The following is a 72,089-nucleotide window of genomic DNA, read 5'->3' as shown; positions in this document are numbered from 1 at the left end:
CAGAAAAAAAAGAGAAGATAAATTTTTCTGCAAGGCACCCCAAACCAGCCATGCTTTCTGCAAGGCACCCTAAACCAGCCATGCTATGGGGAGGATCTAGGCAAGGCAACAAAGGTGATGGAGAAGTACAATGAGTGGCAGTGAGGATTCTGTGCTTACACAGACACTGTGAGAGCAACCGTGAGGGGGCTCAGCAATTAAACAGAAGCAAAGGGCTGTGATTAAGCACAAACCCAACAAACCCATGTTTTGACTGGGAGACAGATGACTTGAATGCAGCTACTCACGGTTTTTGCTGAAGAGGGTGAGAGGAGAAGATCAACCAAGCCCAGGATGACAAACCACAAGTTCACCTCGATGTGGTGAAAGGCACCTTGGAATGTGGATCTTTAAGTGTGTGTTCAGATTTCATTACAGCCATGGCAGCTGGCAGGGGCCTCTGTGTGAAAGTGTTTAGCAGAAGAGAAATGGACTTAATCACGGGCTTGGACGCTCTTCTGTGTTTCAAGTAGACAGTGCTGAAGATGATGTGAGGCCTGTAGTTACAGGGGTTTTGAATATCTAAACACTATTTCACAACTTCTTTTTTTCCCTGTCCAGGGTGAGTTTTTATAGTTTAGCCTAATCTTGTGAAGCAGAAATTTAACATGTCAGTGTTGACAGACTGTTAACTATAGCAGCAATGATGAAGCTTCTATAGTATTAACCTTTCAAAAAATAAAACTGCCATAATGATGTTGTTTCTATTAGACCTTTCAGATCACTTACAAATTATCTGGAACTCCTACTGTTTATTTGTTTTTACTTTAGATTGTTGCCCCAAGCACTTAAATAATTGTAATAAAATAATAATAGAATTAAGATTAGATAAATTAAGTGGAAATGAAACTGAATACATTTTCTATGACAGCTGGCAAGTCCCATTCTGTGACTGCTCAGAAACAGAACTGGAATTTTTATGACAGTAGACAATAAGGCGATCGTGTACAGGATGTAACCCAATGCTCAAGAGGAGCAGTGTGCAAGTGACACATCAACAAAAACAAACTTGTTTCATTTATGTACTATTAATTACCATAACTTACATAATCATGGACATCTGTTCTCCCTTTCTCATACATCTCTATGCACAGATAATTACCACTATCTACTGGGCAGAAGAGCAAGTAGCATAATATAAAGATAAATAGATTATAGCATATAATTGTATATTAGTATATACATATTTAAATATATATATATGTGTATATACACACCTATAAATACAGATTAGACCAGCTCTGTCTTATTTATTCATGCATAATTTTTTTAGTTCTTAAACTTCACATTGAAACTGTAATAATTGTTCCAACTTGCATACTTGGAAGAGCATTATAGAGAAAAAAAGAGCAAATAATTTTTAACTAATCAAAAGTTAAGTATGACAATATCAGTTTAGTATCTTTTGTCATGATTGTTCCAAAACACTGTTTCAAAAGATCAAAAGATTTTGTTTTCCAACTAGACTATAAAGGTTCATTAGCTTTAATATAGTTGTATTCCTCCAAAAGAAATAGCCAGTGTTTTATTGCATTATTCAGATAAAAGAGAAAAGCAACTGGTGCACAAATTACAATCCTTAGGAAATAGTGTCTTTTTCCATGTTGAATCTTGAGTACTTAAGAGTGATATTTGTTCCATGAAATACTTTATGACTGTCCCTGTCCAATAACTGTACTTTTGGAGCACAGAAAGTTGTTTTCCTTGAATGTCACATCACAGAATGATAGAATGGTTTACACTGGGAGGAACCTTAAAGTTCACGTAGTTCCAATCCCCCACCAGGGAGAGAGGCTGTTTGTTTTTGTGCTTAATGTTTTACATCCACATATATTCTGTATACAAATTAAGGGTTAGTCAAGAGCACAGCTCTGTTAAAAGTGGCATTTTATAACAAAGAAGTGTAAATACCCACATACATAAGGTTAATAAAGGTACTTTATATTGATAAATATGTATTACTGTGAGATAGGTAAAAGCAAAAACTTGCTTTAACATACATTTTTAAAAGCTATGAAATCTTCAAAAGCTGCTGATATTTAATGGGCTTCATTAACTTTTACATATAAAATTTTGAAATTTATATGCATTTGTATATATTTATTTAATTTTAAATTTCATCTTACCTAGTCAATGGGCCTGACTTTGCTTGCATTTCAGTAAACTGCTGTTGGATGACAAGTCAAAAAATGGTTATGATATTTTTCTGCACGTGTCCTGGAAAACACATCCTGAGTTAAATAACCCTAAGCAGCAGGTGCTGAATTAGTGCTCCCACTTTTGAGAAAGATAACTAATCAAATCAATCTAGATGTGCCCTTGGGTAGAGGAATTCCTGCATGTGACAGAGAATTGCTGCTCCATGTTTAGCTATTTCTAAAAATACTATTAACTGTAGATTTGGTTATTTAACTTATTTACTGTCTTTTTTCAGCCTCCACCCTTTTGGTCAGTGCACAGGGATTGTCCCATTAACTGGAAGGAACTGGGGAGACCAAGATAGTGAGGAAAGCTTGCCTTACTGAAAGTAAAAGGAACTATTTACTAACTACTGCCAAATACTCACTGGGAAAAAGAGCAAGACACAGACCATAAAATTCTTACATCTGTTGACCATTTAATCTTTTGTTCAGTAAACAACATCATGTAGCACTGTACATTACAAAAGAAAAAAGAAATAAACTTCTACCACTCAGCTGTATGAGAACCCACTGGACATTTCTTCCCTATTAGCCAGTAGGGCAGATTAGATCCTGAGTCCTGAGGATTTAGATAACTTCCACTCTTTTGTCTTTCTTTTCTTTTTTTTCCCCCCCACTATATATCTGTTTTCAGTCTCTTGTGTCGTAATTCAATAATGTATTAATTTCAATCCTGTGACACTATTTACATACTGTGCTTCTGTTGTATTTCTTTGGAGAGAAAAAAACCTCAAAAGCCCACCAGGCAGAAAGTCAAGTCATCAGTCCATGGTCCCACTGGGCTTGTGGAATTAAGGGATGAAATCTCTGCTGTTGTACAACGGTCCATGAGGAGGCTGATGACACCAGGGAAAGAGAGAGAGATAGGGAAATAATTATTTTATCAGTTTATGACTTCTGAGGAACTGCTCTGCTGTTTTAAACCAGTAAATTTTCCCTCTGCCTTCACACCTTAAAATCAAGAGTCTGACATACACTGGAAACAGATGGAAGACAGTATTTGAGGTGATCCTGTGGTTTCTAAAAGCTAATGGGGATGAGCAGGGATTGATATATAGATATAGTGATAGATCTGAATAAGTCAAGCAAAGGAGACTGAACTTGGTTTGTACTAATCCATGTCCCCATGTTAGGGGGGTGGGGGTGGAGCAGAGGGCTTTATTTTTATGTCTGAATTGTCTTGCCCAGTATTGCAAAGAAAAAAAAATCTTAATTTACTGATCCATGAACTTCTTTCCTCTTCCTCCTCCTAACTGTAAGTGTGCTAAAATAAGGTCTGGTAGAACAAGGAAAAAGCTGTGACTGGGTATCACTGGCCTCTCTCACTTGGTTAAAACTTGTGTTCTGATATATCCTATGTACTGCCCATTTACACCCATTAAAATCCAGATTAACTCCAGGGAAATCTATGTCATTCTAGGATGACTGAAAAACATTATTTTTTTTCCTAATAAAACTTGTGCCAAGTAACACTGGTTCTAATGGTGTAATCTCATTTTTTTTAAAAATGTAGTGCCTCCTCTGAACATTTTTTTCTGAATAAAAATATTTTATCTTTTCCTTAAAAATTGCTGTATTTTAAAGAACATTTTTTCCTCCAGCGCCTGCTTAATCTTTTGTTCCACAGATAATTTCTCATTACCCAGGTGTCCTCTTATGGACCCACAGAAAGATTGGGCCTAGTTTAAGTGTGAAATAATCCTGTTGCTTCTATCTGAGAATGAATGAGCCCAGGATTAGATCAGATAAAACACACTTGAGATAAAGTGCACAAGGTGGATTATATGAGAAAAGAGGATTTAGTGAAGAACATATCCACAACTTTTTGTTAACATAGAGAATGGTAGCTTTTGTAAGCAACATTTATGGAAACTCAACTGGAGGTTTAAAAGCTATGTCTTTTGTTGTACATTTCTCTGCATACATTTGCTTTGTAGCTGGTAGCTTTAACTTTGGAAGCCATGCTGGGCCTTGACTCATGCTCATTTTGCTTAATGAAAAGCTAAGGATGTACTTTTACTCATAGATTCTTGTTTTGTTTGCTTTGAAGTTTATTAAGCTATCCAGAAAGATGGGAGGTTCATTAGGTTGTTATTATCACGGCCGCAAATTAAGCATCTGTTCCCTGGGGAGTTATAACCTTCAAGTGGATATCAGAGCCATACTTATTACAATATTTACTTAATTACCAAGTTAGTGCTCTTGTCATATAAAATACAAACATGGACTCTGCTGTCCATGTTAGCCATATACTCTCCACTTGCTAAATTTTCAAGATATACTAATTTCATTGAAGTACTCTTTTAAAATATGTACCAGTTCTTTTGGTAAACAGTTGTTGAAAAAGTTAAACCAAGAATGATGAAGCAGTTATGAATTTAAGGTATCATCAAGAATATTCAAAAATGCTAAGGTATCTGACTTTACAAATTACTTTGCTTTCCTGTCTAGAGACAAATGTATTTTATAGTACCAACAAATGCATCTAAACATTAGCAAATCGTGATTTGCCAAAGCATCTCAAAAGTCAGCATCAAGATATGTTTTGTCAAATAGCTGGTTGGACATCATTGGACTTAATAGTACCACTCAGGCCAGTACAAGGCTGGACCACATATCTTTTATGAAAACTCTGGGAATTTCACCTAAGAGGCAGATTGTCACCACAAATATCTGAAAGTCACTCTTCATCATAATTTTGTGGTTTTTTTCTGTCTTCTTCAGTGTTTCAGTTAACTAATGTTGTAAATTACAGAATTACCAGATCTTCCCTCTTTAGTCTTCTGACAGTGTCAAGCCATATAAGCTCAAAAATATTATTCCCTCTTCTCGGACATGACTTGTGTGGACAGATAGGACTCTTGGGAGGATGTCAACACCACAAGACAATGTCTCTATGTAGTGAAAATTCATGTCCATTTTTTTACTTCAGAAATCGCATTTGGACTTTATAAGGTTGCTTTGTTTTTACTCTGACAAACTCATGATTGTCTTGCCATCTACTACATAATATAAAATATTATCACATTATTAGTATTTTTCACAAATAACTGTTAGTAATTCACTGTTTGACATGGTGCATTCTTGCAGCCCTTTTCACTGTAAAGAAACCCTGTAATTATTTAACTTTGATGAACCTTTTCCTGGAGATGGTTGTGTCTACCCCAGCTATAGAAGCAATGTAGGCTTCTAAATCCAGGTCCCTTTAAATCACGTGGCATGGGAACAACTTCCACTCTTTCTATAAACTCTAGTTAATATAAGCACACTCCTTAAATGAAGGTTTCTAAAATCCCCAGTTTTAAATAACTAATGGTTACATCCAAGTCTGGAGTCTTTTGTGGTTCTCTCATAAAAATGAAAGGCCAACTTAACTAAGTAGTCACCTAACAATGAACATGAATTCTGAAATACAAATCTTTCCTGGCTTGCTTTGAATTTTTCAACAAACATGTTCAACATTTCTGTTCAACAAAAAAAGGATTTTCCAGCCTAAGTACTTCAAGAAAACTTGCAATTGTTCATTAGTAGTTCCTTACAAACAGTTTTGAAGTAAAATACTGAGATTCTGAGGTCCAGTGTAAGTGATGAAAAACTTGTACTGTCTCTATTTAGTAGAAAATATCACAGAAATAAATATTTTCCTATGAAACTCTCTATACTAAATACAAACTCAAATGCTTAAGTGCTTGCTGTGCATTTTTTGGTAGTTTATACTAATTAGAAAAGAATTTTGAAAGCTTTTCCTAAGAAAAATAAAAAGAAATATCAGTGCCTGAAAATATGATGATATCAATATTTTGGTGACCACTGAATCTCAATTACTATAGATGAGTGTAAAATTCAAGCTATCATCCAACAAAATCCCAACCCAGCCTCCACATATCCTAATTTTGGTCTTTTTTTTTAACTTGACTTCTGAAAAAATTCATAGCTCATACCCTTTCAAAGATGGACTTAATTTATTGTTCATTCAGTTGTGTTGAAAAAGATCACAAAACATTAAAAAAACCCCCAACTTTGAAAAGCATTAAAAATTTGTTAATAATTTGAGTATTTTTTGGAAGGATGAAATAATTTGAAAAGTTTAAATAAACTGATTAGTTTCCATCTTGTCATCTAAAAATAATTAAAATAAGAAAACACAACAACATCAGTAATAACTTTAGCCATAAGGGATTCCTTTACAATTTTGCAGAGGGCAGACCTCACTAAAGTTATTTATAGTTATATAAATGTCAACAGAATATGACTCTTACTCTGAAGTGTCTGGAGTTTCTCAAATATACTCAAATACTGGAAAAATAGAACAACATTTTACATAATGTGTAATAATTATGGGAAAATAATAATGAGAATATTCTCTGGTGAATTTTGTTCTTCTATGTTTTCTTAAAAATAGATTTGTGATTAAAAATAATTCTCCATAGTTTTATCCACAGAGCGGTTTAAGCTTTTTTATCACTGTTAATGAAAATATGGTTATACCTTCTATGAAAAGTATATTTCTCAATATGATGTGCTGTAAACAACATGTCTTCAGGCTATTTTTGACCTTTAACCAATGGGAAAGGTCTGTCTAGTTGATCTCATCTAACTACACAGCAGGTACAAGGAATTAAAGCAATTTAGGTTGAGTCCTGGTAGAATATCAAGTATCAGACAATGTTTTCCAAAAGGAAATACTTAACAAGTTTGTAATTCACTATTATATTTATCTTATGAAAGAGGTAAAAGAGAAAAAAAATGTGAGTGTGCTCAATAGTGTGGAATCCCAAGTAAAAAATCTATGATATCATTGTTGCTTATAAAAGTTGGCAAAGAAGATTGTTATGAGCAAATTAAAAGTAAACAATCTACTCTGGATCAACACAGTGTCAGACTGCTTGTAAGGCCATACAAAAAAAGCAAACATTAAATATGGGGCTCCAACAGCCCTAAGATATTTGCCAGACTTTCAAACAGAACTGTGTTTTCAGTGGGAGAGCACAATACATAAGAGCTTAACTGAAAACATTATTTTTTTTTAATGGGTTTTTTTTACACTAATTAAGTCCTTAACAGCACATGAATAATCTAAGGAGAGATCATTCTTTTGGTAACTTTACAGGCCCCAGTTTCACAATTCTGGCTCTGCTTCTTTGCTGAGATGGAGCCTGACCCCTCTCCAAGGACTGGGAACTCGGGATAAACACATTATTTTGTTAGCAAGCTGGAAACCAGCAAAAGTATTTAGGAAGTTATGGTGCCATCATGTGAGGAATGGGTGTTCCAGAGGTTTTGTGAGAATAAGCCAGTTATTTGTTCTGAATTCTTGCAAAGCCTATTCTAGAAATTGTCAGAAACAAGGGGACAGTCCAGAGGGGATGTGATCCAGAGGGATCATCAATTTCCAGTGATCAAATCTAATCTACATATATATTCAGCTGCTTTTCATTACCAAGGTACAAGGCCAAACCCTTTAAAATGTGCCATTAGGATAAAAGTTTTCAGACACTTTATATCCTCCTTCTGGTGTCATGTGGGAGAACCATGATCCCCATACATACCCAGGTTTCATCAAATGACCAAAACTGAAGCAGAGCTTAAATTTGTATAGTTTTGAACATTTTTGCTCGTCAAAAATAACTCCTGGAATTTTTCTTTGTTGCCTCTAACCATTTTCTTCTGATGTTTTTCTTGGATAAGAATCGCCTTAGGCAGCCTAAATATTTATTTGAAACTTTTTTTTCAGGAGATACCTTATAGTGTCATTATTTATCGGTGTATATCCTTAGAGAATATTCAAATGCTTAAAACTGGAAATGGAGCATAATGCAAGGCACTGTAGAACAGATGCTAAGCTTGAAGTGCTTTTAGGAATACATATACCACATTTTAATTTCAACTCCTATTATTATACTAACTAGTCACAAAATGGCTTCCTATTTATGCAATGTGTTATCTGTAATGTCACTTAAATTGAATAGATGAGTGCCTTCTAATAATGTATGTTTACTTCATGAACTTGTGGGCAATTACATTGTAATTATGTCTTTTGTAGGTCCTTTTTTGCTGACACATAGTGCACCAGTGCATTTTAAGTGTAATTGCAGTTCTCCCTACCATTTAGGAAAGCTGAACATTGTTAAAGGTTTGTAAATTACCTACACTTAGACCATAGCAAGCAGGCAAATTAAATGGCAGTGTCAGTAATATTACAATGTAAATTGGTGCCAAGCATAATTCAAGGTAGAAGTATTTTTACAGAATAATGTTTATGTAGCACCTCAAATTCAACAGAAAACAGATACTCCCAAACTTGTAAAAGTACATCATTTTTATACCTGAAAAAAGACATAGAGCATACATTTTACATAGCTATCAACTATCCAAAGAATCAAATACGTGTTTACACAAACAAATTTTGTTCTACTGGGCTACACAGTTGTCCTACAGAAGAGAAAGGTATGCCCAAATGCCAGTATGTCAGAATGCCATTCTTCCTCCCATTGTGAATAGTGCTTCACCAGAGAAGCAAGAAAATATATTTCCAGCAGCCTAAAAATTTCTGGAGAGAATCAGGGAAGGAAGGAAGAAGAGAGGGAGACCCTCCTTGCAGAGAAAAGTGGATCTTTCCCACTCCATTCTCACTAGACCTTGAACTCACCAGAAGAAAACAACCAACCTCATTGACCACACTCGTTCCTCCTTTTTTCCTTAGGGTAAAGGTATATGCAGGAACATGGGGCAGTGTCCTCATCATGCTTTCAGCTTCTCAACAAACCCATGGAGTAGATCCCCAGGTGAACTCAAGTTTGGAGCCCCACAGTTGATCATGATCCTTGCAGAAGGAGGAAATATTAAATCCAAGCAAAGAGAGGAATCCTTTATCCCTATCCTTATTCCTGCTGAGCAGTGAGCTGAATCTCCCAGGCAACTAGAAGAGCAAAGGTAGGAAAAAACTTATCCCTTGTTGATGGCATGAGGCCTTATCTTCCACAGCTGGGACTCCAGGACTGTTTGTCTGGTGCTTGGAATTACAAAATCAGGTTAATACATTTTCAACCTGATGCTTTAAACCTGTTGTCTTTGTGCCGTATTATTATTCACCTCAACATCTGGATCACAAGATGGCATTTCACTTTAATTTTTTAACCACTTTGAGGGTAAAACAGAAATTTCAAAGCAGAGAATATTTTTATTTGCCCAAATTTTTCAATGTTCATGTAAAAAAAGTACAACTTTTTTTACTACAGACTTGATATATTGGTGGTTTTTTCCAAAAACTGAAACTTGGAAGGTTGATGCTGTTTTTGCTATAGGAATTTAAACTATCATTTGCATGGACATGTCACTACAGAATTTTTTTAAAGTAGATTTATGTCGCCCTATGGGGCTTAAGGGGATAGTGATTATTATACACTGAGAAATGTGCATTTAGCTTACAAAACCAATGTCCCACAGAGGTGACCACTCTAGAAAGACCAGAAACATCACTTAAGTAAATTAAATTTGAAGTACTGTCCTGTCACTTCATGCCTCTAGGCCAATCACTCACTGGTGGAAACATCCTAGTTTTGGATTAAACCAGCTCAACCATGCAAACTGTAGCCACTGCATGGGAATGAGCATCTGGGATTGACAGATCACAGATCATGGCAATAGAGGCCACAAGTCCAATGACATAATTTTTATTTAGAGCAAAATCCTCGTGGCATTTTGGTAGAATTCAATCTTCAGTGAATATTTATCAGAATAAACCCAGGGGGATGTATGCTGATCTCATTTGCCTTCCTTGCAACTTAGAAGTAGCAATGGAATTTTACTCATGAAAATCAGAGTCATTTCCTATGGCTGAATGCAAAAATTGGTATGATAAAATGAAAACAATCACATTGCCAGGCCCAGCACAAATAGGCATAGTAAGCTCTCAGATTTTGTGTATTCAGAGTTCCTGGGGATTTAGAATTCCTCTTTCTATTGGTGTTTCTAACTAAAAGTGAGAAATGAAGCAAACCCATTAAGTGGTTGGTAGTCATTTCTCCATGACTGGTGAGAAGGAGAGAGTGTTGCAGAACTCTGGCACAACATGGACACAGAGATGTTAGTTGTGCCTGGCCTTCCAAGGTCAGCATGGAAAAGGCACAACACTCAGTAACTTTGAGTGACTCTATGTCTGTTCTCATCTTTTTGGTTCTCTAAAAGCATGAAAATCAGCAGGATACAGTGCTTAAATTGAAAGGTTCTTACTAAAGCCTTACTAGGAGCTTCTTTTGTGACCAGCTGAGATGGTTCAACCTACTCCAGCCCCATCTTTAGTAACTTCTGTTTGATTGGAATCTGCCAATACATGCTATAATTTAAAGAAGTCAATTAGCAGTAGTTTGAAGTCTGACAGTTTGCACAGCCATGATAATAATCTCATGTTCACAGGCCTCCCTGAATTTCTACACTAGTTTTGTTTTCACCTTTTTACACTAAACGCAAAAAGATTTTCAGTAAACATCAGTGGTAAATGTCATTTGATTTAAATGGACATAAATTATTCAATTACCGCAATTATTGCAAAAATGTAACTTTAAATTTGGGGAGAAAAACCCCTTAATTGCTATATTCAGTAACTATTCTTCCATGCTCACAATGGACTTAGAAGAGAGCAGCAAAGAACTGAAGAATCTTGTTGCCAAACACAGGCCTTAAATTACCAGCTTGTCTATGGAGCTTTTTTCTTTAATGCACTTAGGGGGAATAGCTCATCACTAATGATTTGGAAACACAAATCACATAAATCCCCAACTCAAAGTTGAACAGTAACCCGAGTCTTAATACACAAGTTGTCTCCTTCCTCTAATACATATACAGATTAAAAAAAAAATATTAATAACACCAAAATACCATGTCAAGCGCAATGGTTTCCCCACAAACTCTATCACCTGTTTATCTCTCACCCTCAGTACTAACGCTAAATTGGGCATCATGAATTATTCATGAGGGGCCGTTTAATGGGATCATTTTTTCTGGCTAGCACTGACACTAATGCTAAGAAAAATCTCTTGACATTAATCTTGGGTTGAAGAAAGCCCCAAATACCTAGTTTTCTTCTGAATGTTCCCTTCCCTCCTATTTAACACATTGCAGAAACCAGTCATTCTACATCTCTGTTATGCATGAGTGTGGGCATGGGAGGGTAGAAGGGACGATACAAGGTCGGAGTGGGAATTTGTTGCATTATGATTTTCACATTGAGAACTCTGGGGTCTGGTCCAGCTCACATTAAATTTAAATGAAAGTTTCCTTTTTTAATTTTTTTTTTTGTGTAGATGCATATTCTCTCTGAAGGAAATGAGAATATCTGTTGAAAAAGACAAGAAAACTATGGATCTCTAACTGCATTATTTATCTAAACTGTCTAGAATTGATTAAAGCTCTTTTCTTTTGCATTAGTCTATAGCTATTCCGATGATGAAGTGATTTAGGGTGTTTTTCAGGGCTGATTACAAAAGTAAAGGGTTCTGGTCTTGCAATTGCAAATATGACTGTTTTCAAAGTCATAAAAAGACTGAAGCATGTTTTGGCACATTCTAAAGACAGAGTTGTTTTTAGTTTATGCACCAAGAAGACTCCTGCAAATTATTATCCAAATTACAATCCCTCCCCTGAAGAAAAATCTCTTTAAATGTCCTAGAGAATAGTGAATTACAGTCTAAAATGTAGCTTGTTGGCAAGTGCTGTATAATAGGAATCCTTCCACACACACTCTCTGGTCATATAATGAAACTACTGACTTGCTTCATTTTTCTAAACCAAAATACCTAAAACGCAATACATTTAATTTTTTTTTCAGTTGTAGCTTTCTGACATCTATAATGGTTTTGTGTCTAAATCTGACAACATTTGTAACAAACTGAAGTGACTGTTACTGCTGGAATGTCCTGGAGGCTTTTTCTGTCGGAGGAGATGACAGTAACTTTTCCCATGCAGATTAAGCTGGTGTTTACAGATTTGCCCTGGGTGTGCATTTTTATCCAGCTGTGATCAAGTAACACTGCCTGATGAGTGCCAGACAGATCTCCTGATACGAAGGGCTTACATGCCCATCACTTCTGTGCAGAACACGGTTCTAATCTGGGCACCACAGCAAAGTTCAGTTATTGTTTGATTTTTATTTTCCCTTCATTTGTACACTAACGCAGGATACTCAAATGAGAATGTAAAAAGCTTTGCCACTTGCAAATCTCTTTGCCATTTAACAGAAACTAGCATTATGTGGATTTAAAGTTATTTTTGTTCAGCCTTTCAGTTCCCCACACTGAGCTCTAACAGGATTTAAAAACAATTAGAAGCGGAGTGGGTGGTTTAATAATTGAGAATTTAGGATTTCATTAATTTTTTTTCTTTTTTTTTTCCTCAAGAGATATGTGGTTTTTTTGTATGTTGCCATAATCTAAAATACAGTAAAATATAGGCTCAATAACTTTTTCCCATCAATGAAAGTATGAGGTCAAGATGTTGCTTGCCTTTGTGGGACCTGAAGCTATACACACATTATAGTGTGGTACTTTGAATGTAGCAGTGGTTGCATATTGCTTTCTCAGAATTCCTTGCTATTGAAGATGGAAGAAGCTCTGTTTCCTAATATCTGATTCCCTGACTGGAACCTGTAATACATGAAAGGATAAGAGAAAAGCCTATGCCATCCTTTGAATTTGAACTTTAAACATATTTTTAAACATTAACAATATTAACATTGCCTAAAGTACTAGCAACTTATTTCACATCTGTTGTGTGGTTTAAAGCTGTAAAAGGAGTACTTAAACTTGTGGGGCAAATTCAGGGTTTTTTTTAAATCAGAATTTCCACTGCTTTCCAAGTCCAATTGATCCATATTCATATTGGTGTATGTGAACAACATTTGCCATTCAGTTTCCTGTTTACTTCAAAATGCTACACAATTTGCAGACCTTTCCTGCTCTAATACGAATTCAGTACAGGAAAGTATTAAGATTGCTCATCCCATCCATAGCCAGCTCTGTATAAATTTATTATCCTCATAAATTGCAAGGCAGCGTTTTCCAGAAGCCAGTATGAGGAGGCACATATTTAAATAAAATAAAAAAAAAATTAAAAAAATCAATGGTTTCTACCATGAGCTGGTGTAGAATGTCTTTGTATTTGTTACACGACTTACATTTGTGCTGAGGGCATCAAAGGTGCATGAAACACAGTTGAAAAAGTGATTCCAGAATCTGGCGCATAAAATCAGTAGAGTCTGAGGAGCGTTAATCTTTTCTGACTGTGAGATGGTCAGGTACTGCTAAGCCCAGGGGAAGGCTGAGTTAGAAAAGCTTTCACCTCTGGGTTACAAGTTCAAATCTGGACAGGTCCTTGGTGACTGGAAGTCATTACCATGTGATGGTTTCCTGGTGACTTACATGGAGCATATTGGTGGGCTGCTCCAGAGCCAGTGGGCAGATGTCCACATGACAAAAGACCCCACTTCAGGTTGTTCTCTTGGCAGCTCTACCACAGGAACCAAGGAATAAATGGCATAACCCTCCTCTCGCCCAGCCCTTACTTTCATTAAACAGCCAGGCTATTACTGAGGAACCTGTAGTTAGAAACTGCAAGAATAGAGGATACACAACAATTTTATTCACCACTGAGTTAATAAATTACAATATAAGCAGTTTGCCATGCCAGTTTCAAGTTGCTCTTTTGAAGGCACAGTTTGAAGCCAGGCCATCCCAGGGGGGTGAGAAGAGGCGTGCAGCCTCCCAGATTACTTCCCTGTGCAGAGGAAAAGTGCTCACAGCAGTGCTGTAAATGCAAGCAGCCAGCTCCGAGGGCACCAGCTAAGGATGGAGCCCATGGCTCATCTCCCATCACTAACTCACCCCTGGGGTCCCTCCTCTGCTTTGCAGAGTGCAGAACAAGCGGGGCACAGGAACAGGGAGGTTACACCTGCATCCATGTAACAGGATGGGATAACAGGGGCAGCCCCAGAAACCTCTTGGAGCCTTTCTCCACAACCAGATAAACTCAGCCTGTGTGCATGCATTACACATGTTCATATACATATGTTTATATGGAGATATGTGGTATCTCATTGGCTGACAACAATTTGGCTATTTTATAAAGCTTGAAACTAAGTTATTATATTTTAAAAATTTTATTAATTTTAATGTATCAGCCAACCATTAGCTCATGGAAAGCCTATAGATTTTTGATACTCAGCTTTAACTTGCCAAGTTCTAATAATCATTAAACTTCAAGGGGAAAAAAATAATTGTAACCAGATTTTGAAAAACACTAAACTGTTCTTAGACTTCAGTTAGAGAATACAGAAAGCTGGAAGATTGCTTTCCTGGGGCTTATTTTTCTGGGTGTACTGAAATTCAGTATCAGGCAACCACAATTGCAATTCTTGAAACAGACAATAACATTTACAGGCCAGATTTAAATGACCTGTGGCTAGCTACATAAATACATTGAAAGCTGGTACTGATCACATCAGTATCAACTTTTATTCTACCTGAGAGTAACAAATTCAAGAAAGTTGCTCAAGCAGCCTTAAATTTATTGCACAACTTTTTTGCAATGTTAGCAATTCGGATCCCAATTCATATTAAAATGTAGAGGAACATTTTTAAGCCACTTTCTCAGCTGAAGTGACACACAAAGCTCAAATAATGGCAGATTTAGCTCTGAAAAATTGTTATATAGTTATATATTGCTATCTGATTTACACAAAATTTGCCTACTGGAGCTAATCAGATGTACCATTCAGCTAAGGATCTGCTTCAGAATTACTATTTTTTTTTTTTTAAGTGTCAGGGGCATGACAGAAGAGCATATATTTAATTCATTTATTTCTTCATCCATTTCAATGAACATTGGATTTTATCCTTTTGTGCACAAAAATAAATCTTCACGGAGATTTTTATAGCACTTATTGATTTAGAAGGATTTGCTATACAATTTAATTTTGATTTGCTGGGGAAGATGTGTTTTTTAGCAACAACCTGTCTATTATTCACTTAGCTAGGTGCCCATATGAGCTTTGCACTTTTAAAAATCCCTTTCAGGAGATTTAATTTTCACCTGCACATGCACCAGTTGACAGCTCCCTGTTCTTCTTCACTGTCCTGACAATAAACCAAGAATCCTAGTACTCATTTCATTATAAACATTTTGTAAGCATCCCATAAAGATTACTTCTGAACACAACAGTCAGGGCTAGATACGAGCTTCTTTTCCCTGTGATGAAAGGCTGGTGTCCGTTCAAATGAGCCATCCAGGCCCTAAAAAGGCTTTTAAAAAAAACAGTTTTAATCTCTTCATTGTCTGACTTCACGGCATGGTAGTGCTGCCCTTAAATAAAACTTATATAAAAATGGTTAGTACAGCTGGTCAGAAAATGTGCTTGAAGTTTAGAACCACATATCATTGTTTATACAGATGACTATTTGGGACAGACTTCAATAGAATCTGACTTTACTAGCAAAGGAGAAGGCTTTGGCAATAGCATAGGGTGATCAGCAACAGCAACTCATATTTTCCAACTGAGATCAATGTAGACTTTAATCCATTAATGCAGACCTAAATATCACCAGACAGATATGAATAGATGACAGTGAAAATGTGAGAAAGAAAAGTCTGGAGTAGTCAGATTTAAGAGTTGTTTCATATTCGAATTCATTTTAGTACTCTACAGGAAAGCAGCCGTTTCTAGATTTTCAATTAACATACCCTAGATATGAACTGAAAATACTTCTTTTCTACTAACACAGATGCTTTTTTGTTCACTCATTTTGAGCCCTTGCTCACAGAATTGGATTTTTACAAAATCCTTGGAAACATGTTAGCAATACATTTTCTTGAAATGTCAAGGAATGGGTTTGTTTGGAATGGAAAGCTGCCGACAAACACGCCAAGTCACTCAGATGCCAATTTAGATATTTAGATACTCATGGCAGGCTGAGGAGAGAGGAAAGGAAAACCCCAAAACAACAAAAACACCATCCAAATTGAAAAAGCTCGCAGCTCTGTGCTATTAAATTAAGCTAAAAATAAAGATGATGGCAGTATCTGCAAGCAATTTGGGTGGTCAAAAAACAATGGTGCCCTCTGGTTTGAAAACAGTGTTTAGTGTTTGCGCTGTTCGTACTTGTCACAATAAATTTGGACAGGGTTCCTATTTCCTGAATTGACTGAAGCTTTTCATTCTTTAAATTTCTAATGTGTTATGTCACATCTTATTGTATTCCATGGTGTCACTTTGCATTATTTTGCATAGTCTCCAAAGTTGATGAAACACAACACAACAGCACATGACAAAAGGAAATAAGCTGTTGGTTACACAGACTAAGTGTTATAATTCAATATTTGTCAGATAGAGCAGTCATTACAAATAATCTCAAACCTTCAATAGCTGTAACCCCTTAGTCAGAGATAAACCTGTTTAATTTGCTAGTTTAGCATAAAGGAAGGATCCTTTCCTGGGAATCACAGGATTTTTGGTATTTACCCAGTATCAGAGTGTGCTGCTGCTGCTTCTCAACTCCTGCATTGCTAATTTATAACACTAGAAAGAGATTTGAGACATACTAGGGAGAGAATTTCTCAGGATGAAATAAGAGATCCATTTGAGACGGCATTAATGGTGCGATATGACTGTTTTGATTTTATACCACAAGTATAGTACAGAACCTTGGGACAATTTCCACTTGTTATGACTAAGTCACATCACTCAACAGAGAGCGAACTGAGGCCTCTCTTCTCCCCCAGTTATTCTTGTTGATAGCAATGACATCAAACTGAGGAATTATAACCTCACAATTGTGGCCTGGTTAAGATAAGGAAATATGTATATTCTGAGAAATGAAAAAACTTATTGTTATGAAATATTAGAGTCTGTAATCCTCACAAGATTCCTATCAATACTGCAAGTATAATTCTTCTCTGAAAAGGAACTACATGAATATAAGGACTTAGTAACCATAATATTAAGTCATGTTAAAAATTGTTTAATTGATGTATTTAGCTTTAAATTTGAAATGTACTTGAGGAACTTACAAAAAAAGTGTGCAAATATATTGAATGGGAACAAAAAGGCAAAAATTAGAGACTACCTTTCAGTGAAGTTCTTCTAAATGTGTTTTTCTGAGTGGATGGGACTCAAGTGCTTACTTTCGGTACTGCTATATTCTTATTTTAGATTCTTTGCTTCAATGCAACAATATTTTGGATTGAAACAGCCATTCTATTTCTGCTTCATTCCACTGTTCTGGTCATTGCAAGACATGGGCTGTTATTGCTGTTTGCCTCTCAAGGAAGAAAAGAATGGATAGCTAAAGATATCATCTAATATTTGTGTTATATCAAGGAGGTTATGCTGTAAAGTATATTGCCACAAATACAAGCAAGAGTGTCCCAGAAATTATAGCCAGCCAAGGAAAGGACTGTAAGCAAGGCTGCCTGAAAAATAGGGCACAGGGCTGACCAGGAGTCATCAGGTTCAAGCCTGTGCTGGGACATGAATCACATCACATAAACCCAGCAAATAAAATCTGTCTCGCTCTTTGTTTGCTCCCACACTCCTTTCCTCCATTTCTTGTCCAAATGTATTCACAGCCACTTAAAGTCCATTTGTTCTCATGTCAAAATTATTGTGTGAATTCAAGAGCTTTTTCTTCTCCCTGGTGTTTACTTCTTTGTATACTTAGAGATAGCAATTTTTACCTCTCCAACCTCTGTTTTGCTGGGCACAGCTTCTTTTCAGACAGGCCATCCTTTCCTCTGATCATCATACTAGTCAGCATACCTTTGCAGCTGTTAAAAAACCCAGAACATTTGCACCTTAACTATAGGGATTTGGAATTTAAGTCGATGTCTAACAAGCACCTTGGTCACTGACATAAATACTCTCCTTGCTTCATTAAAAATATTTTACTCAATATATCTCCAAATTGTGTTTTCCTTTTCTGTGCACTGGTAGTTCATAGTAATTCTGTGATTGACTGTTACAACTAGGTGTTTTTTCTTCCTGTCACTTCCCACTGATGAGCCTACAGTTCATAGCTGGTTCTTTTCATTAGTCCTTAAGTGCATGACCTGGGAGCGCACGACCTTAAATTCCATCCCATTTCTACTACCCCAGTCTTCAAGGTCATTTAATTCTTCCTGTATAATATTCCAATCCTCCTCTGTATTCATGACATCTCCCAGTTTTGTATCATCAGCAAATTAATTAGTACACTCCTACTTTTTCTGCCTAGGCCATTAAGGAAAATATTAAATAAAATTAATCCCCAGACCAATCCTAAAGGAACTCTACAAGCAACTTTCCTCCAGGGAGAGAGAGAAATCCTTTCAACATAAGACACTCTCGTCTCTTGTTCAGTCACTTTTTTACTTATCTTACAGTCCTGATACTTGCTCTTATCTTTTTCAATTTAACTAATAATTCCCCATGTAGTAATGTATCAAATGCTTTACTGAAGAGCAGAAAGGTTGAATCTATTGCATTTGCTTTATCTCAACAATCGAGTTGTCATTAAAATAAAAGGTGTGAGATAACAAGTTTATCTGAATGACTTCTAAAAAAAATAAGGTTTTACCTAATCTCATTTTCCCATTTTGATCTTTTTTTTGTTATTGAAATCTTAATTTAGATTTTGGGTCACACCTAGATTACATTTAATTTCTATTCAGTCCTCAGTGTACAGTGATTCTCTTGGTTATTTTCTCCTCATATGACTGAGAAAGCTTTGCCATCTGTTTAATTTGGTTTGCAAGGTCTGATTCTGCTAAGACACACCTTTCTTTGCTAAACTGTTCTTACCCTGCCTTGATTTCTTGTCAGGCTTCTATTATTTCTCATACACTGTCTGAAGTTGTAATTTATCTGCTAATTTATCAGTCTCATGTGTTTGTCCTCCTGGTTTGAGGCACATTCCCCTTTTCTTATCCAGATTCCAGCAATCAATGTCCAAGAACACTGCCATATCAAATATTAGGAGCCTGCTTTATGCTATTACTTGTCTGTGGCTCACATTAGGATTTTGGCTGTGGCCACTATATTACCTTAAGTTGTTACAGTTCCTAGGCTGAACACTCCTCATCTGTATTCTGTGAATAAAGCAGAGCTTTTTCTAAAGGTTGTCAGTTGATGCCACTTGTCCTTGCGAAGAGAAACACATCTACCTGGACAGGCAAAGCTCAGAACAATCCCAGATGGCAGGAAACATCTAGCAGGCATGTCAGGGAAAGATGACTTCTCATAAAGCCTTCCTGGTGTCATTTGATTTGACATAAACCCTGTAGAGCTCACTCAGAGAGATACATTGCAAAGATGCCTCCTTCAACACATCCTGGAATGTACCAGAATTAGGCATAACTGCTTCATACAAGCATGAATAAGCTCTAGGTGCCTTTGCTTGGGTGGAAAGGGCTGTGAGGGATCTATAAGAGGCGTGAGCCAAGTATTTCAGGGCAGTGTGGAAGTGTGTTTGCATGGGGGTTGGTTGCCAACCAGAAATAAGAGTACTAGAATCAACTACTAGTAGCTGCGGTCATTAAAATCCATGAAGATTCTGACCTTTGGAATTGTTTTTCCCATGTTTCTCTTTCTCCCCATAGTGGTATTATCCCTACTCTCTTAACTAACTCATACACATCTGAATTCAGCATGTGCACCTACCATTCTCCAGAATTTCCCTTACACAGCTGCTATCCTGACTAGTTATGTAAAGTTCCTGTGACTGCTCAAAGGCTGTTCTCTTCCAGCAGTTTCTCTAACTTGGTGATGATTTCAGGCTGTTTCTGTAGTCAGAACTGTCAGCATAAGGAGTATTATGAATATTCTATGATTCAGAGTTAATACAGCCAAATATGAGACAATGGAATTTTTTTTTTTGAAGGAACCTCCTGAAGGGTTCTTTTGTTTCTCTTAACATATTATGATTTTTAAAAGATTCATTCTTGGCTTTCAATGTTGAAGAAGAGACCCTGCCTGTTTACTCCACTTATGCTACAGAAAAGCCAGTACACTACAGGTCAAAGGGAGGGATCTCATAATAAAAATGTAGAATCAGTCTGGTTATGCTGGTTAGACTAAATTTTCCATTGTTGCTCCTTGGCTCCAGCATTGGTCATTAGCTAGAAAGAAGCAGAGACAATGACATGCATAAAGCCATTTTTTCTCCTGCATTCTAGAAAAGCAGGACTTATAAAGTTACTTAGCTTATTATTGCTTCCAGGTCATCTTGTTTAAGAACCTCTGATGGACCAAAGCTACATTACTTTCCCTTATTGTTTTTTCAGTCCATCTATACTTTCAACCTCATAGTTTTCTATAGAAATTATGTCCACAACTGGCAGCATTTTCTCCATTTTAAACCTTAAAAGCTCATTTGCTGTGGGAGTCTTGCATCTCATACTGTGAGAAATAGTGAATGATGATTCCCTGTTCACATTCTGACATAATTCATGTTTTTTCACAGTTTTCTGTCGTATCTCTTTTCTGACATGGCTTTTGCAAGATGAAGACTCCTAATGTACTTGAGCTTATCTGAAAGCAGTTACATTCTTCCCATCTCCCTTGTAATCCTTTCCCAGCTCTCTCATATCTTTTTAGAGGTTCAAAGATCAGTACTGAGCACAGTGTTCTGTTTTATGCAGTAGCATACCCCTTTTTATATTTTTTCTAATAATGCTTAACAACCAATTTTGACTGTTACTGATGTTTCCAGAGAACCATACACATTGATTTCAAAACCTCTTGCCTGAATATTTTGCCTGACACTTTTTTTTATGCCTAGGACTGTTTTTCTCCCTAAGTTAGAATATATCAGTTTCCCAGACATAGACATGTAATGTCACATCAAAAGACTGGCTATGTGTGTGGCTTCTGCCGTCATCATGCAGACATGTCCCCCTTCAGATGACTCTAGGTGCTTATTTTCTAGAAACTGGAACACATGCTGGATGTCCTCTACTATTTTGTTCCTCATTTGGCTAGAGAATACTATTCCAAACCTTCACAGTCAGCTGTATATCTGTCAACCTTAAATAATTTTGCATCATCTGTAAACAGTGGGAGCTTCTGAATCATCCTCTTCCCTCAGTAAATGTTATTTATGAATATAAGCACAAATCCTCTGTGCTTTATGAGCAACCACTCATTTGTGAAAAAAATTATTTTATTTATACCTGTTGTCTCCTATTTTTAGATTTGGTTATTAATCCAAGCTGATTTCTCTTATTTCTTAAAAAGTTAGATCTTTTGGTTTAGGGATCCTTTATAAGGCCTTTAGAAAAGCCAGATGTAGTATCTTGATCACACAATCTTATCTCACATTGTTCATTGAGCTCCTACAAAATTATATCTGTTCTCACAGAAACTGTATTCATACTTAGCTATCTTACCTGGTATCAAAGAAAATTCAGCAATTTCCCGGCAGAATTCTGTCTGGAGACATATAATCTGATACTTATAATTAGATCCTGTTTATTTTCTCCAATTTGTTGCAAAATCTCATCCATTGACCCTTTAATCCAAAATAGTGTCTTATATTAATGTCCTTTGAGGGAAACCTGGAGGAGTCTCCTGATAGCCTAGTGCTGAAGGCTGCTTCTAAAGTTTAATTTTTATTTCCTGCTGTGACCTGACATTACTTAAGTGCTCCATTTATACTTTCAATGCTGAGCTCTGGGAACTCCTTTCATGACTTTCAGCAGACTCTGCTGCACCCATTGTATTGATTCTGAAGATGAACAGATAAAAAAACAGATTTAATGCATCTACCCAAAAACAGTCAGGTCACAACCCATCAGACAGATCTTCCTTCTTTGCAAACCACTCCCAGCACACACATACTATTGCTACTAAATTTGTTTCAAGAAAAATGAAATCAAAACAGATCAGTGGATAACAAGGGAACATAATGGATAGAGAAGCCTACTCAGTCTTAATATGAGACATAATCTTGAATATATCACCAACCTTACTGTCTTTGCTCTAACTCTGTAAAAGATCTTTTTTCTTACATGTGTAGCAATATGATTTTGATAGATGTTCAGTGCCAGTGATCTACTGCCTGTATCACAAATTAAAAAAACCCAAAAGACTACTGTACATAGGCTCTTCAGAAGGATGCAAAATGCCTATTAATTATATATCAACCATGTGTATGCAACCACAGACACAGAGTTAGAAAGGAGTTTTATGACAGACATACCACTTACTGAACTGAATGGATATTTAAATCCCAGTTGTCTGAAGAAGGGGGAATTGAATGTCTAGTCTCTGTCTGTAATATCTTATTGAAATGAACAATAAGGAAAGGAAAAAGAAAATTGCTTGGACAGGTAATACAAATTCCAGACATGTCAGTGATTGCTTTGCTTTGCCATTTCTGAAGTGTCAAGTTTTCAAATCAGTATTATTCACCTCTAATTAATATCAATACCCTGAACCCAAATCTTTCTGTAATTGCTTTTTCATGTGTATTTTCCATATGTTCTCACCCTAAGACAGTATGTAGGCTTGAGAGGCCTAAACCATTTATAGATCAGCAAAGACCTTAAGCTGTGCTTTTCAAGTTTTATTAACAACAAGTTCCAGTTCCATACTGATTTTCCTGCTGTGCATACAAAAATGCCATGAGCATTTTTGGTGGATATTAACAAATGTCAACAGTACAAAACCAATCCTACATTTTGCAGATAATTAGACCATCTGAAATAATTTTGAAAAGGTGGTTTCATTTGTGATCTGTGAGTAATTCACTTTCATGGACACATATTCTTTCTTAGAACTGGCTAGGGTAATTTACACATTACAAGGCTTCTAGACATAGTTGGCCACTTATCCAGTACTAATAAATTGAAAATGTGTGTGCATGGTTTAACAGAAAAAGAAAGATGTGAATGTAATGCAGGTAATTGCTGAACTACAGTTATACTCTGACAGCTAAAGAATACATGAATAGATCTATCTGGAGAACACAGGTTGCTTCGCATCATCTTTCAAAATGTTGATTTTTCTTCTAAATATTTGAAAACAATTATATGACTATTTTTGAGAAAATTCTTAGTGTCAAAACACTAGATTTCAGGCAACGTGATTCTAGAGGTTAAAATGTGAGTTTGCATGTGGGGAGGGATTGCAGGACCACATTCTTCTTCCTTCAGCAGACGTAAGAGGAAAAGCAAGCTTTCTGCTAAAGCAAACAAACAAACAACCAAAAACCGAACCAAAATACTGATTTATTTTAAAAATAATTTCTGCTATAACTTATTTCTGCCAGATTTTTTATGTCACCTGCCACTAGTTATATTGGTGTATCCCTTCCAGCGTCTGACTACCAAATTAAGCTTCCGTACTTGGGTTCTGTTTACTGGGAATGAACCTCTACAGATCCATAAAGATCTTCAGTTTTGAAGAGCTCTCTACTTCCAAGGATAACCCTTTTCTTTATCTAGGTCTTTTTCCTGCCTCTGCAAGCACCAGGCATTTTGCAAGTTTTGTCACAGTCTATGGGGAATATAAGAAGCCTGAGAGCTCTTAAACAAGTAGAATTTTGTGAGGCAAAAAATGTGGCGGAATACAGGAGTGCTATGTGCCCTGGCATATTGGTGGTGCATCAAAGTTTCCTCATTTTTTCATGAACATTTTTCTTTGCTCTTAAAACACCTCTGTTTGGCTTTTTTGTTTCTGTTTTTGTATTTTTGTTTGGTTGGATTTTGGGGTTCTTTTTAACTTTTTGATGTTGGATTTCTCCCATCCCTATGAGATTTTAAACAGACATGTATGAAAAATAAAAACCTAGACTTAAAACTCTCAAGCAGGAAAACAGAAGGAAATTGAGGTTTGAGGGGCAAATATGACAACTACAGTAGCAGAATCTGTAGCAGTGAAATCCACTTGAAATGGTGTCACAGCACAGAAATTAAGTTGTAATTACTGAAAGGCTCAGCTAACACAAGCATTGCAGCTCTTATTAAAACAAGCAATGTTAGCCACAGTAAAGAGAAATAGGGGAAAAAATAAGCCACAGTGCATAGACATTCTTATCTCTACAGCGTTTTTTACATAAGATGTGTCCTTTCCTATGAGCCCAGGACTCACTGTCTTCTCAAATAAAGGACATCAGGAGAAACATCCATGAGGCTGGGTTATGTTACAAAGGCATGAAATAGGTGTAGAGAGAGATAACTCAGTAGATTATATATCCCCATTGAAAGGAAAATACTTATCAGAAGGAACACTTTTTATGGTTTTGTTTGCTGGCTAAACCCACTTTTGCTAAGACTTGTAAAACTAGAATTTTGTTTTAGTAGTTCATTTCCATTTTTGAGGCACTAGTATCTACACTATCTACAATTACTTGTAACTGAGCTGACAAAGTATTTCAAACACAGTTCAGCCTCTCCTGCCTTCCTTCTTAATTCAGATATTCTGGAAATGGTGTCACTCTTACCACTCCTCCTATTATTTCTGCTCCACATCTCTGGTGGCTTCAGATCTTTCTGCCACCCATCCAACATGATCTTTTAATGTCCCTCAACGACTCACACCAGCCACTGGCATCAGAATCAGCCCTCAGCAGCCCAGCACTGCCTTGCAAAGGGAATGTCATTATTGCCATTGATCACCAATGGAGCAGGGGATCTGTGTCAGCTGAAAAAGCGCTTAACTCTTCAGTATTGCCACAGTTCACGGCGGTTCCTTTTCTGTCTCCTGATATTTTATTACAGCAGAATCATTTTAATTGGCACATGCTGGTGGAAACAAAACTGCATCTGTTGAGGGCCAGATTCTAGCACTCCTGCTCAGGTGGTACAAGTCCCTTGTTCTGGAGTGTGTCCATTGAAATCAAGAAACCTGCCCAATTGTTAGAGGTTCAGAGGAACACATTGTTCTCATAGGTATTCACTTTTGTTCCATAATATGCTTTAAAAATACACACTGTACAAACCATTTAAAAAAAACTCCTATTAAAGTAAGTTTTGCCATAATAGAGCAGGGAAGCAGCAGGAGGGGAACAAAGGGCTACCCAGCACGACACTTATGCTAGCAAACACCAATTCACACCTGTTAACTACTGTGAATAAAATCTTTGGAATCAGTTCCTCAAAAAAGTCAAAGAAAGAAAGAAAGAAAAACTGTTCACCATGAAAGAAAACGGGAACCTCAGGTGTGCTGCTGAAAGCTCACAGAGTCAGATCAGCATTTATAATCAGTGACTTCTGAGACTACCTGAAGGAATGGAAGGCGAGGACTTGGCGGGTACACAAAGTATACACAAGCACAGAAGAATCCATCCTCATAATTTTGAAGTGAAATGCAGGATAACCCCACGAGGTCCCAGGAAAGATACAATGTTCTGAACTAAAAGTTCAGCCAGAGCTTTGGTCCTGGGAGATAATTATAAGGCTGCCTGACCTAACTGACCCAACATAATGAAATGAGTATGTCTGAACTGAGGAGAAAAGAAAAATATGCAGTGACATCAAAATGGGGTTCCTGATCTGTCACTGCTATTCAGATTCTCACGAAAAGAGATGTATTATTGTCAAAGGCTTTTCCATTAATAGATGTCAGCCTTGGCAGCTACGCACACAACCAAGCAGAGTACAGAAACTCTGATCTCATTCCTATCTCCACAAATATGGTTATGGTTACCTGAAAACTGTTGCTAAAGACTGAAGTGATTGAATTTAGGACATTTGCTTAAGATGGGCATTTAATAATTAGTGTTACTTGGCAATCTAAAATCCAATTATACATCCTAATCTTTATGAGGACTTGGGCAATATTGCATCAACATGAACAAGCAGGAAAAATCTGTCCTCTCATTATTAATAATATCTCATTATATGGAACAGAATGCTCTTGCACAGAGACCTAAAATTACTGAAGAACTTACATCTTATAGGTTTTAAACCTGCTTTACATTAGACCTGGGTCCAAAGTAAGCTTAAACTAGAAAAATCCAGCTGTGGCAGTCTGGCTTGGTGAATTTTCTATTGGTATGGCTGTCTTCCACTGCATACCACTGAGAATGGATGATATGGCTTCTGTATCCACAACCCAGCAATTCTTGGCTCGCCATGCAACCCAAACAGCCTCTTCATAGATGACACAGCATAAATCCTGAGGCTGTATCCCATTTTCCTTTATTTACATACACATGTAGTCTTAAGGGATGCTTCAGCAGGAAAGAGCAAGGTACAGTACTTAATGTGCAAGTTCAGTTCAGCAGAACTCCAACTAAAGCATGTCAGCCCCAAGGGCTTTTCTCTCAAACAGCGAGCCTAAGTTCTCCACAGAAGGAAACTTGCTGAACTACATTTTTCTGAACTTTAAAGAAAAAAGTCCTGGTTCTAAACTGAATGAGGGAGTAAATGAATGAGCAACTTCACTGAAAGCAGGAATGGCCCTGGTCTATTCTAGGAAAGCTATAGAGAATCCAGATAACGAAGCCATGACAAGAAAATGTTCCCACTTTTTTTTTTAACTCTTTTGTTGTAAGAACATTATCCATCTCAGTAGCTTTATTCTCAGCAGCAAACCTTAGACTGGTCTTTGAGGACTCTTAAATAACCTCCAGTATGGATGTAAAAAGAAAGCAAACCAGAACAATCAAACCTGAGGTTTACTTTTTACCATATTTCTAAGATACCTTTTTGATTCTCAGGCTCCTGCCTTCAGCCTTTCCCAAGTCAGTTCCATTCCCATCTTTTTCTCCCTGGATGATTCCCTCACAGCAGGCAGAGAGGCATCACTTCCAGGCAACTCCTGCTGTGCATCAGTTCTTCTACTGTAGTCTTTTTCTTGAGGCTCCTTTACATGGATCAGTCTCCCCAGTGACTTTGGCCTCAATTTCCACGCTTCTGTGTCATTTAGTGGTTAGCCACAGTGAAATCTTATTTGGTTGGAAACTGACCTGCTGCCTATTCTGAATAATTTTAGATTTAGTCCTAGGATCTGACTGGGATTTGTGTTTTAAGTCGCTCCTTTATTTCCTGGGGTTTAATGAACCTTTTCAAATCATCTTATTTGGTACAACATCACAAAGTGCTTTTGTTTCACCAAAAAATATCCAAAATAATTAGTATTTAGCTCTTATATATCTCCTGTTTTCCTATATTTCCTGTTTTCCTCTTTGAAACTATGACCACCTGGAAAATTATGACGTACCCATTCTGGAATAGCAGAACCTTGATGGACAGACTCATGCAATTTTACACACTTGGGTCCAGACTTCCTTCAAATTGGAAACTTGTGGCTCTAACAAATAAATAAAAAATGCTGCGGAAAATTCCTGGTCTTTTTAGAACTTCCCTGTCACTACACATATCTGTAGATGACGGAGAACTGCAAATGAGTAAAGAAATGAAGCTCAGAGGAGCGTTTCCAGGCTCAAGGCTGTTTTTTACTGGATATTCTAGACTATAAGATTAGCCATGGATTCATTCCAAGTCTTTAAGACTACATAACTTTTAATCTCTGCCTCATCCAACTCCTTATCCCCTTCTGGCTATATCCACACACTTTTCTCTTGTTCAGGCTTTTGCTGAGGGAGAAAAGTCTGAAGGTTCTTGGAAGAACATCTGGGATAATGTGAGACAGTAGAGGAGTAGAAGTCCCAATCTGAATGAGGCCAAAAGGATGGTTAGTCACTCATTTGCAACTTGACCAACAGCAGAGGAGTGTATCCAGTACTGATAGTGGGAATTGGATGGAGTTTTCCTAGGTTCTGCTTGGATGCAATGCACATATTTTTTTCCCTAAGACAAGAGCCCATCAACAGCTCAACATGTTCTTGGTGTTACTGCGAGACAGAACTGCACTGTTGTCTTTGACCTTGATGCAATCAGGATTTTGTCTTTGAGGTAAGATCTATCAACATCACCTTCTTTCATTTGCCAGGCCCACATTCCTCCTAATATCCATGGAGAACATTTCTGTCTTACCCAACTCCCTTTACGTGAGTGTGCTTAAACTTCTAAGGGCAGAATCATGCAATGTTTCTAGGCAGGCTGCTTTTTCTTTGGCCTTCACAACACTTCTTTTGTGGGTGTTAACTTTTTTTTTTTTCAGGAAATATTAAAAAAAAACCCCCCATTTACTAAATTGAATAAAAAAGTTAATTGGAAAATCGAAGATAAAGCCATTTAAGAAAGAATATTTAAAATTATCTTCAAGAACATTTTCAAAAGTATTTATTTCCTGACTAAATGTCTGAGAAAAATACCAGTATTTCCTTTTTTTACTGGAAGATTCAAAAGGCAAATATAACCATAGTAAACTTTGATAGTATACATAATAAAGTTGAATATCCTGCTTCGTTGTCTCTATTAATGGTATCTTGTGGTATTAATTTAAAAAAGAAATACAATTAACATTAGATATTTATTAGCAGATTACTCAAAAGATTTATCATCTCAGAGGTTCCTGTAAATACTGCTAAAAATGTTTCCCTTCATTTCACTGGACATAACAACATAAAATGACACAAAGTGCTTCTGTTGTTTACTTATACTTCTCACCAGGTCATGTAATCTCTTCATTCTGCCATCAGATATATCTTCTTTCTTTTGCCCTCAGGATTCTTCTACACAATTTCAATATCCTTATTTGAGGGAGAAAAAGGGGAAAAAAATCAATTCAAATTTTGAACATATCTTATGCTTACAATTCTTTCCTTTCACATAAAAAAATATTGTTTTGGCAATTTTTTTTTTTTTTTTGGTAAAGCTCTCAAAAAGAAGACATTCCAGGCTCAAGGACTAAAGACAAGACACCCTCACAGTGCAAAGATTCAGCTGAAAATTTTAATCAGGACTGGAAGTGGAGTTGGCAGATTGATTTAAATTAGGCAGGCCTGGCTCTATATTGGGAAGTCTATGCTTGCATATCCATTTTTTTTTTACTCCAGTTCTTCTTTTGGATTCTCAGATAAAAGAGAATAAAGTGGGCATTCTCCACTTGATGCAATTTCACTATACAGTGATTCCCATCAATGTATAATTAAAAGTGGATTTCCTTTTCCCTGCGATGGGGGAGGGTCTGCATAAACCTGGTTGATGTGAAGTGAACAAAGAGAACTTTCATGAGTTCTCCTGCAAACAGTCTATCAGTTACAATTCCTAGTGTTCACACTGCTGCACTGTTCAAAAGGAGCTCTAAAAAAAAAGTCAAGCAGGGGGTCCAAGAAAAATTCAACCCGCATGCCAACTAAGGGAAAGAAAGAGAAGGCAAGAAAAAAAACCTAGCTTTTGTTGTAAAAAGAACTAATGAAGCTGCTCTTAGAACTGTCCACGGTGACACAACAAGCCTGTGCACCCACACACATTGTGAGAGTGCCAGTCACCCACAGTAATGAGAAAAGGAAACACTGTAGGCAAAGGAAATATATGAATACATTGCTTTTATGGTTTAACTGTAGGAAATCGCAACGCTGGCCCACAATATCTTGTGCCAACTGCCAAAAGTGGTAAAGTAATACATAAGGTTGTCTACTTAAATTTTTCTTACAGACAAGATGGACTGGTGGGGGGTAAAATCCCATTATCATTATAAATTGCTAATTAAATAATTATCAATTAGATGGGCAGACAGAACTCATTCCAATGAATTCCTTAGAGGGCTTTCAGTAAAGAAAAACAGTAATTTTGATTATTTTTTTTATCCATACTTCCTGCCTAGGGGCTCTAAATAGAGATGATATATGGTGTATCCCATGTTAGACTTTCACACAGTATTTCTTGTGTTAGAGCTCAGGGACAAACACTGAACTTTGGTGCATATATAGATCTTTTTTCAGTTTTTCAGATAAATGGCCTTAATTTCATTATATTAATTAGATACCCAGGGTTATTTCCTAAGGAATAAAAAGAATACTTTCCAGACTTTTACATGGCTTTGAGAAATCACTTTTTCCAAAGTAACTGATAATATTTTCTAATATGTCATTACATTTTCTTTTCCCTTTTTTGCATGATCCAGAATTTACTTTGAAATAAAATATTAAAATATGAAATACAGATACCTATACAGATAATAGGCAGGGTGAACACAGTGCAAGGAGCATTTTTAATGAACTTTGTTCTGTCCATTAAAGCCAAAACCAATGCAAAATTAAACCTTTTGCTTTCAGGTTTTGCTGTCAAGTTTTCAGATCACACCCCTGGGCAAAGTTGTAACAGTACTGAGCAACAGAAATGATCCTGTCCTGTCTGTACCCCTGACTCATATAAGTAATTTTTCTGAGGACAAGGGTCCCTCTGGCCCCTTAAACAACTTACTCAGCTACAATTAGTCACTACTCACTTGTGCATAGAGTGGTTGCACCCACACTCTTCTTGCCCTAAATCAGTTTTGCAAGACAATTATAAGCTATAATGATTTGCAAGTGCTATTTAGGAAATCTTCAGCTATCTGTGACAAGGAATATTTTCTAAGAACAGAAGTTGTGCAGACTGAACTGAAGAGTCACATTAATGTTTGGGACAGAGTTTTCATTGCCAGCAAACACCAACAAAAAGTGAGGAACGGAAATGGTAACATGAAAGATGGACTTTTAATTCCAAAGCCAGGAACATTTAAATATGAATGGGGTTTGCTGCCGCCCTCTATCTTTTGTCAGGAAATATGAAGCTCTGGAAGTCCTTTTGTTGCCTTCTTTGTTAACTGTATGAGGCTGAAAGGAGTTGGCTTGTTTAATTTTCAAACCCCTTCACAATGAGGGTCTCAAAAATGAATGCTTATAAATACATGAAAATGCTGAAGGGTTCATAAAGGATAGAAAACTTTCTTTTTCAAAATCATCTGTCATTGGATGACTTACCAGGGACAATCATAACAAAAAACAAACAGCAAGAATTTTTTTTTAATATTTAGAAAGGGGAACAGAGTTGTAGAATAAAATTAAAATATCATGAGATAAAGATAGATGAGAACAAGATCAAGATGTGCAATCTTTGCCTTCCTATTTTGCTATTTTCCCTGTTGGTTTCTGGGAGATCACAGAATCCCAAGGTAAGTTCCTCACAGTGATGTTCTCTAATGTGATTTACTTTGAGGAATACTTAATGGAGAAAGGTGCCCACTACATTTAGTTATTGAGTTTTTGTTCATGGTTCAGGATTGATCCACTTGAGTCTTTCAGCAGGGAGTAGTTTTCCAGTGTGGCACAGCATGACTCCAAATCAATAAGGTTAATAGATGTGGTGGCCACACAGTCAGAGGTGATGTGCCTGGCATTTTCCATGCCAATGAAGAAAATTTCTGATGACGAGATGTCATTTTTGTGCCGGCAGTAATGTCACCCTGATTACCTAGAGCACATAGCCAGTTAGCAAGTTAGCAAGACTGTAAATGGCCCATTAATCTGAATTATCTTTACAGGAACTGTTTCAAAAATTTTGCTTGCGCCCAAATTACTGGCGCCTCTGTGATTCTGAAATGCCAACAGCATACTTGCTATATAAAAACAATATTGCTGTGTAAAAGCAATATGACTAAATGGGAATCGCTAGCCTGGGACTTCACTCTACATTTTTAAACTCTCAACAGCACACTATAAAATATGAAAGTCCAGCCTTAAAGAAAAGGAAAAAAAAAAGTTGCCTGTTGTTTTACAAATAAACACATGAGCAAAGAAGAAAAACATACAGTGCAAGATATCACTGGAAAAAAGTAATAATGTAAGTGATAGATCTACTTATGTAATGAGAATGTGATATGTTGGTGTTCCTGCAGTTCTAATTTTCTCTGACTTTTTAAAATATGCAAACTCTTAACAGTGCCTCCCAGATCATTAATGGGTACACATTCCCAGATGGCCTGCATTGTGAACAAAGTGTTGGACTGGACTGGAAAGAGAAATCTGTTTAATATTCCAATATCTAAATGTCAGGAAGGTGTAATTCAGAGTGCCACTGAAAGATGAGCTGAACAGAATACAATTTATGGTGACTTTAGTTAACAAATGGCATTAAGGGAAGAATTTCCATAATTAAATCATTAACTAATATGAAATATTGATTTCCTCTCTGATGTTACTGGATTATCACTTGTCAGACTTGCAGATAAGCGAAGAGCACTCAGTGCAGTCCCTACCAGGAACAACAATAATTTGCATTATGATAACACTGTCGAGCACTATCAAGCACAGAACACAGAGCAAGGTGCCATGTGTGCCAAGCCATCCTCGCCCCAAAAAGCTCACAGACAATATTTTGATGAAAAATAATAGGATGGTTGCAAGGGATGTCTGTGCAAACAGACTGGATAAAATGATGATTTGTACTGGGAGGCTGTTCCCACACGGGCTTCTTCACACTCTCTATTGTATGGTAACTTATTCAGAGCTTCTCCTGGCCATCTCTATCCCTACAAGGCTTCTAGACAGCTGCTTGTCTGAAGAGATAAATTATGTTGCTATTAATATCAAGAACTATTTTCTAACTGTGATTTTTTTGGGTTTTTTTGGCTGTTCTTTATTTATTCCTGTTGCCCATGGAAAGTTGACTACATACCATGATGCAATACAGCACATTAAATAACGATTTTACTTATATTCCAGTATGCTCATTAAACATGTTAAATAGTGGAACATATTAGGTTAACTTGAAAATGCAGAAGGACTAGAAGAGGCAAGATTAAAAAAAATTTACACTGAGAGGATCCTCCTTAATTGAGTTGTAATCAGTTAGTATTGATCATTAGTCCTTTTATCAGCATGATGAAGATAATGATGATAATGATGACGATGATGCAATGTGCAGCACTTGGATCATAAAGAGAGGATGGAAAATTGTTTAAATATTTTGTAATAATTCTTCCTTGAAGGTGAGACAGACTGCACAACATTGTATATTGCTCTCAAATGCATGACAAAGCTTGAAAAAAGTTGAATAAGCAATTTTTAAAATATACTTTCCTTGATCTGCTTTTAAAGAAATGGTCCACTCTTTGCTAAAATGGAAAGAGACTATATTTTTAAGAAATGCTTTAAAAAAAAATTGTTATTTTCTACCTCAGTCTTTCGGCAGGAAAGCAGTTCTTTTGCCAGTCAAACATTCAAAAATCATGTCTCATTTGAATAAATTAACATATTTTGTGGCAAAAATTAATTCCAAGGAAGGAACAATAAATACGAAAGCAATTTAAATTGTGTATTTTACATGGGAGGGGGAAAAAAAAAGAAAACCCAACATTGTCATGCGTATGACAGCTCAGCTAATTTGATGGGCTTTGATGTTAATTTAGGGTTTACTTTAATTTCAAAACATATTTTTTCACTTAATAAGGGAAACAAAAGAAACTTTCAACCAGTTTGTTATCTGGGAATGTTTTGGCTTCTCAAATGTGAGAACATGATTGTTTTTATTTCCAGGAGGAGATAATAACACTGAAGCAATAAAAAAGAGTCAAGGCAGCTTGCACAGCACAGGAAGTTCACAGCCAGAGACTTAATTTCCCACACAATGTACTGTGCAATGGGCCCATTAACATAGATGAATAGGCTCTTTAAAGGTTTTTTTTTTCCAGATATGCAGCTGCCGCTGAATGGTGCTATGTTAATAAGGTACTCACTTTCCTATTCTTCAGGTACTCTGGCATTCTCTACCTAGGTAATCTCCATATAGGAAAAGCTATTAGGGGTTGTATCTTCTACCACACCTTCAATTATTTTAACACCTGCACTGATAATCCTGGCAAGGTAAACTGGTAGGGGGCCAAGGGTCTAAGTCCATCCTCTTCTTCCCCCAGAAGTCACATCTCAGGGGGAGGGGCTGAAGGAGAGCAGGGAAGGAAAAAAAGTAAAGTCACTTTTATTACACATCAGTGGGAACATTCTGAAAAAGCTTTCATGCCTAGGAAATTGTTATTTCTTCAAACAACTGACAGCCTGCAGAGGAAACTCTAATGGAAATCCAGCTCATGCATTGTTATGCATGGCCCTCATGTAGATACATGGGGGTGGATTAAGTTAGCTTCCAAAGGGTCTATTGTGTGCAGCATTAATTTGCAGTGCTCTTGATATTTGAATTTGAAGGTTTTACAACCTTTGTGTTTACTTAGATGCACTATATCCTACATTTGTTTATTTCCTTCCACAATCTCTTATTACCCAGTAAATGTTACATTTATCTTTATTAACTTTCAATATGTTTCTGTAACTTACAGAGAAGGAAATAATTACAACCTCCTTCAGATGTAGTAGTTTTAGAGAGTTTTTTTTTTTTTTTTTCCTTCTTCCTGGTCAGTTCTGACTTTTCCATCTGTTAAAACAGTGGCCTTCTTTATTAAGACAGTGGAGTAATAGCATAAAAATGGTGTATTTTGTTATTATTATATTAATATTAGCCTATAACAAAATATATTTCCCTTGTCATATATGACAATAGACTGCTAATAGAATCTGACACTGGTGTGATTGCCTCTTACTACACAGAGATATAAGAAGAAAAAATGCAAGTACCACTCTCCATTATCACAACCTTTCCAATGTTTTCTCAGAATCCTTCACAAATTTGTTGTTATAACCTACAAGTCCTCTTGTCTCAATATTAAGACAAATACAAACAAGACTTTTCCCCTGCTACCTTAGCTTGTTTCCTTATTTTCCTCTAAAGATTCATATACAATGCAGACAGGCACTTTTGTAAGTTCAGCTTTTCAGTGAAGTTTATATTCAGAAGTTCCCAAGTGTTAGTTTTTCAACACTGAACTAAGAACTCAAAGTAACTTGTACATTCAAAGGAAGCTATGATCCTAATCTGAACTAAAGGGCTCAATTGAATAAAAATAGCTTATGCTCGAGTAACTCGAGTTATGTGTGGCTCCTTCCCCTCCCCCTTTATATGGAAGTCAGTCAGTTAGGCATTTTTGTATTTTAATAATACAAAAGGGTTTCTTCTGGAAAGAAATAAATGCCTGACTTACAGTAATTAGGCTCTGAGTAGTATCAGGTGCAGAGTTTACTCAGGAAAACCCCCTGACACTGAAGGAAGACTTAAAACTGCAGAAAGTTTTGAATTCAGGTTTTGATGCTACATAATGGATAAAAGAAATCTCCTTCTTTAGGACTCAGTCATTCACTCATTAGGGCACAACAGCAAAAACAGCTGCCTCTGGACCTGCCTGCTTGTTAGAGCAGGGGAGACTGACTGTAACCTCTCCCAGACTGACCAAGAACTGCAAACCCAATGACAGAAGGCAGCAAACTCAGCTGTTGGAGAAGTGGAGATCTTAATCCAAATTTTTGGGTTTAGGATCTTTTCTAATATCCTGGGAAATTATAACAGCAGGGATAGATGGAACTGCATTTCACAGACCTGTTTGAAGTGCTGTGGTACCACTGGCATTGTATAAAACAATAGCACAGCTTCCTCTAGAATGTGATAAAAAGTGTGTGAAACCAGACTGGCCCAGAGAATATAGATCCAGCACTTCTGTTCTCCTTGTTTTATACCACAAGGAAAAGGAGTGATAATAGAGAGATGCAAATTCAAACTAATAAAAAGGAAACCCTTTTTTTCCTTACTCTGGATATTTAGGCTGTCAATATGAAATAACACATTATTCCACCAAAGTCAGATTAAATCCAACAGAATAAACAGAAATCCGATGCTACAAGGATCTCCAGCATGACAATACTTAATTTGAATTACTGGAAAATAAGAGACCTGGGTCTAAAGCAGTGTTGTCCTCATTTGCTATCACAATATTCTGTGATACAGTGTCTTCAACTGAATATATAGACCCTGGCTCCTGCCACAGATATGGTGCTGCAATAAATAAGCCACTTTCTTTACATAATAAAACAATTCTCACCTTGCTCTGTATTCTGAGATTTTTTTTAAATGAAACTACAAGAACTAGAAAGCAGAAAATGTTTGTGGTTTTCTATTTTTTTTCCCCTTTGGTTGTTTGTGTGTGGTGTAGTTTTGTGTTGATTTTTTTTTTTTTAAATTTTAGGTAGATAACTCCAAAGTTTTTCCAAAACAGAATGAAGAACTAAGTAAATCTTATATAGCCTATTTTGCTCTTATAAAAGCTGGTAAAGGCCTTGTGGTCAGGTATACTTCTGTAGCAGATCTGCTGTTTATTTAATAGATGGTGTATGACCACACTTAACTTACTGTATGTTAATTTTGTGTAGTTTTTTACATCCTTCCCCTATTCCAAGAGGAGTAATATACAAAGAATGCATCATACTCCTTCTCATTTTTCATCTGAGCTTTCTTTAACCAATCATTCTAATCAGTATGTACCCTGAAATTTGGTAATGAATGCTCAGTGTATTAAAGAAGGGTCTGTTTTGCCCTTGGTTTCAAAGTGGGCACAATACTTTGACTTGGTCTCACCAAGCCCTTGAAAAGCCAGGAAGGAAATCTGCTCCAGTGCTCTCAGTAACTCAGCTGTTCACTGCCCTCAGTGCATCGTGGAGAGGTGCAGGAAAGACCAGAGCAATCCTCCCTCATTACTGAAACCTTCCAGGTAGGTATGGAACTGTCTGTGTCTCCATTTTCCCATCTCTTTGGAGCCAATCAGGAGTAAGCAAAATGAAAAGCTTTTACCATTTTGTGCACCTTTTAAACACAAGACACAGTCTGTCTCACAACCTCCTTCTGATTACAGTATTGAATATTGAATACCTGGAGTTATCTGTGGTAGTGAGGAGATGAAAGTCTGCAGTTTCCCATTCAGGAAAGGAACAGGCACCACGAGTCTTCAGGGGAGGTTACCCTCCCAGAACCTCTGAACACGAACAGTTGACCTAAGGAAACCAGGAAGAGTGGTTAAAGGAACTGTGACTGTATGGTGGAAGAAGATGGCGATGAAGACAAATTAAGCTACACAATTTGTACATCTGAGATAGTGAAAGATACTCATCAAAGCTGAGGAGTGGGCAATCAGAAGATTGTTACTAGCCCAGGAAAATTACAGGCGCTCTCTAGAGAGTGAAAACAATTGGAAAGGAGTTTGTCAAGTGAAGAAAAAATTAATGAGAAGCATTCTAAAGAAAGAGTAAACATAAAGAGAAGGAAACAAAATCAGATCTCAAAGTAGTGGAGACAATTTGAGAATATTAAATACCTGTGCAAAGTAAAATACAGATTGTGAGAACAGAGTGCATGGGTGACAATGAAAAGTGAATGGAGGGCAAAAAAAAAGAAAAAAACCTAATTTCTTTAGGTTTATATAAACGATAAAACTCATGTAATTTTCTCTCTGATTACTCCCTTCTCTGTTCATATACCCATTTCTCAGGGTCCTGAGCACTTTGTTAACCAGGACACATCACCACTGAAGGCCATCAGACACAGACCTGCTGAGCACAAGCCTTTACTGGGTGCATATGCTGTACCCACACCATCTGAGAGGCTGGGACTCCTTGAGATTCCACCAAAAAACCACAAGGAAAATAATAGCAATAGCAGTCAAGCAAGGGGAATGCTAGAAAGGACTGTCTGCAAAGATGCTGAGGCTGTCTCATTTCCGCTTTAGAATCTGCATATTACAACACAGCCACGCAAAGGACCAGACTCTTTTTGCCTTTCTTTTCCCTGTGTGCCTGGTGTGTACACCTCTAGGCTTAACTTTATCCTGCCTTCTCCAATCTTTAGAACAGCATGCTCTGAAGCACAACTTGTTATTAGTCAGATGGGAAAGAGAAGGGACCAGATTCCCTAATTATTTTTAATGGCCTTTCCTGGTACACTGCAGAGCCCAGCATCCCTCAATGAGGGGTGGGCTGTCATGTGGCTCATGTTGTATAGCATGGGACTGATAAACCACCCCTATTTTAGATTATTTAATGCTTGTTTAAGGGAAAGCTGTCAAGCTGTCTTTATAGATAATGTGGAAGTTAATTGATTCTCAAACCATGTGTTTTAAAAATTTTTAACAGAAAATGTTTTCTGGTGTTTAACAGGGCAAAAAAAGCATCTCAGACTTGGAGCACTGGCAGTTCTTGGGATGTCTTCTGATAGGAAAACCCAGTAAGTCACTGCTAATTTTGAACCCCAAAAATGTAGCATCTGTAAGTGCAAAATGGGCCTCTGTTTCTTTCCAGTGGGGACTGCCTCCACACACAGGCCAGAACCAGTTACCTTCAAATGAAAGCTCATTTCCCTATCACTTTGCTTCATATAATGGAATATTGACCCCAATTAGCCTCGGTTTCTAATTGTACCTGACACAGCAAAGGCCCCTGGTGAGGGCCAGTCCCAGAACCACGCACTTTAAAATGCAATATGGGCAAAAATCATACAAAATCCTTGCATAGGAAGAGGGAACTAGATAACTCATTTTCTTCCCTTCCAAGACTACTTAAATAATTTCATTTGTTAGGGACTAATGAAAATTACAGGACCACGGGTGTTTGGATTTTTTTTTACTTTGTTCCTCTGTAAATACAGACTGAGTCATTAACAGGAGAAGGAACAGAGTGATCCCCACAGTCTGCCTCTTTAACACTGGAGTCTGTATCTATCTCTCTGCTGCTCCTGGAGGCAGCTCTCACCAGCCACCTCCAGGATGATGTGGCTCAGAGACAACCAGCCTCGTTGCTGAGCACTGTGATTTTTTCAGCAACCAGGCAGCTTGTTTAAACCACCACAGAGCAAGGGCAGAGCTTGCAAGGAGCTGAGGTAATAATTTTTACATTAACTATCTGGCAAAGGTGTGGGCTGCAGACAGGGAGAAGGAATACACAGGGAGGAGCTGTGGAAAATGACAGTGAAAAATGAAGAAACAGTCTTTTAAAAGAAATCCAACGTTCCTTGGAAAGGTATGACACTGCAGGAAGACTGAAGGCAGAGAAGGGAAGGCAGAAGGGCTGCACTTCTGCATTCTGCACATTTAGTTCTAATGTACTCTTTTGCCTCTATCTTTTTTGTTGCTGTTTTTCAGGCTAGCTGCAAAACTTTTGCAAAAGACTCCCACTTCCAAAGCAAACCAAAAAGTCAGGGTACAGTGGTGGTCCGTCTTATCTATGGATATTTTTTTTCTATTTTGTTTTTCTGAGATCAGCTGCTGAGGAAATAAAACCCCATGCAATTTCCAGCAATGAAAAGTAGATCAGTTCTTTTGCTTAAAAAAACCCAACCTCATTTTCATATTTCCATATTTAATTTTTGCACTTGCATGTACGTTTCTGTTATCTTCCAGCCACATGTTGCTATTTGTCTCTGTAGTGAAGGAATTTTTTCCTTTTTTTTCTTTTTTTTTTTTAGACTGTGGGCTATGTGAAGCCTGACTTGAATGTAAAAGATCCACAGGGAAAAATCTTCCAGTCCTCACTGAATTAAAGAGAGCTGGCATGCCAGAGGTTTTGTGGGAGCACTCCACACTCAGCACAACCTTGGATGGCTCAAGGAGCACCGTGCACCTACAGACCAATATCTCGTGGCCATTGCAAAGCCCCACACCAGATCTACGGGCATGGGTAATGGGAGGTTGAAAAAAATTAGCGGCCACTCACCGTTCCAAAAATCAGCCAGCTTTGGCCAACTAAACACTGTCTAAAACTCAGCTGGTAACTGCAGCTTCCACAGAGCACAACTACGCAAACTCAGGCAGAAGGAGAGCTCTGAGGTTTATGAGACCATTCCAGGCAATTTCACTGCATTTAGGCTGTTGTTTATGTTGGTCACCCCTCAGCTATCTGCCTTTCAATGAGATTCAGGCTGGTAAGATATTTGGGTGCTTTTGAAAAGGTTACATGCAGTCAAAAGCAGGCAGCCAGGGCTCCTGCACTCAGCCAGAGCTGGTGAGGCAGCCCAGCCTTATGATATGTCTTAACCCAGCAGCAGCAGTGCTTGGGCAGACATCATTTCTGTTGTGCTTGTTGGCAGACAAGATTTCAGACAGAATCTGGTTATGATTTAATTTTGGTCCACATGTTCAATGCTCAGTCAAATTTCTTGTGCAGCCAACAGAACACAGCGACTGCCTTCACTAGGAGAGAGAGTAAAGGCAATGTTTTCAGTTTGAACAATATTTCAGTTGTTGTTTTGTCAGTGGACCACAGCCAGTCATGAACTGCTCCAATTTGGTCCCAGACTGCAGACAGCTCTGGTTTGTCCACATAAAGTGTATTCAATGCACAAACACTGCAAGCTGGCAGAAGGGACACACCTCCAGCTCCTGTGTGTCACTGTTGCTTCTGGTGCCATCACAGGACTGCCAAACCCACCAGTGTTCCTGCTCTCTGACAGGCCAGCTCTGCATCTGCAGCAGGAAAAAATGCTTAACACAAGGGTTTTCCCAGCCCTGATGGCAAAGTTGGAACTCAAAAAACACAACAGTGCATATTGTGTTGGTATCAACCTCCCTCCCATCTCATTCTTAGTTTTCTGTACCTCCATATTTACAAGTCTCCCCTCCATGGCACCCAGATGCCAACTGCAGTTCCCAGTGCTTGGGAAGTGACTACTGATAACATGAATACTGTGGTATCTTGTACAGGAACTGACAGGTTTTGAACTTAAACAGGCCACGAGTAAAATCAGTGTGTAAGTAAGACTCTGGAAAGCATTTGAAAATGAAGGACAATGTAATGGGTTTTCATGAAGTTTCTTCAAATTCCAAATGTTCCTGCAATAAATATTGAATTATCATTACAAGTATTGAACATTATAAAGACACTAGATTACTATTTCTAATTTAAAGGGGGAAAAAAACATTTTTTTTTCTTCTGGGTGGAGAGTGGTTTTGTGTCATTTGGCAGTTTAAAGGTTTAGCTAGCCTATTCCTATCAAAATGTGGAAATTCAGCCAAAGACATCCTGGTATTACACACTTTTCTCCTAAATCTCTGCATGTTCTATGGCAAATGTAGCATTTTCTTTCTACAGCAGTTAACATAAAACATCTTGGTTAAGAGAAGCTTTCCTCTTTGAAAAGATAATCTGCCTTCAAAGTTATAAGTTAAACAACTGAGTGGTCTAATTGATTGAACATTTACAAATTATAATTGAATTTGTGCCAAACTATGTGAAAAAGATTTATGTTCCGCTTCCCATACTGTTTATCTCTCATTTTTTTGTGTGTGTGTGCATGTGTGAACTGAATCTTTGGGAACTCCTTTCACTTGATGCATCACTGAGGTGGTTAAACACATTGCATTATGGCAGTCTGTCACATCAGTGTTTCAAACTGAAATACTGGACTTGACACATCCCTGGAAAAGGAAGTCGGACCATCCAAAATCCAGAGTTATATTTCTTTTGAAACTTGAGATTCTGAAGACAGAAATTTTCACTTACTTAACTGCAACTGCAAGAACGAAAAAAAAAGGAAGAGAAAAAAAGAGGTTTAAGTAATTATAATGCAGCTTTTTTAAGCTTTAAAAATAATTTTAATGAAAATAATAGTGTCTTGATTGTCCTGCTTGTGAGTAGAGACAGCCAGCTCTCTGTAAATGCCCATATTTATTTTGCTGAACCTCTGTGAAGCAATGGTGGAAGAACAATAAAGAGGACAGAATCTGAGTCTCCAGCAAACAAAATGCAACACATAGCCATATTTCTATGCAACAATTTCTTGAATATAAGGAGTCCAGAAGCACAAGAACTCTTATCTGAGCCCTTGATAATGGTGAAAATGTGCCAATGAACATTCTTGAGAATGTTTCTTTCAACAGGATGTGATCTAAGATGAAGAGCTGAAGTAATTTCAAGGCTGTATCTTGTATTTCCAAAGGAAGAATTGCAAGTCCATTGAAATACAAAACTTAACTTCTGGAGTTGCACAGAATTTGCTCCAAAACAATGGCATCATCAACAAAGGTGGGATTTTTAAAAACCTTGTTTTCCTATGTAGAAACCCCAAAATAATAAAAAAATATTTTACCATATTCTTCAGCTTAACCCATTCCCACACTGTAACCTGCCACATTGCCCAGAAAAATTCACTGATCATACACAAGACTGGACGTGGTCACCTTCTACTCTAAACCAGAGAGTATCAAAATTTCTTTTTGGTGATTTCATCAGAAAAAAAATAAATTATAAAATCCTCTAGATTATGAGCAGCCATGTTTCAATATTGTAATGCAAAAGGGTAGAAAGAGGTGTGTTCTAACTTAAATCAGCATACAACAACGTGCACGAGTAATTAGTATGGAAACAAGAGGGAAGATGGATTATGAGATATGAAGGACAATTACTGCCTTCTGGACAATATTGCAAGTTTAAGATTATATGTAAGTCTCAGTCATTTAGTCTTTTTGTGTTACAATGGAGGATATACAATATATTAAGTCTAAGAATAAAAAGACAAGGTACATAACCCTTAATATCAGAAACTGCTTGAAAATGTGCCATATTATCACAAACATGCATTGCATGTATTGTTTTTATTATTTCAAACTTCAAAAGCTTCTTTTGAAATTGAATTCATGACTTTTGAGCACTTTGGGGTTAACAATAAAATAACATTTGTTGAAATTCCCAAAATATTCTATTATTTGGCATTCAGTGCATTATAAAGAATGTGTGTTACTTGAGTACCCCACGGCATCTAGGATCCAAATTACATTATATTCTCCCCTTCCTTCCATCTCAGAATCATCTGTAAACAACTCTCCCTTTCCATCAACAGTTTTCTTGTGATAAAGTCCTGCCTCCTACAACGCCCACCTCAGAGCTCCTGAGTTTATAATATGCGTTCAAGGCCTCACGGGATTCTCTAACATTTACACAGCTGTGGCAAACACTTCAAAATTAACCACCTGACCTTCCCCAAAAAGCTCAAAGAGCTCAAATTCCTTGTTGCACACAAAAGAATCAAACACATTTGGAGGGCCTAGGGCCATGATTTTTTTTTTAGCTATCAGATATAAAACCACCTCCATCCACTTTTTCAGATGACTCTGTTTCACCAGTGCCTTTTTTATCTGCTCTCCACATTCTACCCTATCTTCTGTCTCCACAAAGAAGCCCTCTCTACCACAGGGGCAATAAATTACCATTGAAGAAAGAATGCAAAGGAGGTGCTAAATTAATACCAAATTCACAGCTGAGACCTAGTCTTAGACTTTGCAGAGTGCAGACTACAGTCTTTACTGAGCTCCCGTGAAGGGGCTCATACCTCTTGTGTCCTTCTAACTTCAGTCTGATTTCAAATCCACTGCAGGATAAGGCCTTAACTTTTATAATATTCTTTTTCGATTTTGATTTATAGTTATTACCTTGAATACCTTCCTTTACTTTCTATCACATCTCAGGATTCATTTTGCATGAATGAAACTCTTGTGAAAAAAAGGCAGATTTACCACAGGAACTGACTCCCAAGACAGCTGTTGAACTGAAGAGCAGGACAAACACTCTTGGTGCTCACTGATGAGCAGCTCTAGGGCTGTTCTGGGTGCACTCTTCTCCCTGGAAGAGGAGAGGCTGGTGGGCACTCAGGTTAGATCCTCGTCACCTTAGACATGTTCCACATAGGTTAAAATACAGCAAATGGATACAGTGGGGCTCTGTCCCTTAGCAGGGATGCAGCCATTGTCCAGCTCTCAGCGTCTCAGTGACAGCACTGGCTCCTTTGCCAAATTGCCTGATAAGGCCACAGCAGGCTCTGGGTTTGCCCATTACCACAGGGTTTAATGACCTTAAGCACAACACTGAATTACACCTCCAATTGCTATTTCCATCTGATTAGCACTGAAAAATGCAGAAGGCTGGGTACATACACACAGCACTGGTAAATGGACTAACACATTGAGCTGTAACATGCAGCATTTAATCTTCATTCAACGCTTAACTCATGATTATTTACCAAGCCCTTCAGAAAGGGATGTGATACTGCGAAATACAGAACTGAAAAGTTGGTCTGCTTAAAAAAAAATGTTTAAAGCACTTGGCAATAAACTTTTAGGAAATCTGTCACTGAAGGGATCTTGTGTAGCCACTGCTCCCACTACCCATACCAAGGTTCACCAAAGTCATGATTTTGCAAATAACTGCTTAGGAATAAGATAAATGTGTTCAAAGCTCAAAGCTTTGCACTTGGCCATAATCTAAAGGAAAAGAAATGTAAAATTCACAGAAATAATTTTGCAAAATAATTGTCCATTTTACCACTGTAGCACAACTGCCTGCAGTTCTTCCAAATGTTCATCAGCCAGTCTAGAAGTTTATCTTAACTGGGCATCACAGTCATTAAGAAACTCGGTGAAAGGTAGGTTATGGATGTAGAACAATACTACCATTTTTAAATTACTAAAATAGAGCTTTGAGTTATAATAAGAACCAGAGCTAAAAGTTGAATGCCAGCTTTTTTTTTTTTGTTTTGTTTTAGGCTTTCATGTTGACCTCTGCTCTACACAAACTTAAATCTGTTTTACATCAGAAGCTGCAGGGACGGAAGAGTACATGGGAAAAGAACGTCTGGGAGTTTAGAGAGGACCAGCTAAATTTTTTGAACTCCAGTGGGACTGGTGACATAACTAAAAAGCAACAAACAGCAGGTGAGAGCGAGGATTTAAATATAAATAAGGACACTTTGAAGCCATAAGTTTTTATTGATCACATTCACATTTACAAATCAAAGTCTCTGCTTAGAAAAATATTTAACTAAGAAAGAATCCAAAAGTCGTAAAATACCAAGCAGGGAAAGAAAAAATATTAAAGAAAAGTAAAGGCATGGAATCATGTTGATAAATATTCCCCAGACTAAAAATATCAACTAAATACCCTATTTTCTTTAATTAAAAATCACTGAATTATTTAAGAATATCTGCCCAGATTAATTATTGAAGACACATCAAGATCTGCCTAGTGGTGTGATTACTGGTATATATGGTTATTAAGATCTGCCCATTTGGACCTGAATTCAACTTCCAATTAAAAAAGTTATTAGAAATTCAATCCCACAAACAACTTAGCACATCCACACTCCATGCTTTAAAATGGTTAAATATTTTAATTCACATAATTAATCCATTAATAAAAAACCAGAGCTTAATTTCTTTTTTTCACTTGTCAATGTATACAAAGAAACAATACCCATTTTATAGCCATGGTTTAGCAGACAACATTTGCCATCCTACTAAAGGTGCTGCTCACAATCTATCCATGGCATCAGAGTTCAATAGCAGCACATTCAATCTGGTAAAAAGGGGTGGTTACAACAGCATAGTAGTAACATAGTAGTTGCAGATAACAATCTGAAAAGCTGAGGTCACTGAAACACCATGGTTTGCAGTTAGAAAATATTTGTGTGTTTTACCAGAATGTAGCCCAGTAAACTGCCAACTAGGAGAAATAAAAATCTGGTGGGAAGACACAAAATTAGACCAGAGCTCCCTCAAATGAAAAGAAATCCAGTCTTGCTGAACTGAAATGTGATCATTGGGATAGCATTTCTATCAGCTCATTCATTTCAAATGCAATTTAATGCTGTAGTAGAAACTTCATTTTAACAAATGCTATTGCATAGGTGCAACTTGGCTGCCAGAGCAGGCCCAGGAGTAGCTCCCCACAGAGACCCCATGACCACACTTTGTGAACAGAGACACAGATTCCCTTCACCAAGTGAAGGCAGCTAGCTGAGGTACTGAACACAAATATTTCTGATCAAATAGTACTGATAAAATAGGTCTTACCAGCTTCTGCAAGATGTGTTCAGCCCCGTCGGCCTTAACAGTGACCACAGGGATACCTAGGAATTGATACAAGCAAGAAACAAACATTTAGTGATACTTTGCCAGCTCCAAAAATTTGCAGCTTAAAGGCTTCCCACTAGCAGACCTCACTGGATTTCTCTTCCATGAACTTTTCCAGTTGCCTCCTATTTTGCCCCATAAAAAGATCAATAATCACAGCATGCAGGCTCACACTGTGTAGAACCATCCCTTCTGGGGCTGTGCATGTTGCCTTCATTTAATCCCCACACTTTTGGTATCAGAAAAAATAGTGGGCACTTGCTCATCTCCATGGCAGTCATGATCTTCAGACACTTATCTTCTCTTCATTACCTTTTTGGCAGGCTGAAGAATATGACATATGTGGATGTTCTTTCTGCAAAGGATGTGAGGTCAGGACTCCAGGGTCAGTGGCAGCTCCTCTGCTCCATGGAGAGTGTTCACATACCTTCACCTTGTATTTAGTGATTCGCCTTGTATGGGCTGAATTATTCTCCAAATATTTCTGTTTTCCCCTAGAGGAAAGAGTCTTGATGACAGTTCTAATCTAAGACCTAATTTAGGTACCAGGCTGGTGTTTTGAAGGAGACAGAGTTAGATCAAATTGCACTAAATTTATCAGGTGAAGATCTAAGTGTTTCTGTTTAGTGAGATGCAGAAATTTGTGCCATTAATGTTAGCTATTTGACAGTGGTTTCTTTTCATTACATGAAATGAGAAAATGGAGCCAGTTCATTATGAAGGTAGTGAAAGTTTTAATAAGGCAAATACAGGCTGAATTCTACAAGTGCATGTGGGGAAAGTAATGTAAAAAATACAACATCAAAGAAAGATGAGCAGGGAATGGAGAGCAGAGAAACATGTAATGAGCCGAGTCAGACTGAAGTCTAAGATAATTGCTTAAAGATTGCAGCACTTGGGAATTGCTATCCTATGGCAGGAGTAGAAAATGGATTGAAATGAATGGGGCCAGATCTGTAACCACAATGTAAGGGCCAAGATAATTCCCTCCATTTTCAGGTGTAGAAGCTGAGGCTCTGAACAGAGCTGGCAGCGATCGTCTCACCTGGAACAGATCAGCTCAAGCTGGGATCAGACCTGGCCCAACTTGTTCTTTGCCCAAAAACCTCTTCTGAATATTTTTTGTTTTAACTCTGAGGCTAGAGAGAACTTAATAACCTGTCAGTGTGAAATAATTAACTTTCCTAACTGCAAAGAGAGGGGCTTGTGGCTGTTCTTGCTGTTTGTACAGTGTCAAATAAGCCAGTTGATCAATGGGGCTCTGATGATTTATTAACATCATGCTGCCAATGAGAACACATGCTGGAACTTAGGATGGCTCAAACTTAATTTTAAAATACTGAAGGAAATCTTAAAGCTTTCAAGGACTTACAGAACTGGTTGTATATTTGTCATATATTAACAAAGACAGCAAAATATATTTGAATCATAAGGAATGCATCTTCAACCAGTTCAAAGTGCTGCCAACAACAGTAAGAGCAAATTGTGTTTTATCATGTTTTCTTGCAATTCCACAAAAATGACTTGATATTCCAGTGTACTAAGCAATTCCTATATTGTGTATTAAGTACCTCTATTTTTCCAAAAAGAGGAAAAAAACAATTTAAATGTATTTTCATTTGGATAAGAGTACATTTTTTAAATTTCAATGAAAACAATCCAACTGACCTGAAATTCTCACTGAAAAAAATTGACTATTATTAAAACAGCTGAAACAAAACACTACATGTTTTTGTTTTCATGTTTTTTGTTTTCTCACTAAACATTCACAGCACCAAACTGGCCTAGTTAAGGTCATAATTCATAAAATTTGATTCATTATTTATGCCTAATTTAGGGTGACAGTGCACCTACCTAGCAGAGATTTATTTAGCAGCTGTCTGCTACCCCAGGAGAGGCTGTTGTTCTCCTTCACCTTTCTAAATACACACATAAACAGCATTTCAGTGGAAACTGATACATAAACAATTACCATGCACTAAATATCATATGGGAAACCAACAAGAGCTTATATTAAGAAGATTTGGTGATGTGCACTGACATCAACTTGGGTGTATGTTTACAGTTCAAATTAGCAACTTTAAAATATATGCATATAGTACAGAAAATTGCAGGAGGACCCTGGAGATGTAGTAACAGTTAATATATTACTACATGTTGGACTTGCTTGGACTTTCATCTGAGATGTGTACAGTTTGATAAAGACAGTTAAGTATTATCTTCCCCATTTCACACTTTAAGAACATGAATCACAGATAGACTGAACAATTTCTGAAACCATCAGAAAGATCCACCTACACTGGGAAAAAAAAGCTCAGCTGAGCCTTAAGGCTACCTCCACACTGGCAAACAGTGCAGACCAAAGGAAGATTTTTAGAGCAAAACAATTGACAGTGAGGATCCAAAAGCTATATTACAAGAAATTTTAGTTTTAATTAATTAATTTCTTTTTACTTTGGAGGATCTTTTGTCTAACCCCACAGATGTAATGTCTAACCCCAAGTACCTATTTTTCTCTGGAGTGTATCAGATGTAGCTGGTTTACTTTTATCCAAAATAAATTCCAGTTCATGCACTTGAGACAGTTCCTCAACAGGAGCAAAAGCATAAACAATGGAAATGACCACAAGATCTACTTTAGAAGTTCCCCTCTGACTCAAGCTAAAATTCAAAGATAGCCCTTGCAAAGCCAGCTGGATAGAGCCTGATTCAAAGCAGTGTGGAGTGAGGTGAGGATAAGGGGCATTTGCAGAAGCTCCAGTGGAACCAGGTTTTGGGGCATCAGAAGGCAATTTTTTCTTACCCCTTAGCTATTTCTGCACAGGTATGCTCTGCAGCTCTTGGGTTTGCACTCTTGCTGCAAACACACAGAACTTGCTTCATACCACACACCATATTGTGCGTGAAAGCCATCCACATGACAGGCAGTCTTCCAGAGACAACAGTAATCTTCAGGTGGTGCCAACACTTTTTACTGACTGACTGTGTGTGGTGCTCTGCTGAGCCCAGCCACTCAACACAGTCTGCTGAGCAACAAGAAAAAGTCTCCAGCTTTGCTATGCTCTGTCAGCTTTCCTTACTGCTTCCAGAAATTAGTTCTGGGGACTTTGCTGATACATTTACATGAAAAGACAATGTGCTCCTCAGCTCCCTGATACACGTATTAGATTATACTCACATATCATGTTCCATGAGACTCCATGCACATCTCAAGTGTCAGGGAGTTTTCCATGGTTCCAGAATACAGAATTCTATGAAGGCAGCAATGTGTGAACTTCCCAAGTTGCTTCAGTGGATTTTTGTGCCTGTGTAATGAAAATGAACACTGAGATATTGCTTGTCATCAGAGACCTGCTGCATCTGTAATGCAAATAATAATAATTGTTGGATAATTGCTCCTTTGTTAGTTTTGCTTTAAATAGATAGACAAGGAGAAAAGATATTTAAAGGTAGAGAAAGAGAGGTGGAAACATACCAGAAAAATTGAAGAAAAAATTCTGGAATAATATAGCTTTTATATAAAAGATTTGAAGGAGCAATTAGTTTGTTTACACTCATTTAGCTTGAGGCCATCATGGGAGCACAGCGAACATGTGAATTTTCAAGTGTAATGTAGACCGTGAGAACTCTGGCCTTGAGCACTGTCCCAATACCCTGGAATCCCCAAAGTCTGGAGAAATTCTGAGTGGTCTACAGAGGTTGCATGTGGACACAAAGCTTTTTATATGGAGATCCATTCCAAAGCAGGTTAAGGTACACACTTACTATGTAGACATAGCTGTTAAAGATGTTTTTTAAAAAAATCAAAGAATACAGAAGTATCATTTAAAAGTTGAAAAGGATTTAGCACCAAATCTTTAGTCCCTTATGCAACCAATTGCTACCTTGTACTTCATAAAATATAGTACAGCAGTTGAACTGCAGCACCATAACTTGTACTTTGAATCTACCTAAATGTAAAAAGTAATAAATTACAGTGAGTGATCCTAGCTTTATAACTGGCATTCCAAGTCCATTTGCCTTTCTAATGCATTTTGAAAAAGATAAATGCCAAACACTTAAGCTGCACGTAAGCTTCTTTCTCCTTTATATTATTTCCTATAAATAAAAATATAAATGCTTTCAGTCATGCAATTTGATCTTTGAGCACATGGTACTATAAATCTAGTCATTATACATTTCCCCTGAAAATAAATATGATCTTTTCTTTTAAGATGCAGGACAAAAAGGTTCATTCTTAAGGACATAAACACTTAATAATCCAAGTAGCCACTTAGCCTAGAAAGTAGAGACACTGCTCCTGGGCATGGGCACTCACTGGATACATGGTCTGCATGCCAGGCAAAAAAGCAAGCTCTTAGTCTGGATTTTTTTGGGACAGAACTGTGCTATTGTCAGCCCTTTTCTCTCATATGAGAAAGATTTTTTATGAACAGGATTAAATAGGTGTTATATAAAGAAATGTCTGTATTCTGTGTCAGGTACTTACTTTGAACTTATGTTCTCTGCTTCACAATTGAAACTATTCTTTCCCTTTAACTGAAGTTGCCAAAATACAGTCTTCATCAACATTGATTCAACACATCATCATCTAAAACAAGGTGATAAGGCTGGTATTTATATCTGTCAGGGGACTGATTACAGATGATGGCAACAACCATCTCAAAAGGTATAATTCTCTGCCACAGTGTACATCAGTATTTTTCTTAATTATTTTTGACATTTTACCTATTACTCCAAGGACTTTCTCAGAGGGCGGAAATAAAGGGGAAAAATGGGTTTTGTGCTGCAGATGAAGAAATACATCTTCTGTAAGTAATTCCCAGAAGAAATCTTGGAAATCTTATGGGGTCAGGAAAGAGGCAAGAAAGTAGCATTTGTCACCCTTGCTGAATTGGTCATCTAAACTTACAGTAACACTAAAGCTGAGTGACTTATCTGCCACCCCTTAGGGAGGAAGAAAAGTGAGACTAAAGAAGTATAGAGTGGGGGGAAGTACACTGTGAAAGTAAAATAGTAAATACCGTGAATCTAAAATAGTGCCTAAAGATTCTGATTTTTCAGCCACTTAGCTCCCATTTCCCTATAGGAAATGTGGACATCACTTCTGTTTTTAGAGATCACACATCGAAAAAATGAAGAACTGTACAGCTGAGGTTATGGCAAGAATAAAAGCTCACCAAGTTTAGGACAAGCAAATAATGTCTGAAAGAGGCTCAGAGAAAAACATCCAGCAAGAGAAACGGACAATGATCACCATCTACAGGGAATATTAAGGTAGGATGAGTGACATGCAACCACAAAACTAAAAGAAACCCTGAAAAAAGCATATGAAGAAGCTTGTTACAAGTCACTGTTGACATGAGTTTGATGCAGGATGGACAACAGTGCTACAAAAAGCAACTTGTCATGTATCTCTAGAAAAATTTCAAGTACAGTTGCCTGCTCAGTTTAATTATACCATTATTAATAACTCAAAATAGGTAAAACAGGCTATAACAGACATGAACTTTCTATTTTTATCTTAAAAACCTATGAACACCGCAGCCATTCCAGAGTAATAGACAACTCATCATTTGGTTTCCAGCCTTGGAGTTAGTTTCTGTAGAGAATCTTGTCTCATCCTCTGAATTTTGCAACATCCTCTGTTGATGATCCACCAGCATGAGCATGGTTAGCAAAACATGAGTTTTACATAGCTATTGGGCCTACTTTATCTTGCATTACACAACTACAAATAAAACTAACAGCACTCCACGGAAGCTCCTACGTGTGGAAATGGATTGTTAGGTATAACAGGGTTTGTAACATGGGCCACTTGAGACATGCCAGGAGCATGTGAATTATTCTGTATTTAACATCTATCTTTCAGATATTTGCTAGGTATGTTAAGGTGGTTTGTCCTTAATTTACGCTCCATCAGAAATGAAAATGCCTTTCTTCCTCTACAGCTAGTGTTGGCTGCATGGTGGCCAGCATTTAAGAAGGCATTTACTGCCTACCTCTCAGAGATAGCAGAGGAAGGGTGAATGATTTTCATGCTCTGGCACTCATTGTAGGCTGTTTAATTTGTCAGGACTAGTAGGCCATGGTTTTGTGCTTTGACAGGTTTTTGTTATTCCTGCTAATCCCATTTCTGTTGTGTAATGTGCGTGGCAGCATCTGGTGACAACAGAATAGAACACCTAATTGTGAATGAATACAGAGAGCCCTGTTCTGCCACATTGCCTGTTGCACTATTTTTGCATTTTTATGGCTGAGGGTGGGCTTCCAGGAGCTGCAAAGCAGACAGCCCATCGTTGTAATCAAATTTGCCATTTGCATGTGTGTGTTCTCAGCAGCGTTCCTGTTTCTACAGCCCCCAGGATTCCCTGAGTTTGTTTTCTGGCTCCCTCTTCTGAACAGAGATAATGATCTTATGTATTTATTAAACAAGTTCTCTTTAACTATTAAGTCACAATGTGAAACTGATGGTTTTAAGTGCATTTGGGTGTCACAAAAAGGAGCAGTATGTGAGGAGAGCCAATGCAGTACCTGCACAGCTGTCACTGCCTCCACCCCTTGTATGGCTTAATTCCTGGACAGCAGGACCCAGCCTGTCCTGGTGCCTGGGGTTAATGTTCTCCAGGTGCAGGACACTGTATTTGCCTTTGTTGAGTTTCAGACACTTCCTCTCTGCCCATCTCCTCAGCCTCTCAAGCTCCCTCGGGGGGATTGGCCACTCCTCCAAGCTTTGTGTCACCAGCAAAGCTGAGGAGGTATCTGGCCCATCATCCAAGTCATTGATGGATAAGCTAAACAGTACTGGGTGCAGTATTGAACCTTGTGGGACACCACTATTGCCAGGCTTCCAACTAGACCCTGTGGCAGTGATTAAAACCCTCTAGGATCTGCCACTCAGCCAGGTCTTAATCTGCCTCACTGTCCACTCATCCAGTCCACACTTCCACTGAATTTGCTTACAGTGACATTGTGAGAAACAGCATCTAAAGCTTTGTCAAGGTAGATAACAGACTACTCTCCCCTCATCCCCCCCATGAAAGTTTTCTATCTTAGAAGACAATCAAGTTGGACAAGCAAGATTTACCTTCAGTGAATCCGTGCTGACTACTTCAGATCATCTTCTTGCCATCCACGTGGATAGAGACGGCCTCCAGAATGAGATACTCCATAAGCTTAACAGGGAAGGTGACTGGCCAGTAGTTCCCTGGGTCCTCCTTCTTGCCCTTTTGGAGCTCCAGAGTGACATTTGCATTCTTCCAGTCCTCAGGCACCTCTCCTGGTGGCCATGACCTTTCAAGATGATTGTGAGTGGCCCTGCTGTGCATGGGTGCAGCCCGTCAGGGCCCACGGGCTTTTGGATCTCAAGTCTGCCTAGAAGTTCTGTAACCCAATCCTCCTAGACCAAAGAACTTCACATATTTTCAGCTTAGATTCTTCTCAGCCACAAGCATTAGTATTGCAAGACATGACTGACAAAATTCTCTGCCCACATCAATCTTTCAAAAGATTAATTAAAACAAAGCTCTAAAACCCAAGAGAACTGAAGTATATGAATCACAACATCAAAAAGAAAAACTTTAAGGAGAGTGTTCAGAATTTTAAATTAAAGTGCAAGCTTAAATCTTCTCTTGTTACCACTTGGTGCAATTTTCCTCCCAGTAAACAGCTCTTCTGTTTTTACCACAACAATATGGAATCAAAACACAAAATCTGTTGGATGCAGAAACCAAAAAAGATCTAAAGCTGGTATAAAAATAGAACACATAACTCATAGATTTTTTTTTTCTAACTCTTCTGTATTACAGGATGTTGAATTTACTAAGTTTTAAAAAGGTGGTCAAGCAATACAGTAAATATGAAAGCTGTTTCAGGGCTGAAGCATGAGGCAGCATACAATCCACACATAAAAATAAGATCTTGTCTTATGCTTCCTCTTATCAGTCACAGTTCAATTCTAAACCAAGTTCTAAGAAACATAAGATAGTGTGAAAGGAAAAATATTTATGTACGCTATGCATACAGAATAGACAACCAAGGGAGAAACGTTCCTCCTTATCAAAGACTTGTATTAGATGTATCCTTCTTCTAAGCATCTGTGGACAAGTTCCCCAGAAAAGATGCCTTTCATCAGCTATGGGAGCTGTTATTCGTTATCATCATCTGTTTATAATCAATGAGAACAGTTGGATGCTCAGCAGTCTTGAAAATTGAACCAATTATTTAGGTCAGTAGTTTTTAACCTTTTTCTATTTGTGGACTCTTAAGCATTTTCCAGTGGATGTGAGGCACTGTTAGAAATTTTGCTCATGTAGATAGCTGCCACTTTCTTTGGCACTTACAACAAACTGTCTAGAATTTATCCCTTCCCTTTTATCTCCTTATGAATATATCCTCAGACTATGAGCTGAAAAACCTCAAACCATGTTAGCTAAGTATATACATTTTTTGTTAATTAAAAAACCCATGACCTGAATCCATGCTCAGCTGCAGCCCTGTGAAATGCTCCCTTTCCCTGGATGCCAGGCACTGGTCTTCATCATCAAGTGTTTCTTTTCTGATCCATGAGCTGTGCTGTGAGACCAAGAGTGACCAGGCAGGGACTCAGAACTGCTACCAAAAGTCCTTAAGTGACACAGTAACCCTTTACTTTTGTGCTACAATCCTCAAAAAACTTATGAACATAGTTTTGAAGGGAGACTGAGCGAGAAGAGCAGACACAAGCAGGGGATGGCATAAGCACCCTAATTCTACCATAGCAGGACAAATTAAAATGTCCCAGATTTGACTTTGCATTTCCAAGCATGCAATATAGCCAAGCAGAAGGACCTGGGGCTGCCTTGGGAAGGAGGTCTGGCTGAGGTCTAACCACAGACAGCTTCTGGAGTCCCACCTGAAGGTGCTTCCACCACGTCTGGTGAGCAGCCACAGCAGAAAATGCTTCTGGCACCCACACCACTTGTGAATCCTGTTCTGCCCACATATATCACTGTGTCAAAGCAGAGTCACTACAGCCAATCCAACCAAATCCAACAATCACACACTGAGTATAGATTTCTTTTTAAAATATTTCTGATGCCATTTTGCTATCCTAATTATTATAGTTACTGGGATACACAGCAATTACATATATTTGATCTCCATTAGATTACTGTTCCGCAGATAAATGTGTACAGCCAGTGAGCAGAACATAGAAGCAAATTAAACAGAGCAGGCTCTTAAGGCTCCAAAGCTCAATCTCTACCCTCAGTTTAGGCAATGAAACAGTGTGCCCAGGTCAGCCCTGTGGAGACTTTGGTAATGCCTGACACAAATGCTTTGGCAAATGCTCTGAATCACCAACAGGCAAAACACTTAAAAAAAGTAACTGCTGAAAATTTGCCTAAAATAAAGAAAGGCTTGGGAGGAGGTGAGACACTCACTGGTTTTAATGAAAAAAAAACTTTAGCCCTGACTACTGTATTTAAATTAAATCTATTTGCTTTTTGTACAGTTCGAATAGATGCTTTTTAATTATTGCTAATTGTTTAAGATATTGTTGTATCCCCCTGAAGATTTAAACTGAATAAATTTAATTCCTTTAAAATATCCTTCAGCTACAGGCAATAAAGTAAGAAGCCCCATAGGTATGGCAGTAAAAATAACCATAAAGGCATAAGCATTTAAATGAGGAGAGCGTGGAATACTTCCCACTAGACTAAAAAAAAAAAAACCCCAAAAAAAAAAACCAAAAACCCCAAAAAAAAGAAGTGAGAGAAAGAAAAGAAAAGAAAGAAAGGGGGGGGGAGCTATGTGTTTTGGAGACACAAGAACCAAACCATGAAACACACAGTTGAAACATTTAGGATGACTATGAAAAAGGTCTATGTTCACTTGTTAAGGAATGCGCTAAGGCAGACTAAAGCATATGAATGGCCCTTTCACAGGTCACAGATTCTATTCAGTTCTTGGACATTGTTATTATCCGACAGAAATAGATGGGCCTAATTAATATTCTGGACATACCTGAGAGAACATTCTTAAGGAAATCATCCTATGGTGGTTTGGGTTTGTTGTGTTTTGTTTTTTGTTGGGTTTTCTTGGGTGCTCTATGCTTTTTGGTTTTGTTTGTAGCAAACAGGAAATGTTACAAGTAGCATCTGGTTAAAAAACTGTGAGCATAATTTTGGTGTTAAAAGTTTAATAAAGAGTCTACTTCTAATATACTTGTTTATGCAAAGACTTGGAAGGGTTTTTTTTTTTATTTTAGTAAACAATTTTGCCATGTAGATTAAAGCTGAACTGCACAGTCATTTTGTAAGCAATTATATTCTTGGCACTTTTCTGAACATAATATAACAATTACCACAGCAACTGCATTTTATCAGAACACTCCAAGCATGCAGCAGGTTAATATCAGTTTTCAGCAACTTCAGATAATATTTCTAAGATGCTAATGTTAGGCAGTTTCGAATGACCAAACAGCTTCTGATAGGAACTGAGCTCTGGTCTTTTAAGATAATGTGGTTATATAGGCCCCAATTTATGGGGACTACTGTCCCCCTTATAAAACACTCTTAACCTTGATGGGAGCCTGTGCAAACAAACCCAAATGCAGGGCCAGTTTCATGGCAAGAAAGATAGACTGACTGAAAGGTCATCTTTCCAAAGAAAGTTGGGTTGGGATCTCAGTGCTCCCACTGCCTGATGTGGGACAAACTGCCCCCTCATACAGCTTCTCCATCTACCATAACGTTTGCAAGAATCAGCTACTCACGGAGTGTCCTGACACTACCTACTTCCCTAAAATTATGTTATTAGCCCAAACTACACCGTATTTTAAAGATATGTGGTTTGATTTCAGCTATTTGACTCCTGCTGAAAAATCCCCAAAAGAATAACCTCATTTTTTTGTGTCCCAGTTCCCCTCACTACTGACCCTTGTGACAGTTTTGCTGTTGACTTGATAGAGATCAGAAGTAGGCCCCAGAAATGTATAATCCTCCAAAGTCATCCAAGCTCTATCACTGCAATTTGAATTCGGGACACCGCTTCATTCAGTGACTTGTTGTTCTCAAACGTCTGCATGGCATACAAATATAGATAGAAGTAGATACTAATTATCACATCTATTCTCAAGGCATGCATGGAGGGAGGCAATAAAGAGGAGGGGAAGTTTGTGGGTTACTCCCACACATAAATCCTCTGTGTGTCAATGGGTGAATAGACACTACTTTAGTCTATTGTGCAAAGCTGTTTTATAACAACAAAAAGCTGAAACAGAGAAGAAACTATATTAGAAAGGCAAATATCAAAATATATCACTACTAAAATGCCTGCAGGTAATCAAGTAATTCAGTTCTGTACTATATCCAGAAACAGGAGTCAAGATTTTTGTACTCAAACCTTAATATGGCATATGTGGAAAAAAATCCCATTGAAATAAATAGACCTATTCATTTCAGAGACAGTGAAAAAGAGACAAACTTTCTTTGTCTCGCCACTTTAGAGCCCCTTGATAGCATTTTCCTTTTTTATTGTCTTTTAGATATAGATGCCCCTCTGCTTAAGTATCACCAAAGCTACTAGTAACAAATACCTAAATATATAACAGATGCATAAGTGCATCTTGGGATAAATACATTATGGACAATTAACTGTCATCATACCCCTCAATTACATTTTCACCCGCTCCTGTAGTGTACACCTGTGGCTTGTTAGTACTGCAATAAGTGTTGGAAAGCAACTCTAAGGTTCAAAGGTAGCGCCGCTAAAATCTGTTTTCCTCTTTTTTCTTAAATGTGTATTATATAAATGAGAAAACAGAAACAAACAGAAGAAAAAAGAACAGTACCTTTTCGTGTACTGGCTGACACTGTTGATCTATTGGAAATTTTTCACTTTCCTTCTACATCACACAGGAAAGACCATTTACATGGAATATTGGGCCTGATTCTGAATTCAGAGTAATGTAGACATCTATTAATCTCTGTAGTAATCTCTAAATAATGTAGAAAGTAACCCAGAGAAACAGCAATCAAAATTCACTTTAGCACCATTATTTTAAATGCCACTTTCTCATCTGTGAGGCAATAACATAAGGACCACATGCACAATTTCAGAATATTTTGTAATGCACACTGTTTTTAGCAAAATGCAGAAGAATATTTTAGAAGCATAGCTAAAACTGATAACATAGCTAGGTTACATTATAATCAAGTCTGAAAGTTTAAAAAATTGTTATTTGTATAAGTTTAAGCAGCTATTGGATATCCTTACTATAACCATACTTAGATTCATAATAGCTCCTGGAAATATTATTTATTATTACACATGTAAGTGGCATAATTCAGTAAGCTTTGTATATGACATTGATAGATTGCCTGTAAAGAAAAATATTAAACAAAAATATACTGTAAAAATAATCTTGTAATTGTAGCTGAAGGCAAATCCAGCACAGAAATACCACTCTCAGTGCATATCCCAATGTCATTAACACATTTCTGTGGCTTCCATAATTGTTTATGTATTAATCTTTATAAAAAGTCAGTATTAGAAACTTTTATTCTGGTCCTGTATTTTTCCAACCTTACTTACCTTTGGACTACTACTTGTTTAGGAAGCGAGCATGGAAAACCAGAGGCTTTCCTGAGCTTCAGGATGAACATGATGGGGTGACCTTTGAAAAGGTGGCAGTGGCTGCTCCACTGATCTCCATGCATTGCCTGGTCAGCTTGCAAGGATCCCCCCAAAATCTCACATGCCGGAGTGCAGGTGGCCCACTGCAGGATCAGACTGGTGGAAGCACCCAGCTGGGACAGGCTGGGATACCTGTCCAGGTATTGCAGCCTCCACCTCCCACACACTGCTGCATCCCTTCTGGATGATGCATCCAGCAAGTCCCAGCCATGGTCCACCGAGCAAAGCTACTCCCACAAAATTACGCCATGGATCAGGAGAAGGAAATACCATAATTCTTTGTGGTTCAAGGCTTTTTGTGTAGACAGGACATAACTGGTCATACTTCTGGTGCTGATCCAAGAAAAAAATCAGGCTGTTAGGACTTGCCAGCTACATTGTCACGGCTTTTCATGTGCCTTTAGTACTGATAAATTAATCAGCTGAAAAAAGCTAATCTTCCCCCATTGACTCAAGTACCGTGAGATGTTTACCTGATCGCCAATAAATTTCAGCAGAGGTTCTTAATAATTTCCTTTTTTCTTCTGGCAATAGAAAGTATCTTTTTCAAGTCTTCACAAAACTTTTTCTCAGATAATTTATATATGTAAAAGTCAATAACTTTTTCTGTATAACGAACAATGGTGCCAGATGACACTTCTACAGCTTCTTGGCAGCTTCCTTTAATTATACTGTTTTCTCTTTCCTTGTCTTTTAAAAATTCTGTGAAGGTGAGCTGAAGGACAGGACACCCAGATACTCACAGACAGCATCCAGGAGCTGCATTTTGTTTTACATCCCCTGTGACTTACCTGAGAGACACCGAGAGGCTGGAAGTTGGCTCTCAGAATTAATGAAGAATATTGCAGGTGCTTATTTATAGGCAAGAATCAAACATGCCTGGTTTGACCAACAATGACTCAGGGATTATCAAACAGCAACATTTCGATGTGTTCAAGCAGCCCTTTGAAGAACTCACTAAATGATAACGCTCACTAAATGATGCCAGTGACTGGCCAGTCAGCATAAGCTGTGATGAGTTATATCATCTTACTTTGCTAAATCCGTGGTCTCAAAAGAGTTTAATCACAGTTGCATGACACAAAGCCAATGCTTTGCAGGGACTGTCAGCTAACTTGCCTTTTGCAATCACATAGGAACAAAATATCATTAAGTGGACCCTAGAAAGAGCAAGAGAAGAGACATAAACGAAAATATTTGAAAACTGTTAGCATTAGCTATAAGGAAAATACTTAGCAGAAACAGGAGAGGAAATACTTGTTTAATTGAGAAAAACCTTACTGATACATGCTGTGTGCAAATCCTCTGATGTTTGGGTGCTTCATTGCATGTCTGGAAAAATCTAAAAATTATCAAACAGCAGAAAAATGCATTAAAAATAATAATCCTGCATGACTCAGGAACTGGACAGCATGATCTAATAGGACACTAATTTCTAGCAATTTTTTTCTTGGAAGTGTTATTTTGCTAAAAAGCTGGCACATAAAAAACAGTAATAAAAGCCTGTCTTTCCTGTGTCATGGTTTTTTGGGGTTTTTTTAGTTTTTATAGTCAGGAACTTAATCAAAAAGCATCCTTAGGATTTTAGCTTCCTGAATGATGATAGGAAACAACCTAATTTCTATTGTCTAAGAATTTTCATTGACTAGCCAGGGAAAAATTAGCATCAGTAGCATTTACATTGTTCTATAAATGGCCTGGGCAAAATCTCATAACAAATCCGCAGTGTAGTCGGAACTCATCTGTTCTTTGCACTTCCTACTTTGCAGATGAGACAGTCTCAAAAGACTGGGTAGGCTGAAGACTGGTTGGACAACTCTATAAGTGAAGTCTCAAGACTCTTGTCATTCTAGCTGTCTAAATTACTTAAACAGGACTCAGAGGGATTTAAAGGGGAGAAACGACATGACAAACAATTATATTCTAACACACTATTTATAACAATGCCCTTTCAGATTATTGTTCCACTCAGACTGACACATTACTGTAATCCCAGGGATGAATCAAGGGACTTAGAGTTAGATTGTGCACAGCTTGTAGGCATAAAAAAAATACGAATAAAGAACTGACATTCAGGAAATATAGAGCGACTCAAGGATAAATTCTGCTGGGATGAGCTTAATTTATCAATGTCAATAACAACGGTGAACACATCGCAAGAATACATGCATATTAATTGAAAATAACTCAGATTAAATCACTGCAGTTTGACATTTTGAGATAGGCACTTTATCTTTTCAAGAAAGAGAGCACTATAAAATCTTTAATCTGAAAACACATCTTAATTGCGTGTTATCACCTCCTAATTGCTTCTATATTATATTAAACATTTTGCTAATTACTAGCCTGATCATGGTGTAAATAGCTTGAGGCTAGAGCTCATAACCAGCTGAAGACAACTGGGCACAATGAGGGCCACAAAGAAGTTTATCACTTCGGTGTATTATCACGGACTCCCATCATTATCAGTGTCTATCACTCTTTATCTCTGCTTCCCCTGTGAGATAAAGAAGAGAGACAATAATGTAGATCAGAGGTTGGGTTGCATTTCAGTTAATCCATCTATTTCTAGCTCTAGATTTCTAATATTCCCTGGGGACAAAAGTTGTCTGCCTACTGCTGTCACTAATCTACTGCTGGAAGACTGAGGCCAGAATGCTATTTGCTCTGCCCCAAGCTCGGGTAATGGAGGCGCTCCCGACAGCTGGAAGTGCACACTGCACCCCAAACCAAAGGACACGGATGAAATGTGTTGCTGTGAGCAATCTACCCACTTAGCTTCAGACACTGGGCAACACACAGATGATACATAGGGAGAGTCTGAGGCAGCAGCTTGTGAATTCATCAGGAAAGAAAATTATTTACGTACAGGCAATGAAAATGCTCATACAAAACTGCCAGGTGACCCAGCAATGCAGGCAGTCACCGGGGCAGCAACTAATCATTTAGGTACAGCACTTGTTTAAACAATTACTGCTGTATGAAATGAGCTGATCAAAAGAATTGTTGGAAGTTTTTTTTGAAAGAAAAAAACCTTTCCAGTATCACATTCAATAATTAAGAGGCTTTTGGGGCTCCAAACTGCAAGGTAAAACACATCTTTATAAAAAATTACTTGCACTTCTCAAAGAAACCAACCTTAAGTAGGAATAAATCATCACAATGGCAAACAGCTTTTCTCACTGTTCCCTTGGCAGAACATAATTCTAGCCAGTGCAAAGAGGATGTGATGATGTGCAGCCTATGAATTTTGCTCTCTGTGTTTAAAACTAGATTTTGACTACATTTACTTCATCAGGGCCTGCTGTAAGATGTCAGAAGTCCAAGTTAATCTCTGTTAATAAATACATACATTTTTGTCTGTGGCTACAACAAAGACTTTATGCCTTGAGCTTCATTTGCTAGATGGATAAACCTCATAACTTTTACTGAGTAGAAAGTTAACAAGTCAGGCAGGAAGAAGGCAGACTGCAAATGAGGGAATATGAAATATGGATGAATTTAGGCCTGAGTTATGAGGCGCAAAAGCAAAACATTCTCAGCTCCAAACTGTTCTTTATTGGATGACCATATTTAATGAAATTGTACAAAATTAGTGAATCAGAAAGTAATGCTTAAATCTGAGGAAATAGTCTACTCTCCCCACAGAAAGGGAAGCTTCATTGATGAGATAAGCGACACTTTCTTCAGTGAGACAAGAGGTGCTGTCTCTGCTTCACCCTTTACCTTCAAGTTTTCCCTGCTCACACCTCCTGGACTCAGCTGTGGTTTTGTTTTTTTGGTTTTTTTTTTCTTCCACTCCAAGGACAATATCACTCTTCTTTACCTAGGTTTCTATTTTACAGAAGCAACATAAAATAAGAGAAGTGGATGGTGTGCCTGTCCCTGGCTAAGGGGCTGGAACTAGATGATGTTTAAGATTCTTTTGAACCTAAACCATGTTATGATTCTATGAAATAGGAAGTGCTAACAGCAGCCCTTTGCACTACCCATGTCCCCCTCTTACTTGCTGCTGCAGGCGCTGCCCACCTCCCAGGGTCTGTCCCTCTTCTTCCCTGTGCCTCCTGCGTCTCCTTGGCTCTCCCATCTCTGCACCACTCTCCTGGGGCAGCACGATGGATTGCTTCAGTCACTTGAGCTTCAGCATGACATTGACAGGGATCCAGGGCTCTGAAAGACTTTATGTCAAAGCTTGAGAAACTGGGCTCCTTGTTAAAAAAAAAAAAAAAAAGAATGAAATACAGCACAGCTATCCTGAAGGAAGCAATGATGCACAGCTGTTTTATTGCCTGGTACAGGTAAGACATTTTAGGGAATATATTCTGTCTTTTAATGAGCCCACAGCAGAAGGCCCTAGATTTATCTCAGCTGCCAGGATCCTCTCACTCTTTCAGGTTCCCATTATCTTCCTCTATTTCCATCTTTCTTTGTTTCTAGGCTGTATCTATTTATAGTGCCTCAACCTTTCCCTTCAGCTCCTACGCAGTTTTATAGGTGCCTGGGTTCTCTCCAAGAATTCCTTAATTTGCCATCTCCACTTCATTTTATGGCTATGGGAAAGCCATGCTGGATTCTTGTCTTTCTTTGGATCCCCAGTGAGGAGAGGGAGACATTTCCCAGTAGGATAAATACTCTGCCATGACAGCTTGATGCTAGGCCCCCTATGAGGTGGTAAGTGGTTCAAGAGTATCTTGTACACAGGGATGCACACAGCTCAAAGGAAAGGCTGTACTACACAACACACAACTCTTCCAAGGGCTCATTTCTGCAGTTATATTTTAAGCCCATGCTACAGATAGATTTTATGATATTTGCTTGTTTGTGTTTTCTCCTCTGTGTTAGCGTATATTATCTCCACAGACACTAATTCTTGATATAAATGATGCTAAGCAGTAAAGTATGGTCCATTAACTTGATTTTTAAAAGTATCTAAAATTTACGCAGTGATTTAAATAATAATATAAATTATATTAAGTATGTGCAGCAGCAGAGGGTACGGCCTCCTAAACAGAATGAATTTCTCCTTGGAGAGCACTGATTAGTTCATTTTTCCTAATGAATCTTTCGTTATAGTCAGAAGTTCCTTTTTTTCCCCCTCACTGTCTCACTTATGAAGCATGCATATGTATATATGTATGTTCCATTTATATATTTGATAGCTAGATTAAGTAGTATCCTACTTCACCTCCAGAAAGGGCAAAGCACTTCTCAAGGAGGCAGCTGCATTTCTTAGGTGAGGGAAACTGAGGCCAAGGCATCTCACCCACAGGTCCTTGACATCTTTAATCCATGGGCCAGCCACTTCAAAGCATGAAATTCATGGCTAAAATTCACTCTGCAGGAAAGTGGATGAATACTGCTGCTTCTCTCCACAAAATTTATGGTTGAGGCCAATTAGAAAGTGCTACCTGTTAAGACTGATGGAGTTGTTATTATTGCTTCTGCCCTGACAAAAAGTGCAGCAGATGGTTTTGCTCTGCCTCCTTCAGCACCCAGCAATGTCCCCCTGCTCCAGCTCTCCCTTCACTCTGCATATTCACACTGCTCTTCCCCAGGGCAGGGTGAAGGAGAGAAAAGTCCCCCCATTCCCTCAGAAGTGCTTTACGTGCTCCTGGAAGACAGGCTGCCATCTGGCCTAATGAGCTTTGGAACAAACTGCTTTTAAGACAACTTTCCTTTACCTGCGGCGAGGCTCCTTTGGTGGCTGTTTACCAGCACCCCGGTCATTTAGGCTGTAGTTTAAGATGCATCACAGTTGTTGGTTTTTTCCCCCAGAAATATCAGTGTAGGTAGTACTTTCCAATAAGTGGACATTAATTCATGCTGAATTACAGTGGGATTCCCAAGAAACTACATATGAATACTGAAAGAAATCATTATGATTAATGATATAATTTATATGTGCATGTTGATGAAAGAATCATAATCTAGAGTAAATTAGTAGAGATTTATGTACTAATAATTTTGTTGTGCTCTAAGGTCCAGATGAAAACCAACTAAGTGATGTTGTATTGACAGAAGTTTATATTAGCATATCTTAAAGGGATAGCATAACAGTATCAAAGAAACAATTTCTAATACATATTAACTCCATTTCACTTCCCCTCCCCCCTCAATCTATATTTATGGCATTGATAGGAATAAGGTTTCATCTCTTTTATCTTCACCTATGTGCCAAAGAGTCAACGTGGATGAGATGACTGAAAATATTTTAAAAGAAATAATGGACTTTTAAGAGAGAAAAAGTAAATTAACTGACCTGATCCATCACGTGCTCTTGGAGTGCATGAAGGCCATGTGGCTGCATTCAGGGAAGAGGAATTCCATGCCTTCCAGGACAGCTGGTGCAGCTCTCCCCAGGGCCCCTGGTGCCCCAGGGCAGCAGCACCCCACACACCCCTGGGCACCCCACGTGCTGCAGACTTGGCACCTCCCCATGCACAGCACAGCCGTCATTATCCCACATGCAGCCTTTATTGCTCACTGCACACAATGGAGCCATTGCACTGGGGACAACAGAGGCCATGGAGTGAATTCATATTTGGTTTCCACACAGGAAAACACCAGGAGAAGCATCTGTTTTATTGGCGATATTTTTTCAAGTGCTTATTGCATAAGCTGGAGCACACCTGAAGCTCAGGGTAGTGTGGGCTTTTTCAAAATTCTCTGTAGCAAAGGCCATGCACCAATGTCACAGAGTCACCTTGTGGGGTTTGAAATGCCAGCTGATGTAAACATGTAAAGTGCATTACTTGATAATCTAAAGAGGTGGCTGTGAATTGTTGTACATTAATCACTACAGAAAATGTTTATAAAATGTATCTCTGAATAATTACTAACTGATCTTGCCTCTGAAACTGTTATGGAAAATAAGAAGTGGAATGTGGGTGACATTTTCTATTCCAATTTATTTTAAAAAACAAAGATAAATTGCTGATGCAACTTGCAAATTGCAAAATCAGCAATATTTTTTTCTATGGTGCTTTTAGCATATCATATTAATTTTCAAAAAATAAATTAAAGAACTGGTATAATCTAGTCAAAATAGCTGTAGGTTTTTCTAATAAGCTACTTCATTAATCTATAGCAACTCAGATAGAACTCCTCCCCAAGCAGTTTTTAGAGCTTAAACCGCAATTTCCAAGAAGAAAACATCCCCTGAGCTATGTGAGACTGTAGTGATGTGATCTAACAGCAGCACTATTACTGTACAACAGCAATTTAAACAAGATCCAGAATATTTCCTCCCACACCTTCCCTTTTAAGTTAGATATTTTAACTTTTTGCTCCTGGGGCCATACTTTTTTTGTAGCTCAAAACTGAGCACCAGAGACAATGTTTAAATTTTATATAATCTTGGATATATTTGTTTGCAACAAAGCTTTTTGGAGGAAGTAATTCTCTTCTACAGGGCACCAATGTCAATTTACAAAGGAAAAACTACTAATAACAATATTTCTAATGAAAACCAGACTGTGTCTTTGGATTTTACCTAGCTATGGAACCTGTAGCCACCCCTAGACACCATGCAGAATATCTAACTAATTTTCAAAATCCTCACTTAAACCTTAATTCAAGGGAAAGACCTCTTGATCTTACAAAAGGCATTACTGCCGGAGATTAAACTTCTTGATGCTATGTATTGTTCTAGCTGTAGTCAAGAGGGAATATTAATTGAGATGTTCCATGGATTACAGTGTGTATTCCACAGTGGTTCACATGTTTCCTGGTGGTCCTTCCAACAGGAATAGCACAAATGAGGGGAATAAGACAGATCATTTTGAACCTCAGTTGTTAAGCCATTGTTCTGTTGTGCACAAAAGGTAATGCTTGGTTGATTTGCTTTATTTCTGAGCTGTTCTGATTTTTTCCCTGTGCACCTAATCTCTGCCACTTCCTCTGTGAGTCATCAGCAGCTGGACCCAGTGAAACCACAGGAACTAGCTCCTGGTAAAGAGCTCTAATGGTGCTATTACTCAAGTTCAATTCTCTTTAAGCCTGGTAAAGAAGCATCATGAGTCATATGGTACAGACAAGAGTTCTTTTGCATTTGCTTCTTTAGGAAAATCAAAACCCATGCCTTGCTTTTTGAGAGTGATTACAATGGGTGTCTCTTATACCTATGTCACTCTGCCTGTCCTTTGCAGGAAGAATGAAATGTCATTTTCTTTTCAAGTCCTCATTATTTTTTCTTGCACTTACCAGTTGCACTGCCTATAATTTAAAAGCAAGATCTTAAAAATAAAACAAAACAAAAATTCCCCACCGTTTAGCTCTGTCCTTTCTGCTCATTTTCACTGCACAGAAGTGCAATGTCGTTCACACCTCCAATTCAGCTGATTTGATTAGTTGTTGCTGCCATACACCTGCTGCTGTCACTGCAGTAGTCTGTATTTGTGGCAAACATTCCTGCTGTCTGACAGAACAGGTGGATATTGTATAGGAGATTGAAAAGAATGGATGAATGGTAATTATTCTGCATCCCTGCTTACACAAACTCAGCAAAAGTTGGGTCTATGAAATGAGTCTCATGATTTGCCTTCAGTAAATAGAGTGGTCAGGTATCTCATTTTAAACTAAAGCAAAAATTTTAATGGGTGAATAAAATAACCTCCTCAGATGAACTTTACAGTGAGATGCCAGAAAGATTTTATAACCTTCGTTCATTTCTAATACTGAGGCATTTCTATACAAGACAATTTGAAGACTTCAGAGAGCTCTGGGGGATCTCTTTGACTCTTGGTAGGAGTTCCTTTCCTCTCCTTCAATTAAAACAAGTCATTCTTAACATTTAAAAATGGTCCTTATTAAAAGAATGTCTCAGTTATTATCCTCTCAGACTAGCATTTTGCCCTCTGATGAAGGCTTGCATGCTGGTTGAAGGAGGTTTACTTGAATTGTAATGCAATGCTGCTCGGGGATGGATGGTCTGTGACTGTCTGTAACGCTGGGCAGCAGGAAAAAAAATGGAGTTTATTGTTCCACTTCTTAAACGGAGTAAACTATATATATGGCAGACAACAAAGATCTTTTTGCAAAGTGGACAGGCACCTCTGAGCATACAGGTCTCAGAATTATTCTTTAAACATGAAACAGGGAAGACCCTAAAATCCCACATGCTTTCCAAAGTATTTCAATGAAAAACCAAGGGACAGTGCAAGTAGCATTTAATGTGTAGGGAGAAATGGAGAAACCAAATACAAAAAATATGAAACCTCCCAAAGAGAGGTAAAATGACACTGTAGTTCCCAAATCAGATTGTTTATTAGCACAGTTGCATTTTAATGGATTAAGAGCTTCAACACAGCACTCCCAAGTTGTAATCCACATACCACAAGTGATATGCAAGGGTCTGCCCCATGACATGTGAGCCCGTGCAGAGCTGCAAGCTGAGGCTGCTGTCATCACAGCTCTGGTGGCAGCACTTGGCAAGAAAAAGTTTGAAAATCGTAGTCCTGGGGACTGAACAGTTTTCCTTGTCATTCAAAATAATTTTTAGGCAAATAGTGTGCCTCATCTAAAGCACACATTATTCCTCCAGTTTGAACTAAACCAAATATTTTGATGTTTTCATACAATAAATGTCATCTAAATACCAATTTGGCAGCAGTGCCAAGATTTAAAATTGTTTATTTCTGCCTATTTCTCCATCCAGCTATTAAATTTGCAGCAGATTGTAAATCATGGTTCTGTAGAAAAAAATCCAACAAATATTTGAAGACAATATTGTGTACATTTTAATGTGCACTTTTTTCAAATATACACATCTGAACTGCTGTGTGATGGAAGAAGGTATTTTTCTAAAGGCAGGAAAAAACATAATGAGATAAAATTTTAGACAGACTGTGATTCAACATTTTGAAAGTTTCCACAAAGTTTTATGGCGACTATTTCAGATTAATATTTCATTAAAATACTTTCATGTGATATCGTTAGAATGATTAATTTGATACTTTACTTCAGGGTTTACCTTTTATCTATACAGCCCACATTAGTGTTTTGGAATGATGTTACTGATGATTTTTCAGGTACATAAGAGGATAGGATGGAACCAAAGAGCTTTCAATTTTCATCCAGTTCTAGATGTATTTGATTTATAGCAGAAGCTGGTTTCACATTCTTAAAAATGTTGTAAACAATTTGCAGCTGCTTGATTTTTTGATGCCATCATAAATATTCATGATCATTTTCAAAGATCTACAAAGATAAGGTGACCTTTGACAAAAAAAAATCAGACTTGGGTGGTACAGAGTGTTAAGTCATTGCTTTTTCACCTTTCTAAGAAGTACAGAGACAGCTGCAAAGCCTGTACTCGACATCACACGCATGGCTTCTGGAAAATGCTTTTCAATGTATTTTAAGTAGAACTGATGAAAAGCCACTGCACTAAAGCTGTGCTAGCAGAGAGTCTGATAACACAGCTTGGCATAAATGTAGTGGTCTGGCAAGAAGTCACTGGATGTGTAATCAATAACTTTGAACGTGACTTTTAATCACCTTAGTAAACATTTTTCAGTGTGTCATAGCACAGTTCTCTGGCCATAAGGATGGAAAGGAAAGGGAATGACTGCTGGAAAATGGAGGTATGAAAAAAAAAAGAAGCAAAACTGGCAAAGTTGTTAGAAAACCTATCCTGTTTGAAAACCTATGAATTGTTCAGCAAATAAAAAAGACACTAAAGATTAGAAAAACCATTATATTGTGTGATATTTTATTACATTATAGGATACTGTATTATCATAATGACTAACAATTTACTCACCCCTCAGCAAAGTTCTCTCTCTTTCGCCCCTTGAGATCTTCTTCTTCAGCATTTTCACACACTATCTAAAACAGGTGTGCTTGTGTTTCAGGTGAAATTTTTATACTTTTTAAGACTAACAGTAGAGTGTATATGGAGACAGTAATTGCATCAGTGCCACAAGCCAGTCAGATAAGCCAGGGATGGGAAGGTAGGGGGTCCTAACTAAAACGGGATGTAAAAAAAAACTTGAGAAGGTGAAATAATTCCACTCAGGACTTTGATGGGGTTGATCTTCAGTAGCATAAATTGCTTAAAGTGATGCTGTTTTACACCAGCTTGCCTTAAACACTTGGGTCATCTGATATGTAATTTAAACTTGGCCTATGTGACTCAGATTTCTAATGACACAGCTCAGCAAGTAATGGCTAAAAATGACACATCAGTGGCAAAACCTCAAGATTTGTCCCAAAATGCATAGCACAGATTTCCTACTAACACTGCATCCACAATACACCTTTTTCCTGGAGTATTCACAAGGTTTAAATAAATTACAGGTAATATTTTCTTAAGTACACATATGATTTAGATCCATGCCCCATTTTTTTAAATTGAAGGAAAATGTTTAAAGTGATTTCAAAGGGATTGAGGTGATGAAACACTATAAAAAGAATCCTACCAGGCTCCTCTTACATTCAGTATCTGACCATAAATGCTTAGATGTCCCTTTGAAGGTCATTGAGATCTAATGTATTAAGCATCCAAGCTGCTTTCAGCACTGTGAATTAGACACCTAACATAAGTAATTTTGAAAATGAAATCTAGCAAAATTCTGTGGACATGCTGGGTTTAGTAAGAAAAGAAAGATTCACCTGAAAACTCACCTGTAAGTATCAACAGTTTTAGGAACCCCTGAAAAAATCCCATATTCTTCATGTATGGGCATCAGTTGTAAACTGAGTACAGGCCTATAAACAGAAAGAACAATGCAATGTTTAATGTTTATTCCCAAATTGACATTCAGTCTGAAAGAAAAGGCAAGAAAATTCCAATTAATTTCAGAATAATTCCCACATACTCAGAGATGTCAATGTCATATGGCTGGCTCAGAGCTGAGCAGCACAGTGAAAACTGCACCACAACCAACTCCACAAACCTCGTCACTGCTGCTTTCAGGTTTCAGAAAACTTGTATTGAGACCAATGCCAAAATGTTCACTCCAAAAAAAGAGACGAAGGATGATCTTTTAAGAAGAACTAAAACAAGGTTATATTTTCATGTATTTCTGTATTTTTTTCTGATATGAAGAGTTTTAAGACAAGGCAATGACATATGTGTTACACATCCAACTGATTAAACATCTTTATAGGATGCAATACCCCAATGTGAAAAGTCTAAATTTCTTCTTTCTCTCTGTGACTTTAATACCATTTTTATTATGCCTATAAGGCCTGGAGAACTACTGCAATATATTAAAGAAACTTGGAATATTTTCCAAGTCAATTTTTTGACTGTGGATATGGGAATTTTTCACGATAGTGAAAAATATGTAGACAACAGAATGATCAACAGAAAGTATTCATTATCGGTAGAAAATTAAGGGAGCACCTCTGCTTGAACTTTTCCATGCAAATATTAGTCAGGTCAGCCCTATCCATCTGAGGACGCTCTGGATGGATGGATATATTATTTGTTAATGCTTCCTCTACCAGGCAGCATGGGGCACTTGGGTAGATATGTAGTCACTATGAAATCATGCCCAGGTACCTTCATAATTTTTCCCCCAACCTAAACCATACTTCTGTGAAAGCTACTTTTGGAGCACAGACAAGGATTTTATTTTAAAATTAAAAAAGAAATTCAAACCTGATTCACAGCAAGCAAGTCACATCCTTTCTACATTTCACAGACATGACATGTCATTAGGAAGTGGTGCTACTCTTGGTTACATTGGCATGTCATGTTACAGTTCATTAGAAAACATGATGTGCTGACATAACCGTGCAAGACCCTTATCCAAATGACAAATTAAATCCTGGCAGTTAAGAAAGAGGCACATTTAGATCTTAGCACACATATTCTGCATATCTCATAATCTGCACAAGCAAAGTGTAAAAGACTGGAAAAAACCACAAAGGAAAGAGTGCAATTATGAAGTTAAATCATGCTTTATTCAGCATTTATCTAAATTCAAATATCAGTCTGTTCTTATGTTCACTATTATGTTCACACATAATAGTGAGCACAGTCCCTAATTGATATGTATGCAAAACAAGCCCCAAAAATATATAAATAATTATGTTTAAATACTAGAAGAAAACAGAATCTCTTTTTATTGCCTCCATAGCTGTTACAGTTGATCTTTATATTTCACTCTTTCTCAACTTTTGGTGTGCGTTAACATCTGGGACTCATCACGCTGTCCAGCATTTCAACAAAGATGATGTCATTGGTGCCAAATACTTTGACAAACATGGCTACTGCATAAATCTGAAGAACAGAGAAACCAGACAAATTATGTTTGTGATTAGAGGCAAAATGAGTTGTTTGTACCATGAGTTTAAGTATGTTAAACACAGGCTTGCTTCCCAGAAGGAAGACATTGACTGAAAACTGTAAAAGCAAGCAATTCTTTTTTCTTCTCTCTTTGAGAGTCTGGAGGAGCTTTTGATCTTCCAGTGTCTGTTACAACCTTGGGGAAGGTTAAGTTAACCCTTTGAACAAACGTTCCTACCAGCATCCAATTCACACA

At 37.7% G+C, this 72,089-nt stretch overlaps 2 long non-coding RNA genes across 2 annotated transcripts in view; both read left to right on the top strand.

The window, feature by feature from the left end:
• LOC135278889 (uncharacterized) overlaps positions 1 to 2,668 on the top strand; it is a 4,293-nt gene extending 1,625 nt beyond the window's left edge. The window contains exons 2-3 of the long non-coding RNA XR_010346267.1: positions 1 to 601; positions 2,474 to 2,668. The exon at positions 1 to 601 is cut by the window's left edge and continues 118 nt beyond it. This is a non-coding gene — a long non-coding RNA (uncharacterized LOC135278889). The remainder of the gene's footprint in view (positions 602 to 2,473) is intronic.
• Positions 2,669 to 41,131: 38,463 nt separating this feature from the next.
• LOC135278888 (uncharacterized) lies at positions 41,132 to 46,371 on the top strand. Its single transcript, XR_010346266.1, has 3 exons — positions 41,132 to 42,040; positions 44,553 to 44,721; positions 46,242 to 46,371. It is a non-coding gene; the product is annotated as an uncharacterized LOC135278888 (long non-coding RNA).
• The last annotated feature ends 25,718 nt before the right edge of the window (positions 46,372 to 72,089 follow it).

The sequence above is a fragment of the Passer domesticus genome, chromosome 11, assembly GCF_036417665.1.
Source record: "Passer domesticus isolate bPasDom1 chromosome 11, bPasDom1.hap1, whole genome shotgun sequence".
NCBI lineage: Eukaryota > Metazoa > Chordata > Aves > Passeriformes > Passeridae > Passer > Passer domesticus.
The sequence above is the reverse complement of the archived record's forward strand: the minus strand, read 5'-3'. Positions and strand labels throughout refer to the sequence as shown.